Here is a 72,089-nt window from a genome sequence, read left to right on the forward strand (position 1 = left end):
ATCCAGAAGGTCTTGAAGAAACCTGACGTTGCGGGAAGGATGGTGAAGTGGGCTGTAGAGTTATCAGAGTTTGATATTAAATATGAGCCCCGAGGCCTGATCAAGGGGCAAATCTTTGCAGATTTCGTGGTTGAGCTCTCATCAGAGGCGACGCGAGTTGAAGGAGACGATTTCCGTTGGGTACTCTCGGTGGATGGATCGTCGAACCAGCAGGGTAGCGGTGCTGGAGTCATTTTGGAAGGACCCAACGGCGTGCTGATCGAACAATCTTTGAGATTTGCCTTCAAAGCCAGTAACAATCAAGCGAAATACGAAGCACTGATCGTCGGGATTTTGCTGGCCAAGGAGATGGGAGCTAGGGTGCTGATGGCTAAGAGTGACTCGCTGCTGGTCACGGGGCAAGTAACAGGCGAGTTCCAGGCTAAAGACCCACAAATGGCGGCTTACTTGGCGTATGTACAGGAATTGAAGAGTTCCTTTGCCTCCTTCGAAGTAGTGCATGTGCCCAGAGAGCAGAATGCCCGAGCTGACTTGCTAGCCAAGCTCGCCAGTTCAGGCAAGGGGGGTAGGCAGAGGACGGTGATTCAAGAAACTCTGAAGACGCCAAGAGCATTTGTGGCAGATCACCTAGTTCTTCAGATAAGCAAGTCGACGGAAAAGGCAGCGAGAAGCCATAAGTCCTTGACGCAAGAAACTCTCAGATCGCCGAGAATTAGAGCATGTCGAGGAGAGAAGGTGAGCATGACGCAGGTATGTGCCATCCATGAGCCAGATACCTGGATAACACAGTACAAGCGATGCCTCGCAGATGGCCTCCTCCCACTGGATCCGACAGAAGCTAGGAAGGTAAAGAAAAATTCCAGCAAGTACACATTGATTGATGGCGATCTGTACAGGTTTGGGTTCACTCACCCACTCCTGGAATGCGTACACGGCGAGAAGTGCACGAGGATCATGGCAGAGCTCCACGAGGGTATATGCGGAAGCCATGTTGGGGGTCGAGCTCTGGCCGCGAGGACTCTCCGTGCAGGCTACTACTGGCCATCGATGAGAGAAGATTGCAAGAAGTATGCCCAGTGTTGCAAACAATGCCAACAGCACGCCGATTGGCACAAGGCACCTCCCGAGGAGTTGAAGTCGATCTATAGCCCTTGGCCGTTTCATACTTGGGGAATCGACATCCTGGGACCTTTCCCGCTGGCGGTCAGGCAGATGAAGTACTTGGTGGTGGCGATTGAGTATTTCACCAAGTGGATTGAAGCAGAACCAGTGGCCCAGATCACCGCACACAAGATCGAAGGTTTCGTGTGGAAGAACATCGTGTGCCGGTTCGGAGTGCCTAAACGCCTGCTGTCGGATAATGGGATTCAGTTTGCAAGCCACCTGTTGAAGAAGCTTTGCGAAGGAGTGGGAATTCAACAAGTGTTTGCATCCGTCGAGCACCCTCAGACAAATGGCCAGGTGGAGTCAGCTAATCGGGTGTTGTTGAGAGGTTTGAAGAGAAGGCTTGAGAAAGCCAAGGGAAGTTGGGCTGAGGAGGTGCCCCGTATAGTCTGGGCATACCATACCACCGAGCAGTCGGGAACCCACGAGACCCCGTTCAGCTTGGTCTATGGGTGTGATGCCATGATTCCAGTGGAGATCCAGGAGAGCTCGCCGAGATTCCAGAACTTCGTAGAGGAAGACTCGAATGAAGAGAGAAGGCTGAACCTGGATCTACTGGATGAGGTCAGGGAAGAGGCGAGGTTGAAGGCTGAGGCGGTGAAGAGGAGGATCGAACGAAGATACAACTCGAAGGTGATGCCAAGGCAGTTTAGAGAGGGCGATCTGGTGATGAGGAAGGCCCACCAGTACGAGATGGAGAATAAACTGTCACCCAAGTGGACTGGACCATTCAGAATAACCGAGGCGCTCGGGAACGGCGCTTACCGCTTAGAGACGCTGGAAGGAGGGGCGATTCCTCGCACCTGGAACGCCACACACCTGAAGTTGTACTATAGTTAAGAGCTTTGTAAGTAAAGACAAACACAAAGTTATATTACAATGTCTCTGATAAAACAGTTTGAAGGGGGCACTCTTTTTTCCCTAAGGAGGGTTTTTAATGAGGCCACCCAATAAAAGAAGAGTTTTCGAAGTATAAGGCGTTTTCAGATTGCATGTGTGCTATTTTCCAAAAGTTTTGAAGAAAGACCTTGTCACTTGTACGTGACTCAAGGCAAGTAAAGATATATCGCGTGCTTTCTAAAAAGTTTTAAGTCCTCATCGTTTTTCGGCGATTGGAGGCACCAGTTAAAGTTTTTAAGTCCTCATCGTTTTTCGGCGATTGGAGGCACCAGTTAAAGTTTTTAAGTCCTCATCGTTTTTCGGCGATTGGAGGCACCAGTTAAAGTTTTTAAGTCCTCATCGTTTTTCGGCGATTGGAGGCATCAGTTAAAGTTTTTAAGTCCTCATCGTTTTTCGGCGATTGGAGGCATCAGTTAAAGTTTTTAAGTCCTCATCGTTTTTCGGCGATCGGAGGCACCAGTTAAAAGACCTTAACGCCCTCGCGCGTCCTGAGGCAAGTAAAAGACCTCCTCGCCGTCGAGCGAGTGCAGGCAAGAAAGAGAAAAGGTCCTCCGTGTTTCTGGGGGCGAGAAGATGTAACCCCTGGGGCAATGTAGAGGCAAGTGAAAAGTCCTCAGTGTTTCTGGGGGCGAGAAGATGTAACCCCTGGGGCAATGTAGAGGCAAGCAAAAGTCCTCCGTGTTCTGGGGGCGAGAAGATGTAACCCCTGGGGCAATGTAGAGGCGAGTTAAAGACCTTCTCGCCGATGAGCGAGTTCAGGCGAGTTTAAAGACCTTCTCGCCGATGAGCGAGTTCAGGCGAGTTTAAAGACCTTCTCGCCGATGAGCGAGTTCAGGCGAGTTCAAAGACCTTCTCGCCTACATGCGAGCTTGGGCAAGATAAAATCCTTCTCGTCTCGAACGAGTTCAGGTATGGTGCAGAGGGTGGAAGAAGTTTGGAAGGTGGCTAAGGTAGGTTCGAAGAGAACGCCTAATCACCCGGTCTTTCGTTCTGAGGTTCTGGGAGGCAAAGAAGGGTCCCAAAAGGCGTTTCTACCCCCAGATAAAGAAACAATGGCCAAGGCGTGAAGCCAGAAAGAAGCTGATCGCCAAGAGTCTCTGGCGACCAGGAAAGGTTCAAACATCGGCGAGAACGTTAAAAGACCCGTTTCGATGGAGCAGATCGGGTGAAGCAGTGTTTAAGCCAGTAGCTGATTTAAAGTCTGTTGCTTGAAGACTGTTTCTTACGTTAAGGTTAGTTGCCTTAAGATTACAAGTTGATTAAAGTGATTATTGCTTAAGTTTGAAGTGGTTCGAAGCAGTTAAGTCAAAAGCCGTGTTTACAAAATCGTTAAGTTAAATCCGATAAAGTTAAGCAAGCAAGGAAAGTTGAAGCGAGTGAAGAAGTTATAAAAGGGAAAACGAAAACCTTTGTCATTAACAGACAGCAATGAATAACAGTTCAGAACGCATATACGAGGGACATAAAAGTTTGTTACAAGTTATAATACAAGGGAAAGCACGAAGGTAGTAGATGGAGAAGGATTGATTAATCTTCAGCAGGAACGACTTTTCCATCCACCACTTCATTGTTCAGCGACACCATGCTGAGATCCAGGTCGGGGAATAGGCAAGCAAATTATTCCCGTGCAGCTTCGAACCCAGCAGCCAGAATTTGAGCAGAGTTTAGCTTGAGTTCTTCAATTTGCTTCTGAAGTTCCTCAATCCGCTTCTTGAGGTCTTCAGTTTGCTCTTTCAGCTCTTTATTCTGTTGCTCCAGCTCTTCAACCTGTTTTTTGAGTTGTTCGTTGGTCTCTTGAGCCTGGAGAAGGTCTTCAGTAACTTTCTTGGATTCCGCCTGTGCTTGGGCCAATTCAGCAGCCACCTTTCCCTTCTCTTTGTTGGCCTCGACAAGATCAGCTATGGCGTCGTCCCTCGCCTTTTCCACTTGCCCAAGAAATTTCTCTCGGTCGACTGACCTCTGCTCCAACTTTTGCACCTTGGCGACGTCAGCTTTCATGAGAGCCTCCAGGTCGACCACCCTGACGCGAAGAGGCACGATCTTGCTCTCTAGTTCGACCTTTTCTTGAGCAAGCTGGTGCACCTTATGGCGGAGATCAGTGGCCTCCTTGCGTGCCAATCTGAGCTCGGTGCTCATCGCGTCTTCTACTCGGGAGTGTTCAATCTCCGCGAGTGTCAGGTTGAAAGACAATTTCTCCACCTCGACCCTCATAGTGCTGTTTTCAGTTTTGAGGTTGAAGAGATCGTCTTGAAGCCTCCTGGTGGAGCTCTCCACAGCTCTGGTTATGATCGCCGGGATGTCTTCTGCTATGGTCTTCAGCTTAGCAGATAGAGGCTCCCACATCCTTGTGACCTCCAAAGGAAGGTTTGCTGCTTGGAGAGGCACCAGGGGAGCCTGTTGTTGGTTCTCGTCGCCACCTTCCTTAGCAGGTTCTTCAGTAGGCGCTTGTTGGCGTGGCGACGGAATCGGGGATTCGGTGATCAGAATCGGCGAAGTATGGGCAACCTCATCCCCGATTGGTTCAACCTCTGCAGCTGAGGCGTTTGAAGGAGGACCCCCTCCAGCTGATACGTATGGCGTGGAGGCGCTCGGGGGGTCCTCCATGAAGTTTGGCTCTTGGGCCTCCACTGCAGGTGGCGCAGTGGCCAGTGGGATTGCTTGGACTGGTGAGGCAGGAGCCTGTGGAGGTGGCGATGATGGAGGAGGAGCAGGCGTCGATGGTGGTGTTGAGGTTGGAAGAGGGGGTGGAGCAGGTGGTGAAGAAGGTGCCACCCTCTTCCTCTTTGTAACGAGGCCATCCTCGGTGACCTCGTCATCCTCTTCTTCCTCCTCATGGATGACTTGAGCGGCTTTCCTTTTAGGCCTTTTAAGAACCAGTTTTTTGCGTTGGGCGGGTTCCTTAGGTGGTGATCGCCCGTGGACGATAGCCTTCTCCACCACCGAGTTGGGCACTGTTTGCGAGCCCGTCGCCAATCCATGGTTTCGGGCGAGCGCCTTAAGTTCAGCGAGCATGCCTTTGCCCAACATGTCGTCTGCATGGAACGAAAATGCATGGGTTAACTCAGGGAAAAAAACAAATGCATAAGGTAGTACACAGCAAAGCAGATGATATGTGCAGGAAAGATAAAATCAAAGTCTTGCGCATAACGCGCAAGACGCCCAGAAACAGCTAAACAGGAGCAGTATTAAAACAACAGTTTTTAATGTTCTAACCTATTCGAATTTCTAGCTGGTCTTCGTAGAATTCGAAGCAGATCAAGGTGGTGGTAAGGAAAGTGATGTTGGCATCCGCCACCCTCTTCCAGAAGAGACAGAGATCTCTGTCCAACGCTCCCATGCTATCAGGACTTCTGGGTCTCCTGAAGCAGCTTTTGGATTCTTTCTTCCCCTTATCCACCCAGTATAAGGGGAAGCCGTCGAGTAAGGATTCGTCCTTGTCGTTGGCGCGCACTTGGACGAACTTCCCTTTCCAATCTTTATACGATTGCTGGAAGATAGCAAAGATGGACCTCCCAGCGATCGCGTTCAAGCTAACCCATAGGCGGTCTCCCGGGTGCTTGGCTTCAAAGAGGAATAAAAACACGTCCACCGATGCGGGCAACCCCAAATGGGCGCACATCACTTTGAACGCTCGCACAAACGCCCAGCTGTTGGGATGGAGCTGGGCGGCGGCAATGTTGAGCTCGGTTAGGAGCTCCCTTTCGAAACAGGTGAAAGGGAACTTGAGCTTCACCTTCTTGAATAAGGTTGTGTAGACGAAACAGAAGGGCCCGTCGGCACTCACCTTCTCATCAGCACAAACAGGCAGCTCGGGGGGCAGGGTAGCACTATCATCTTTTCGTCGTGCTCCTTATGAAACGATTGATGAGGTTCATCCCCCTTGGTCAGCCGCAAAACTGCTCCCGCAGTATTCACCGAAGATGTCTCCCTTAGAAGGGTCGAGTTGGCCCAGGGATACAAGGTTTTGAAGTCTGGCAAGGGAGCAGAGGCTCCTCCGGCGATGGGTGGAGTCGCCTGGGCCAGATTAGGATGGGAAGACGCAGGCCTCTCAGCCTGCGAGGATGAAGCGCCACGAACTTGTGGTGGGTCGTGTGCTTGTGAAGGGGGGTTTCGTTGCGAAGGGGGAGGATTCGGGGTGATCTTTGTACGAGTCATTGTTGCAGCTGCAAAGGAAGAAGAAAAGGAAAAATGATCAGGGGTTACAGAGGCTGACTCGATCATAACAGGAAGGGGAAAAACGAACGAACGTAAGTTCGTTGTGATGATTGACGAAGCCCTAAGTTACGTAGAAGGAGAAATGGAAAAAGCAACCCACAGCGTATGCACCAGGCAGTTACAGGATGATGCGAATCGGTGAAAATGCAAGAAAAACCAGCAGATGAAGGAAAGTAGGTACCTTTTTATGATCAGGAAGACGTTGAAGGTTGATGGTGATTCGGAATGCTGGAGAGCGCTGAGAGTTTTTCGCAGAAGAAAGTTAGAGCGTTCGTGAATGCGAGGGAAAGTGATGGAACAGTGTTGAGTGAAAATGGGTTTAAGAGTTTTTTCGAAATGGGTTTGGGAAGCGCAAACGGTAACTGAAGATAACCGTTGATGAAGCCACGTGTCGCGTGATGGACGAAGGGGTTTGATGGAGCGTCAGAGCAGCAGGAAGTACAACCGCTTGGAATTCTGCGTCAACGCCACGTAGACCAGTGTTGGCGTGGCTTTTTCAGTCTTTTCGCTAGACAAGTCTTCGCTTAAGACTGGGGGGCTTGTGTACCGCCCTGGAAGTCGGAAGTGATGACGTGGCATCCAGCTACAGTATAGGCGTGTTGACAAGGCGCCAGGTTGGCAGAAGGGAAGGAAGTCGGGGGGCTCGTGAAGTTGCCAGTTATTAAGTTGGCGTGTTCCAATCTCCAGCTTACCAGAATCGGCGATCACCAGGTTAAAGACGAAGTCGCCAGATGTAGATTCAGACGACCTAGTCATTGGAGATCGCCAGAGCGAGCACATCGTCGAAGATGAAGGAGAAGCAGATTATGAAGGCGGCCGGCGAGACCACAGGGAAGGTGTATGAAGGCCCCTAACTCGCCAGTTCCAGTAGAGATCGCACTCCCGAGTTAGCTATGCACTGGGCAGTACCATGCATAAGTAACTTAGCCAAAATGAGAGTAGAAGCAGCGCCAAGTCAAGAAGCCTCCAGATGATGGCACGTGTACAGTTGGATGCGAGCCACGTGTCCAAGTCTGTAACTGCCAGGAGAGAGAAAGTTACCAGGTATATAAGAGTTCTTAACGAACTTTCTGAGGTACGCACGTTCAGATTATACTCTTTACGCTTGCGAGTTATAGAGCTTACTGTGAGAGAGGATTTGCACGGTTCTTGTTCTCTTAGTATTTGGTGATACCGTCACTGACTTGGGCGTTGGAGTGCGATCAGCCGCAGCGGCGCCGCTCTGTTTCTTTGCAGGTTCTTGAGGTGGATCTCGAAGAGGAACGGAGGTTCGAAGCGGTGCACACGTCGATCCTTGGACGATGCAGTTTCCAGCGTTCCGGTCAACAGGCAGGATCAGATTACATATGAAATATGTTATATACTAACTAATTTAATTATTGCTTTCTTAATGAGTAGTAGGAACCTAAGACAAAACTACATGTGGAAAAGAATAAAACATTCTCCATTGATGATCCTGTGGCAACTTTGTTGGAAGTTGCTACGACTTTAGATACAATAGTCGTAGAGGTTTCATGGGATGTCAATGTTTTTGGCAAGAATAGTGATGTACCATTGTACTTTCATTTGTTTTATTTTTGGACCTTGCATCCGGAAATCAGGAGATTAACATAACAATTCTTCAATTATGGATGATGTAAGTTCAATTATTAAAATATTTATACTCTTTATTTATTATATATATTACTAATAACTTATTGAAATTTAGGTATACTTGGGGATTATCTTGCAATGAAGGGAAACAAGATATGTATGGGTTTTTAGATCCTGAACTCATTCAATCATTGGGTAACAAAAATTCAAAAACACAAACTTACATCACCACTGCCTTAAAGAATAGAGGAAAACAAATTTATATTGCTCTATATATCCATGAGTAAGCCCATATTCATTAAATACGTTATACTAAATTATTGACATAAGAGAGACTAACTAATTTTCTATGTAGGCCTCATTGGCAACCATTGATCATATTTGTTCAAGATCATATCGTTGCATGTTTTTCTCATTGCATAAGAAACCTCCTAATTGTTTTAAACACATTATAGATAGGATAGAAAATTTCATTTAACATCTATTATTACTTATACATTGCATAATATTATGTGTTCTAACATGAAATCTTATTATTTTAGTGCTTATTATGGATATAACATGTTGAGTGGGAGGGAAAGTGCAAATGCAAAAAAGCTTACTTGGATGCACCTTAAGGTATTTAAAGTATATTTTTTCACTCACTTCAATATGTGTCCTTCATTCATTTAATAACATTTACTTTGACTTGTAGTGCAATAAGCAATCTGGAAATTATGAGTGTGGTTACTATGTGATGCAATGGATGTCAACTATTTTGCGAGTTGGAATTGATAGAGGTTGGGATTATGTAATACATCAATACACAAAGACATTAAAATTTGGTGTTTATTATTCATGACTAATTTTAAAAAATTTCAAATGCCACAGTTTTTCAATAACCCACAACCGCTAAATTCAAAAGCACTCGAATATGTTAAGATAACATGTTCAAAATATTTTGTAATCACGTAAATTACCTTAAGATAGATGAATGATTAAAATGACATTATAAGTTTTTTTTTTTTGAACTTTTTCATATACAATTACTTGTATTAAATTATGATGTTATATATACTTATTTAGTTGATATATATCTTTTTAGACTTTCTATAGTCATATAAACTCATTGTGTTTTGGGATTTAAAGTGAGTGTTTTGTTAAAAAAATGAAAATAGAAAAAAAAATACTATTATAGTAGATATGTTTTCATTAAAATATTACTTAACTTCTATTTATTGCTTCATTGGTGAAAACAATAATTTCAATGTGCTTTACTTATTTTAACTCTTTAATGGTAATAATCTTATGCTTGATGCATAGTTCCTTTAACAAAAGCTTCTATTTGAAGTACTTATATAGAATTTTTAGTCATATAGTTCGGTGAACACAATTTCATTTTTAGTACTTTGTCATTAGGTTACACCATTTGACCTACATTGAGTCTTTTTCAATTACTCTAATTGTTCATCTTTTAAAAGATTGTATAAGTTAATTTTGTATTAAAATGTGTTGTTAACAGAAGAACTTAGATGATCTATGTTTACTAATGATGTCTTTCAACAAATTCATATTCAGAAGGATATTAACCAGTTTGTCAATTGAAAAATTAAGGAAGACACATTTAAGCCAACTTAAATGCTAACATTACTTTTCCAATAAATTTATAGTATATTTATTTAATAATTCTTCAGTTTTATAATAAAAGAAAGAATTTGAGACTTGGACTTTCATAAACCAAATTTGAGGTTGGATCATGTCTTGAGAAGAAGAAGAGATTAATGCTCTCGATCTTACACAAGACGATATGAGGACTCAACGATGGGTTGAAGTAAATGGTGGCAAAAGTAAATGAAAAAATTATGGAGTTGAACAACTTGTTGGAATTATAGAGGTGGGAATGATAAACTCAAGTAATAAGCATCCAGTCCCTCGTATGATACTAAAGACATTAACCAACCTAGGCAATGACTTTCAATAAGTGAAGAGCAGATTTGTTTCATAAAGGAAACTACTGACCAATTATGTTAAGATTTTGGACAAACAAAGGAGACAAATGATGACCAACTGACTAATAAAATTTGAATAATTTTATAATCTTTATTTTGTGGAGTTATATAGTTCCTCAACTTTTATGTATAAACTATTCTTAAATAGTACTCGTTCAACCCAGACCAACAAAATCAATATGTAATCTACTAACAACAAGAAGACCTCAAATAATCCCAAAATGATTAACAAGAAAAAAAATTCATAACAATTAAAGTCCTCTTATGATTATTGAAATTATAGAAACACTATTTAGGATTTTTATTTAAGATTTATATATAGTTATAGGTTGGTATTTATATTTTAGTTTTATTTCACATATATTTGGTTTCTATATTTTTGGTGTTATATGTTTATAATATAATTAAGGCTTATGATATTTGATTGAAAAACTTGATATTTTGGGTTTATGATATAATAGATGTCTTTCCTTTGCACTCATATTTATTTCGTATGTGATATAATGATTGATTATAATGATTTTGAGACTTTAAACATATTATCATATATTATGGTATCTTAATAATTGTTGTTTCTGTAGGGATATTTGTGGGTTTTCAGATTCAATGTGGGTTTTATGATTTATGAATGTAAGCATAAACTTGGGATAAATCCAATACTGAGGGTAATCATTATTTAAGAAAAATAGATTATTGTGGGTATTTCTGTTGGTAAATTCAACAACAATGTTTTTGTAAACACTAACAATACTACTACAAAAATGCATTTAGACAACAGTTTTTAAATCCTTATAGCAACAGTTTTAGAATCATAATTTATGGGCATGTGGTCTATAATTTTAAATTATAGATGGTGACTAAACAACCATAGTCTATAATACAATTATAGGCGACATTTATTAATAGAATCACTGCCTATATTGTAAGTGAAACAAAAACATAGAAGACTCAAAAGAGGGTATATGTGACGGTTATGGACAAAATCGTCGTCTATACCCTTTTTTGAGTCTTCTATAGTTAACTGCATGGAGCCATCATAGACTACGATTATATCTAAAACTGTAGTCTATGATCCATTATAGGCAACAATTATGTCCTTAACGCTGCTTATAGTGTCTCATAAACTACGATTTTTGTTATAATTGTAAATGGGTTATTTTTTAATTCAGTTTGTTTAATGTGTACTTTCTCCTCTCAATTAACTTGTTCATTTTAAAAGCTCAGCCAGATAACCAGATTCACATTTATTCAAACTATATATATATATATATATATATTGATAAATCATTTACATCTATCAATATATATTCTTACTTACTCATATCAATTTGGCTAATTTCTTATATATTAAAAGCATGTAATATAATATAACACTTAAGAAGATATAAACTTATTCATCATCTATCTTAGAGTGTTATAGAACCTAATGAAATATGTATCCCAAAAATTCCTCACATAGTCCAGATAGTGGTTCAACGTCCATAAAATATTGCAATACAGAATAACTTGAAATTAGTGTTTAAAGTACTTATAATTTATTATAAACAATAATTTAAATATCATTATCGTTTCTCAACCTTTGTTAATGCCAAATGTTATAATGGTAGTCATCCATTGCATAACATAGTAGCCACACTCATACCCCTTAGTTGTTTATTACACTACAATTCAATAATTAAATGTTAATATTGATATTTTGAAAAACAATGAAGAGAGGAAGACAAAAAAATTAGTTAATGATCCTGCCTGTTGACCAGAACGCTGGAAACTGCCTCGTCAAAGGATCGACGTGTGCACCGCTTCGAACCTTCGTTCCTCTCCGAGATCCACCTCAAGAACCTGCAAAGAAACAGAGCGGCGCCGCTGCGGCCGATCGCACTCCAACGCCCAAGTCAGTGACGGTATCACCAAATACTAAGAGAACAAGAACCGTGCAAATCCTCTCTCACAGTAAGCTCTATAACTCGCAAGCGTAAAGAGTATAATCTGAACGTGCGTACCTCAGAAAGTTCGTTAAGAACTCTTATATACCTGGTAACTTTCTCTCTCCTGGCAGTTACAGACTTGGACACGTGGCTCGCATCCAACTGTACACGTGCCATCATCTGGAGGCTCCTTGACTTGGCGCTGCTTCTACTCTCATTCTGGCTAAGTTACTTATGCATGGTACTGCCCAGTGCATAGCTAACTTGGGAGTGCGATCTCTACTGGAACTGGCGAGTTAGGGGCCTTCATACACCTTCCCTATGGTCTCGCCGGCCGCCTTCATAATCTGTTTCTCCTTCATCTTCGGCGATGTGCCCGCTCTGGCGATCTCCAATGACTAGGTCGTCTGAATCTACATCTGGCGACTTCGTCTTTAACCTGGTGATCGCCGATTCTGGTAAGCTGGAGATCGGAACACGCCAACTTAATAACTGGCGACTTCACGAGCCCCCCGACTTCCTTCCCTTCTGCCAACCTGGCGCCTTGTCAACACGCCTATACTGTAGCTGGATGCCACGTCATCACTTCCGACTTCCAGGGCGGTACAGTTAATAAAAATTACAAACCTTTAGGATCAACCATTTATGAAACTTTGAACTGTGATGATCTCTTAGTATGCTATATCTATGGTATGAGCTAATTAATAAGAAAACTTGTTAGGAGACATTTAAGTATTATACACAAGTAAGTTGATAATGTAATTATTCGTCCACTATTTGCTTGAGATATGTGGGTGACTTCTTATGCAATGAGCAGAACCACACAATAGTGTTATCATTTACAAATGGCATAAGTAACTTTCAGTGAACCCTTCATCGTCCATGAAAACAATTAGTAAAACTTTATGACATGAAATACTAATAATTGACGACTTATTAAGTGAGCTTACTCATTAATATAAGGGGAAATATATATTTGTTTTCTCCCTATATGAAGAGAGTTGGTGATAGATGTTTGGGAAAATATTTCAACAATTCATACTCCTTCTTATATAATATGCAATCATTACGACATGCATGTATCTTTTATACTTCATACCCATCAGACAAGGAATCTTTTTGACCTCATAATTACAATTAGATAGAGTATTTTCCTCTGGAAGCATTTTCTTCAACAACAAAAGCAATTATATGAAGCTTTTATCTATCCATCCATTTATTGCCTTCAAATTCATCAATCTTAACATCACCGACAATCGTGTGAAGTTAGTTGATCCAAGATACAATGAAGTCTCCACATTGGTTTACATACTTCCGTAATCATGTGCTTCTGCAAAAGACTTAGCTTCAACATCATGAATTATGTCATCTGATCAATCATCATCCACAATATCATCCATGGTGAACTGAACATATTCTTGGGATACAGACACACTTGATAAATGTAATAATTCACCATGCAATGTCCAAGTTGTATAAGATCGTAGAAACTCATCATATAGAAGGTGCTCTCTGATTTTGTTAACATCCAATTTTCTCTCGTTCAAACAATTATTGCACGAACACCTAAACTTTACTCCATCACCACTACTGTTGGCATTACGTTGCAAAATTTGAATAAGTTCTTCCTCTTTAACACTCATCACTTATGTGGCTTAATTAATCCAATCTCGATCCATATGTATGTTATGTAAATATATAACAATATAAAATAAAATAAAAAAACATTACTAACCTGGTGGTGGTGCGGGAGGGGAATGCAAGGCGCAGAGGAGACCAAAACGCAGTGGAGAAGTCCTAAAAATGTAAGCCGAGGAAGGAACCAATATGGAAGAGCAATGGAAAAAAGGAAAATGCGACAAGCGATAGTGCAGAGAAAAAGGAAACGCGAGAAAGAGAACAAAAATGAACACGTAATTAGGCACGCACTGCCCAACAAGATTAAAATAAACTGCACATATACAACGATTTACCTAATAACTGTAGTCTGTCAAAATTTGAACAATAGAGTATGTTTTGTCAAAAATTGTAGTCTATATCAAGCTTATAGACTACGGTTCATATGAACAAACGTAGTTTATGCTCAAAATTTAATCAATAGATTGTGATTTCACCTTGAAACATAGCCTATATGATCATGTTAAGTTTAAAATTATCATCGTGTTTTATTAGACGACACTTCCACTTGAACTGACGTATAAAAATATGTATTTAAATACTATTTTTCACTGAATAAGGAGAGACAGGGACTCGAAGCCAAGTCCCTTGATATATGTCCATAGAAGCTTTAACCATTACACCAGTCAAGTTTTGTTGTCATGTTATGATTATTATTATATTTATAAGTATGATTATCAATATTAATATTATTAATATTATTAAATATTATTAAATATTATTAATATTATTAAATATTATTAATATTATTAATATTATTAAAATTATTAATATTATTAATATTATTAATATTATTAAAATTATTAATATTATTAATATTATTAATATTATTAATATTATTAATATTATTTATTATATTATTAATATTATTAATATTATTAATATTATTAATATTATTAATATTATTAATATTATTAATATTATTAATATTATTAATATTATTAATATTATTAAATATTATTAATATTATTAAATATTATTAATATTATTAAATATTATTAATATTATTAAATATTATTAATATTATTAATATTATTAAATATTATTAAATATTATTAAATATTATTAAATATTATTAATATTATTAAATATTATTAAATATTATTAATATTATTAAATATTATTAATATTATTAAATATTATTAATATTATTTAATATTATTAAATATTATTAATATTATTAAATATTATTAATATTATTAAATATTATTAATATTATTAAATATTATTAATATTATTAAATATTATTAAATATTATTAATATTATTAAATATTATTAATACTAGCGGGAACACAGGCACTCACGCGTCTGTGTATCCGCATTTCTTATTTTTTTCATTTATATATATATTTATGTTTAATATTAAAATTTGAATAAATAATATTATTATTTGCACATTTATCTTAACAATATAAATTTATAGTATATTATAAATAAAAAATGATATTATCATTATTATGTAGAATTATTGTACTTTGTGTGAATTGGCTTAACTAATGCGAGTAATTGATCATCATTCTAAGTGTTTTATTCTTTACAAATTTTATTTCCTAAGAATGTCACACACATTAACCACTTTTGCAATTCAAAACCGTTTATCTTCTCCAGTATTTGCACTAATATTTTTTTTTCTCTCTAATTTGAAGAGATATTCTTCTTTCTATGCAAGATGTTTGAAAAGTAACCACTTTTTCAATTCAAAACCGTCTCCAACCTCTATTTCAATTTAAAATTGTTCCTCCACATATATTAAATATTTTAGAGAAAATAAGAAATGACAACAATGTCCTTAATATAATCAAATATTTATATAAGGATAAAATAGGGAAAAAGTTAAGAATTGTTAAAGAGGAGAATCCCTTTATATATAGGTATAGGTATATATATTTTTAATTAAATATGTTTAAAATAATTAAATAATTATATATTTTTATCACAATAAATCAAATGTAATATGATTTTAATAATGTGATTCTTAATGAGTAAAGAAATTGAAGTTATTAATTTATAAAATAAACTAAACATCTCTATTGGAAAAAATAAAATAAAATGTATACGTTAAAGAAATAGGAAAAGCAAAATAAGATAAATAAAAGAGATGAAATATGAAGAAAATTAGCAATACACATTTCAGAATCTAAAAATTAGAGTTTTTGAAGCATTGAGGAGACGAAAAACATGGTGAAGTGACTGTGATGAAATGTGAAGAGGAACAGTAATACACTGTTTCAAAATCTCAAAATTAGAATTTTGAGGAGGCGGGAGGCATAGTGGCAGCCAAGGAAGACTGTGTGCGCTTGCATTTAGATGTTGGAAGGATCAACAATGAAGGTGTTTGCTCACGCTGAGCATCACAGCTTGGAACTTCTCGATTTCTTCTTCTTTATCTCCTCCTTCCTCTTGTGCTTGAGAAATATGAAAGAAGACGCACCAAAATTGAATTTGCGCGCACTTGGGACTCTGTAGAAAGAATATCAAATAGCATCATACAATAGTTTTTAAGATGTTTCTATATTCTTCCTCTCTCATAGTTTTCTTATATATAATTATTTTTGTCTAAACAAAGTAACCATGCATAAACCCACATTTCACCCCTCTCTCTCCACTCTTCTCTAATAAAACGTATCAATCTCTCCACTCTCCTGCCCATTAAGTGAGAACAAATAAAATAAAATTTTAATATTAAAAAACGCTTATTTAATAAAGAAGAATATTACTTTTAAAACAGAAAAGTAACAAATTTCTCCACTCACCTGTCCATGAGAATAAATAAAATAAAATTTTAAAATTAAAAAACGCTTATTTAATAAAGAAGAATATTAGTTTAAAACAGAAAAGTAACCCATTTCTCCACTCTCCCGCGAGTTAAGTGAGAACAAAAATAAATTAACGTACCAATCTCTCCATTTTCCTGTTAGTTAAGTAGCGAGAACAAATAAAATAAAATTAAAAAATTGTTTTATTAACTTCTAAAATTATAAAATGTCCAAATAACCAAAATAAATTGATAAAACAAAATATTAAGTAAGGATAAAATAGGAAAACAATTTAGAGCAGTTAAAGTGGAGAATCCAAAATGTCCAAATAACCAAAATAAATTGATAAAACAAAATATTAAGCAAGGATAAAGTAGGAAAACAATTTAGAGCAGTTAAAGTGGGGAATCCCCTTTATATATAGGTAAAAAACTGTTTTATTAACTTCTAAAATTATAAAATGTCCAAATAACCAAAATAAATTGATAAAACAAAATATTAAGTAAGGATAAAATAGGAAAACAATTTAGAGCAGTTAAAGTGGAGAATCCAAAATATCCAAAGAACCATTGATAAAACAAAATATTAAGCAAGGATAAAGTAGGAAAACAATTTAGAGCAGTTAAAGTGGGGAATCCCCTTTATATATAGATATAGATTATTAATATTATTAAATAATATTAATATTATTAATATTATTTAATATTATTAATATTATTAACTATTATTAATATTATTAATATTATTAAATATTATTAATATTATTTAATATGATTAATATTATAAATATTTATTAATATTATTAAATATTTATTAATATTATAAATAATGTTAATATTATTAATATTATAAAAAATGTTAATTTTATATATATTTTTATTAATACTATTTATATTATTAATGTTATTATTACTGATATTATTAATTTTGTTATATTACTAATATCATTAATATTATTATTATTAATATAATACTATTTATATTATTTAAATTATTATATTAATATTAATAATATGTATAATAGTTAGTAGGTAATAGAGATCCGTAGGTAAAAGTTGGTAGGTAATAATATCTGTAGGTAATAGTTAGTAGGTAATGCTGAATTTACCTACAGATTCAGAATCTATAGGTAATGTTATTCGTAGGTAATATCCGTAGGTAATGCTGAATTTACCTACGGACTCAGATTCGTGGGTAAAAATCCGTAGATAATACTGATTTTTTTTGTAGTGAATAAGGTTGACTCCAATTGTATAACATAAACACTAAATTGAACAAGAACCACATGTTTGAGGGGAAAATTGAGTAAATCCCACTTAAGTCATTGCCGAAATCTTATATAAAAACTTTAAAGAGATGAAAACAATTTTTTTACAGAAATTAAAGTTAATTTATATTTATATTTAAATTAAAAGAATAAAATCATAAAATATTATATATAAAGATTAATTCATTTTTTATTAAAAAAACTTGTCCAAACATTACTATTTTTGTTTTCTCAGAACATGTTACGATACCAATTTGCTACAATTTTTTAAAAAAATGTTCATGGTAAACACGAGAAGGATTGTTAGTAATTGATAATGAAATAAGTAAACTTCTATAAAGTTTGAGAATATTTTTAACTTTTTTTATCTTATGACATTATAAATAGCATAAAATTCAAAAAGAAATATAAAATAAAAAAAATCAAAAATAACTTAAACAACCCCATTAAAAGTTTAAATAAAAACAAGAAGACAGTAGAAAAACTTTTTCTAATGCCTAACTACCGTAAAAATAGCAAATAAAATATTAAATCTCAAAAACTCAATCACTAGGTCTTGCATTCAGCATGATAATAAAAATCGTTTGTTAATAATGTTTTATTCATTTTTTTTATCAGAAAAATATTTTATTGATCTATTTTTAATTACTATAAGATTTTAAGTTCAGAGTTATACTCTAATTTCTAATTTAATCGATTTTAAGCATATTTTATTTTAGACAATAATTTGTTTTAGTAGGGTCTACCCGTGTCGTGTTACTATCATTTCACGTCTTTTTGAGTGAGAAATATAATAAGATATATTTCAATCAAGATACCAAAATATAATTATGACTGTTACGACAAGATCTCCTTTTCGAAGAGGTGGGAATGGGTGGATGATGTTGATTTAAAATATTAATTATAAGTATAATATAGAATAAGTTTATTAACTTCTATAATAAACAATTTTAAAATCTATAGAAACTTTTATCAGTTGACTATAAGTCTTTTTACAATATATTAATTTATTATATTTTAAAATTGATAATTTAGTTCCCTAAGACTTTTATCTTCAATGTAGTTATTTTAGTAATATTTTTGCTCATGCCACTTAAATATTTTTTTTTCCTTTTTTCTATTTAAGTTTTTCAATTTATATATTTTTTTCTTTAAGTATTATAATTTTCATTTTTCGTGAAAAATATTTATATACAAATAATTTTGGAAAAGATATACAATATTAAGAATGATACTATGAGAGGAGAATGATCACCCAGTGTAACATATAATGATATAAACTATTACTAACTTATGTTATCTCTATTGTAAAATTCCTTAAACAAAATCTTAATTTAAGTGGCCTAACTTTTCAAAATCTCACATAATTTTAATATTTTTTATAATTTTTATTTTATTGGAAGGGCTTATAAAATTTACACTTTCATTAATATTTTATGTGATAATGTTTTTAAGATGAAAAAAAATATTATTTTACTTTTATGATTCATACTCTTATTTAAAAAATTTTAATCTTATATTTAAGGTAATGACAATATATAGTTTAATGTAAAGACTTTATAAAGTTAAGATGTTAAACTTCTAACATTAAATACGACCCTACCTATACTAAATATTTTGCATAATAAGATATAAAATAATTTAAGATGGTATTTATAAGAACTCACTTTTGCCACAATTCTTACACTTAGATTAAAAGTTAAACAAAAGAGAATTATTTCAAATTAAGAGAGATCTATTTCATTGAATGTGACATAAATTAGATGTTTTAAAATGAAATTAAAGCTTTCAAGATTGAATTTGTGTAACAATTTTCTAATTGATTAATTTTCTTACCTAACTTCTTTTATCGTTAATTTTCTTACCTAATTCCTTATTTGATTCTCTTTCAATGAATTAATCAAAAGTAACCCTTACTAGTTATCGAAATAAAAGTGTATATATAATTGAATTTATATATACACTCAATGACTATTTCTACTCAAACTTTTTATGACCCTTTTTAATTAATTAGGTCTTCGAAAAATTAAATTTATAGTTATGGTTTAAAGTCTAGCTCCTTTCTATAATTTCAACCAAAATAAGTTGATTAATTTATGTACAAACGATGATTAATTTTCTTAAATAGATAAAATTAACAAAAAGAAAATTCAAAATGGACAAAAAAAAACAAATTCAAATAATTATCAAGGGCAAAATCTCCATCTTAAAAAAGAGGTTTCTACTCACACATAAATGAGAGAACTCCAAAAGGAAATAAACGGTGGAATCACAATTTTTATCTTACAACATAGTGCTAAAAACAAGGTTAATGTTTTGATACCCTAATAGGGTTTTTTAAAGTCAAGGAGTACATGTATATATAGAACCAACTATAAAACATTTAAAGCTTTATAAAGCTAAAAAAAAAGTCAAATTTGTCCAACGGGGTGGGCATTATTGGGTACTGTCAATAAAGGTGTCACAATCATGGCATATATCCAAGGTCATATCATCCAATTAATTCCTTGAAGAAATATCCACTCCCCTTTATATGTTACTATTTGCTAGAATTTTGTTTTTACTCTTGACTAAGTAATTTGCTTTTAACTAACTAATATGTTGACTCTTGATACACAATTAAAGAATAAAAAATGTATTGATAGTAAAATATACAAACCAACCAATAATTTGATGTTAATGTGATACATGTTTTATAGATAAAAATTATTGAAATAAAAATTAACTTTAAAGATAAAAATAATTAATTATTATAATTAAATTATATATTATTTTGTAGATTAAAAAATTATTCATATATAAATTAATTTTTATTATGAGTAAAAAAATTATAAATTAGTTTCTACATTTTTATAATTAAATATCAAAATTTTAGCTACGGATTATTTTAGATTCTACGGTTGGTTGCTAATTAAATATCAATATAAAAATTAATTTATAAATATTTATTAATAATAAAAATTATTTTAAATATAAATAATTTTTTAGTTTATAAAATAATATCTAATTTAGTCAATATAATGATTAATTATTTTTTCTCTAAAATTAGTTTCTATTTAATGATTTTCTACTAGTGATATTTTATAATATATATAGAAAAATTAAAAATTAAATTATTTATAAGAAAAATAAATATTTTATGATAAAATATTTTTTAATGAGAAATTTAAAAAGAAATTAAAATTTTATATATTTTTAAAATATTTTTATTACTTAAAATTACAGAATTTAAAATTTTACCTAAAAAAGAAAGAATTTGATTTTTTTTTTTATAATTTATTTATCTCCCATATGTGTGTGTATATATATATATATATATATATATTCTTTTTAACTTTCTTCTTAGTTATATTTATATTAAATGATTAAATTTCTCTAAAAAATTGAATAGAAGTATAATTTTATGTTTTTTAGAAAATATTTTTATCTCAATTTTTTATGTTTTGCGGAAAATGAGAAAAAAATAGAAGAAATAAAAAATTCAAACAATAGTTTAACATTGAGAAAAGGCTTGTGATTGCACCTTCAACTACTTAAACCCCTAAACCGTAAATCATATATGGATACTAAAATTAATGAAAGACAATTATCTCTATTGGTAACTCACTCAAGCCATAATTCAACATAAAGTGCCAACATTTGAGACATGCACTTATTCAAAGACATTTTGGACATGGATTTCATCTCACTTGAAACGTTTCAGACAAGGATACTAAAATTCAGCTTAAATTGTGGCGACAAATCTCTTAGCTAAACCACCCAACAAAAGCATATAAATGGAACATGTTGAACCAGTTACCGCAGTTGAGTGCCCGACAGAAAGTTCAAGCGAGGAGTAGGTATAAATGGAACATGTTGTGTTTTGTGAAGAGATTCACTTTGTTAGAATTACTATATTAAAATTTAGTTTTTTCTCTTCCCTTGTAAACATGAATTGCGTGGATAACTCTATGCTCAAATGATGATTTTTATTTAAGTATAAGTTACCATATGTTACTATTTGGGATTGTTAAAGGGCTTTACTGCTATTGGGTTTGGCCCATCCTTTACTATTTTGTTATGCTTTTCTATATGTACCTCTACCACCATAACTAAGACATGTGTATGAATTATTACGGAATAGATTCAATTTCAGATTTCCTTTTCTCTTTCATTCTATCTTCTTCTCTGTTCTTCGTGAATAGGGTTTGCCTTTACCCATCTCTGTGCACACACTGGTTCCTACCGCTACTCTTATGTTCCATAAAATCCAATATGGTATCAGAGCTCTTCAAATGAAGAGTTCTACTACGCTACCCTAATTCCTTAGATTCCCCTTTTTCTTTATCTTACGTTTTCTTTATTTTTCTTTTTTTTGTTGTTCTTGAGTGCCTTGATTTTCTTCTTTATTGTGCAGGATCAATGGCAGACGAAGGGGTTATGCCACTCACTCAATCGGAACAACCAACAAATATTTTTTTGTATTTGCATCCGAGCGAAAACCCTGCGGCTTCTCTAGTCTCTCCGGTTCTCGATTCCACCAACTACCATTATTGGAGCCGCTCAATGATTACTGCTCTAAGCGCCAAGAACAAGGTTGAGTTCATTCTTGGTGATAACCCTTGTTCGTCGCAAGATAACCCTAATTTTCCCGCGTGAACACGCTGCAATAACATGGTGGCGTCCTGGTTAGTTCATTCTGTTTCTCTTCCCATTAGGCAGAGTATAATCTGGATGGATGTTGCTATTGATATTTGGAACGATATGAAAACCCGTTATTCTCAAGGAGATTTATCCCGCATCTCTGATTTACAATTCGAAGTCACATCTTTAAGTCACGGTGATCTTTCTGTCACTGACTATTTTACCAAACTGCATATAATTTGGGATGAGCTAGATAATTTTCGCCCTAATCCCCTATGCACTTGTTCTGTTAAATGTTCTTGTTATGTGCAAACTGTGATGACCCAAAGAAAATGTGAAGATCTTGTTATGCAGTTCTTTAGGGGTTTGAATGATCAATATAGTAATATTCGTTCCCATGTTTTGCTTATGGATCCCATACCTTCTATCCCTAAAATTTTCTCTTTAGTTGTCCAACAAGAACGTCAACTTTCCACTATTCTGCTTCTACCTTCTCCTCATAGCACTAATGTTAGTCGCACTACTTCGTCAAATCCTCTTTTGTGTGGTTTTTGTGGAAAATTGGGCCATAATGAGACTGTTTGCTATAGGAAAATCGGGTTTCCTACTACTAATGTTAGAAGTACTAGAGTCTATTCTGGTAGAAAAGTTTGTACCTATTGCAATAAAGCTGGTCACACCATTGATACCTGCTACAAGAAACACAACTTTCCTCCTGGATATAAAGTTCAGAATTCCACTCGTCACACACAGATTCATAATCTGATTACTACTGATGATCTCTCTATTGATAACATTTCAAAAGAATAGGATGTGAAAAATTTCCAGCTCACCTCTCAACAATGTCAATTCTTAAGTGACCTCCTGTGCCAGAATACTACTGCTGCCACTACTGCTCAAGCACAAGTAAATCAGGTTGGCACCTTCTCAGTTCATACCAACAATCCCAACAATCAGTCTCCAATAGGTAATACATTGTCTTTTTACACCTACTATTCATAATTCCTGGATAATTGATTTTGGTGTCACTGATCATGTATGCACTGATCTTTCTGCTTTTACACATTACACCAAAATTTCTCTTGTTTTAATTAATCTTCCTAATGGTCACACTGTTTTTGCACACTACTCTGGATTAATAAAATTTTCTGATAAATTTTATCTTCTTGATATGTTATATGTACCACATTTTAAATTAAACTTTATTTCAACATCTAAACTTTCTTTATAGCTTAAATGTACCTTAACTTTCAATTCTACTCACTGTATAATACAGGACAATCTGTCACACGAGAAGATTGGTATAGTTAAGGCTACTGCTGGGTTGTACCTTTTTAATGCTCTTTCTGTTCCCTCACACACAACACCATAAATTCACTTTCCTTCTATAAATTGCAATATTAAGCTTAAACATCTGTGGCATTATAGAATGGGTCATCTTTCTCATAAAAGATTAACTGTCTTGAGTGCTCAATATCCTTTTATTACTGTTGATAAACTTGATTTGTGTGATACTTGTAATAGAGCCAAACAAAAGAAACTGCCTTTCTCTTTAAGCAATACTACTACTGCTGCTATCTTTGATATTGTTCATTTTGATATATGGGGTCCCTGTTCTATTACTTCTATGCAAGGTTTTAAATACTTCTTGACTGTTGTTCATGATTATTCACGCTATACTTAAGTTATCATGATTCATACTAAATCTGAAGTTCGTAACCATATCATAAACTTTACTCTTTATGTGGAAACTCAATTTCATAAGAAAATTAAAACAATACGTATTGATAATGGACCTGTATTTAGTATGCATGCTTTCTTTGCCTCTAAAGGCATAACACACCAAACTTCTTGTATTGAAACACCACAACAAAATGGCATTGTTGAATGCAAACATCAACATTTTTTAAATGTTACTCGTGCCTTGCTTTTTCAAGCTAGTTTACCTTTTTTATTTTGGGAATTCGCTATTACTCATGTTGCTTTTTTAATTAATTCCACACCCACACCTCTCCTATCTAATCTTGCTCCCCATGAAAAACTTTATGGCTCAAAATGTGACTTATCATTTCTAAAAATCTTTGGCTGTCTCTGCTACTCTAGTACTTTAACCGCAAATCGCAAAAAACTTGATGATAAAGCTATCAAGGTTGTTTTTCTTGGTTTTCCTCATAATACTAAAGGTTATATCATCTTAAATTTGAAATATCATCGCATTGAAATCTCAAGACATGTTATTTTTCATGAAACTCATTTTCCATATAAATTGGATAATGATCTTGATAGGGGGCTCAACACTTTGTCTTTACCTATTCCAACTAACTACAATTTTGATTATGATTTTTGTGTTGAACCTACCCCTACCCATGACCATGCACCTGCAAATAATATTCTTCCTGCTGCAACTACACCACCACGTCGTTCCCAAAGAATGCACCGCCCCTTCTTATCTTGCTGACTTTGCCACGTCATCTGTCACTACAACCAGGTATCCCATTACTAATTATGTTTCTTATACTGCTTTATCTTCTTCATTGCAGCATGTTATTTCTTTTATAAACTCTAGCCATGAACCTCGCTCTTATAATGAGGCCTCATAACATTCTTGCTGGCAACATGCCATGCAAGATGAGCTTTCTGCTTTGGCTTCCAACAACACTTGGCAGCTCACCCTTCTTCCCCCCAGGAAAGACACCTATTGGTTGTAGGTGGATCTATAAAATTAAACATAAATATGATGGTACTATAGAGCGACATAAAGCTCGGCTTGTTGCTAAGGGTTTTACCCAAGTTGAGGGTCTTGATTTTCTTGACACTTTTGCTCTTGTTGCCAAATTAACTACTTTGCACTTATTACTTACTGTTGCTACTTCTCAAAATTGGATTTTAAAGCAATTAGATGTAAATAATTCTTTTCTTCATGGTGACCTTCATGAGGAGGTTTACATGATCCCTCCTCCCGATCTCCCTATTCCTTCACCTCATCATGTTTGTAAACTCAACGCTCTCTCTATGGACTACGACAAGCAAGTAGACAATGGTACTCTAAACTTTCTCAATTTCTCTTAGATAATCATTTTGTCTTATCCTCTGCTGATCACTCCTTGTTTATTAAATATCATGATCTTACTATTACTACTATTTTAATTTATGTTGATGACTTGATTCTAACGGGTAACAACATTTTAGAAATTCAATATATTACCACTGTTCTTGATCACAACTTCAAAATTAAAAATTTGGGCAATCTAACCTATTTTCTTGGTTTTGAAGTTGCTAGAAATAGTACTGGCTTGCACCTCAGCCAGCACAAATACACACTTGATCTTTTGTAGGAAACAAGAATGCTCAACTTTGCACCTGTATCCACTCCAATGGCTCAGTCTTCCAAACTCACATCCTTCGATGGCACCACCCTTTCAACTGCAGACACTTCATCTTACCGACGCCTTATTGGCCACCTCATTTACCTCACTAACACTCGACCTGACATCGCCTTCATTGTCCACACTCTTAGGCAGTTCCTTTTCGCACCAACAACATTTCACCAGCAAGCAGCTTCACGACTACTACGCTATTTAAAAGCTAATCCTGGTGACGATATATTTCTGCCCAGCAAAAGTTCTCTTCAGCTTCGTGGATTCAGCGACTCTGATTGGGCCACCTGCCCTGATACCCGTAAGTCCATCACTGGATACTCCATATATCTTGGCGATTCCCTCATCTTTTGGAAGTCCAAGAAGCAACAAACCATATCCTGCAGCTCATCTGAAGCTGAATACAGGGCGCTTGCCACCACCACCTGTGAACTCCAGTGGTTAACCTATCTTCTCACGAACCTCCATCTCATTTTTACACAGCTAGCCACTCTCTACTGTGATAATCAATCGGCCATGCAGATTGCTTCTAACTAGGTTTTTCACGAACGCACTAAGCATATAGAAATTGATTGCCACCTAGTTCGTGAAAAGCTAAACGCTGGTCTTATTAAATTACTTCCCATCACCTCCACCACACAGATAGTTGCATCTTCACCAAGCCTCTTCCACCACATCAGTTCTAGACACTAAAATCCAAGTTGGGGATGTGCAACATCTACTCCTAGCTTGAGGGGGGTGTTAAAAGGCTTTATTGCTCTATTGGGCTTGGCCCATTATGTAATCCTTTACTATTTTTTTTATGCTTTTCTATATGTACCTCTACCACCATAACTAAGACACGTGTATGAACTATTACTGAATAGATTCAATTTCAGATTTCCTTTTCTCTTTCATTCTATCTTCTTCTCTATTCTTCGTGAACAGGGTTTGCCTTTACCTATCTTCTCTGTGCAAACACTGATTCCTACCGCTACTCTCATGTTCCATAAAATCCAATAGGGATTAAAACAATTTAGTCCTTAATTAAGTAATTTAATGTTACCTTCAATTTTGATATTGGTGATTTAATTTGTTCTTAAAATGATTGCATTATGTGATAAATCTATGAGTCTTAGACTTTATTTCTAAAGAGAGTTGTGAGAAATTATATTTAGAATTATGTTTGATTAACGTCAATTCAATCTATTAAATTGTTAAGAATAGATCTTAATAAATTAAATTGTTAAGAATAGTTCTTAATATACTAGTTTCCTCTGTTTCTAATGCACGAGTTATGAGACAAATCATAACTACAAATTCAAAGGGTATTGCTTTGGTTAATATATTTTGATTTAGTTCCCCATATTTTTTTTTCTTTAATAATATTCTTTTCATGATGGCATATGATTGTTATTATTTGAGGTGTTAGTCTAGCTAAGATGTCAAGCTTCATAGTAATGCCTAACATGAAAGCTTTTATTGTGAATCAATCAATTGATATCAATTTTGGAACTCATTTTGCACTATTTCAATTGGTTAAAACAATTTTGCAACCAATTAAAAATTATCAGTCCAAGTATTTTGGTTTTTTATCTTTTGAGAACAATAAGAAAACTTGAAAAAGCTTTTCATACTACAAATTTTAAACATTGATATTCTACTTTGTTGATTGAAAAACATTTTTATGCTCTTTTTGGAAATGTCTCAAAAGATCAAGAAGTAAGTCTTGCATCTTTTTCTTGTTGGAAAAGCACGTAACTTTTCTTATAAGGGAGTTAATCTTTGTACTTCATTATCCAGTTAATTTTATTTCAATTTGTTTTCTCTATTGTTGGTTATTCTTGACTAGGGTTGTATTGTTGATTATTCTTGACTAAGGTCATCAAGCAAGTTTTTCTTATGATATAGTCTCACAAGAGATTATAAGAGATATTGTAGGGTTCAAGATATTATGTTGTGTTGAATTTTTTTATTTTTCTTATAAGGTGTTTGTAAATGCTTGGAATTAGTATATTGGCTTGATAAGGATGATTTAACAATCGGATGTAACCTTTTTTTGGAGGTGGACTAGTATAATTCTTTGTGTTATTATCTTTCTCATATCTCTTACAACTCATATGAATTAAATTTTTATTGCGTGCTTATAGAAGATTAAAGAACATTCAAAATAATATTTCTTAAAGCTAAAATTAATTTTTCTTTAAAGTATCCATTGATTCAAAGTTAATCTTTCATTCATTTATAAAAAAATTCTAAATTTTTGAAAGTTTAATTAACTCCTCTTGAACTCTACTTATTTTTCTAACAACTAGTATTGCAACCTAACTCTTGAAAGTTATTTAAGTTTTTCTGTAATTTTTTTAATGGTTAGTGGAAATATACTTTTTGCTAAATGTGCTTCAATATGCCACAAATGTTTTTCTGGATGAATTATCAAGTTTTTGGATAATTATAATGAAGATTTTCGTTGAATTAATTGATTGAGGCATTTGAGATACTATAATCAATGTTCCTTATATTCTAAAATATGTTATGAGTGGCACTGAAAGAAGAAAAAGCATGGAAGGATTTGAACAAAAATAAATAAAGGAAAGTACAATATGATTGCATAATTAAGAACATCATAACTTTTGCATTAAATCTTGATGAGTTTTTTGTGTGTCTCAATGCAGTAGTTTGAACAATACTAACTCCAAAGAAAAGATGTTGTCTCTCTCGCTCAAGCATGGCATATGTAGTAGAAGTCATCAAACATGTAGAACACTACTTAATGTTCTAACTCGTCATTGCTTGAGTGACAACTTGTCTTAAGCGATACGAGTTTTAGAGGAGAGAGAGAGAATCAACATTGAATGTCCCTCCCTTAAATTTCACTTTGTCGCTTAAGTGATGTGACTTATTGCTTAAGTCACATAACTCCTGAACAAAACCTAAAATTGTGAATCTTTATTGCTTGAGTGATCATTCTATGCAAGAAATGATTACTCACTGCTTCAACAAAAATGGTAAAAAAACAAAAACAAAAGAATGCATAATATACTAATATAACTATTTTGCCCATATTTAAATCTCCTTAACATGTTTTAACTATCCAAAACAACATGTCCATACAACTTGTATATGAACTAATTTACAATTCAACACATCTATGTGCCAACTATTCTATAATTAACTCTAGACGATTCCTACTTCAAAGGAAACTTAAATTCAATCCATTATATTATCATATTTCAACATATCGAAATCAACTTATTTGAAATAGATGTAATTAATTATTTTCTCTTACCTATAGGGGTAGTGTTCCTTACAAAAAAAAAAAAACTACAATATCTTACAAACTTCCAAAATAAGCTAATGGAACTTCCTAAGCTTCATCTATACACAATCAATATCTCTCTTGACCAGATTGTCATTATACCTCAATTCCTCATTTGATTCCAACAAATGAAGTATGAAACTCTTGCTGACATATAAAGGAAGGAAAAATACAAATTCCATTCCAAAGGGATTAAGAATTTGTCTTCATTAAGATCTTGATTGACCATTCTTGATCTCCTCACAATTGTCTCCTTAATCGATAAAGTTATGATTTTTGCGAGTAAAACATATGTGTGTAAATGTTTAAAAATGTATATCTTGATGTGTGATGGTGAATTACTATATGAACGAGTTATTATGCTATGAGAGTTTTTGTTCTTTTAAGTGTTTCTGAGTTATAATAATATGAGTTCTTGCATTTAGTCTTGATGTGTCTATGACTTGTGTATTATGAATCTAAACAATGACTTAGTAGTGTAAAATTCCAAGTCATATACTTTATCCTTTAATATATCTAGTGAGTAATGAATTTGTTTGTTATGCATTTCTATGTACGTGTCATTCATATTTTCTTAAGGGTGAATATGGGTTTATACTAGAGGGCATTTATGATCTTTCACCTTACTTTGAGAATTTTATAGTGGGAACCTTTTGTCTACGAGTGATATGAAGGCCACCATGACCAAATAAATCATCCCACTATGTGGACTAACTCTTGGTAGATTTCATAGTATGATTTTTACTTAAATTACTTCATATATGATTGGTTTATGCAATGATAATACATTTAGAGATAGAATTACATTTGAGTTAATTAACAGAAATTATGACCGAGAATATGTTGATATGTATAACAACTGTGTTTGTTCAGTTATATTACAACTTTATTAATTATACGTGTCTTTTACATGAGTAATATATATATTCATCACTGTTTGTGTGTTTATGATTTTATTGTTTAGACTAAATGATTGCAAACACGAGTTTGATAAAAAAAATAAGAGGTTGTAAGTGACAAAACATAAACTTAATTTATCTTTTTATGAATATTCTCATTAAGTGTGATATTACATAGAGATAATAACTTATTTAGTTTAATTTTTTTACAAATATTTTTATTATTTACAACTTGTAGAATACCATTTCTAATATTAAAGAGTACTTCTATTGATTTCTATCAATACAATTTTTTTTTTAATTTTAACAGAGGTTTGTTAACCGTGATTCTAATAACCTCCCATAAGATATATCTTATGCGTATTGTGGAGGTTTTCTAAATCCCAGATAAATGTTCGTGGTTTTTACAAAACCGCAGTGAAGCTTTATTACAAAACTTCGGTTTTTACATACTCACTTTATTTTATTTTTTGCATTTTTTATACAGTTTGGGATTTCGAAGCACCCTAGAAAATAGTCATTGCTCATATGCATCTGCCGATACTCTCTATTTTTTAAAATCGCTGAAAATTGTAGAAAATCTCTCAATCTCCTTCTTAAAAAAGCTCTTCTCCATTGGAAGCAGGTTGCAATCTCCTTCGTTTTCATTCCAATCTAACTTCCAACTCAGTTTTCTCTTCTTCGAATATTTAATTTTATTTCACATTTGGATTCTTAGGACAAGGAAAGAAAGCAAAAGATTCTCAGACTCAAAGATGAGCTCAAGGACACTAAAGGTTCATTCTCATTTCTCTCGCACATAAAATCAAGGTTCATTCTCATTTCTCTTGCATATAAACTCACATTCATGCGAAATGAAGGATTGATTTTTAGTTTTTGGATATAGATATTTCGTACTACAATCTATTTCCTAGAGTGTTGCTTTAGAGTGTCGGAGAAGTAAACCATAGGCATCACGGAACATCTATGACATAGAATAATTCAGAGGAAGATATTTTATTATCTTTGCTAACAATTACATTCATAGTAACTGCAGTAACAAACTCTTAACTAATTTTATGAGCAGTTACCTAGAAATATTAAATCAACAATTAAAATAGAATTAAAACAGAATAACAAACAGTTAAAAAAATAGAATTTCCAACACTCCTCCTTGATTTTTTGAACTGCAAATTCCAATATTCTGTCTTGAGAACTCAAACTTGTTGGCTGGAAGTGGCTTGGTAAACAAATCTGCAATTTTTATTTTTTTTCATCCTCGCTTTGCTTAATCTCCATTCAACACCTTTTGATTTGACATAAGGTGCAGATTCTAAAAGACTTTTGTCAAAGCCTAAGCTGATAAGATAATCATCAATTCTGGGAAAATATTTTAAATCACAAATAGCTTTAGACAACTTATAAACTTTGTCTTCTTTTCCTTCCACAATAAAACCTCTAGGTTGCTCAACAGAAATTTCCTCTTCAAGAGATCCATTTAGGAATGTTGACTTGACATCCATTTGATGTACCTTTCTATCTCGAGGTATGTCAACAAGCTCCCGAGTATTGTTCTTCTCAATCATATACACCTCTTCCTCCATTGTCTTTTTCGACTTTGGGTCATTGATAACTTCTTTGTGATCAGCAGGTTCACATATTGCAACGTTACATCTATGATATATGTCAGAGAGTAATCGACTGCCTTTAATTGGTGGATCGTCTTCTATTTCAGATTTTTGCATCTTGAGAAGTCCTTGATCAGACGACTCCTCCTGAAATAGATCTAATGAGAAACTTTTGCCTCTCATTTCTACCTTGAACAAATCTTGTCCTGTAGCATCCTTGATCAAACATTGGTTATCTTCAAAAAACACCTTGAAGCCTTTTTACAGCAACTGACCAACACTCAATAAATTTTGGTCTATGTTAGGTACATATAACACATCAGTAATAGTTTTAGTACCTGAATGTGTTGCTACAGCAATGGTTCCTATTCCTTTTACTGAAATGTGACCCCCATGACCTATCTTGACCTTTGAAATTTTTGAAGGCTTCAACTCCTTGAAAAGTTTTTTGTCATAAGTCATGTGATTTGTGCATCCACTATCAATTAGCCACGATGCACTTGAAATATTGTTGGAGAAACTAGTTGCAACGAAAAGTAGATCCTCCTCCTCATTTGCAAATTGAGCATCTACGTCTCTTTGCTCACTTTGGTTTACATCTTGTTGCTCACTTTGGTTTCTACAAATGACTGCTTCATGCCCAAGTTGATTGCACTTGTTGCACTTAGCATCAGGTCTTCTCCAGCACTTAAACGGTGGATGACCTAACTTGTTGCAATGCTTACAAGGAGGGTAATTTCTCCTTTTGTGGTTATTGTGTGCAATAACTTCTCCATTTTCTTGCTGGTTCTGCTTGATCTGGCTACCTTTGTTTCTCCAACCACCTTTATGATTGGCTGTTAAGGCTCCTTCTATTGCTCCATCTTGTCTCATAGCTCTTCTTTGTTCTTGTGCTTGTAAAGCATTTAAGAGCTCTGCAAGAGAAATTTTTGATAGGTCCTTTGTGTTCTCTAGGGATGTTATGGTGGCTTCAAACCTCTCTGGAACCGTTACAAGCAGTTTTTCCACAATTCTTGAATCTTTTAACACAGATCCAAGCAACCTCACTTTGTTGGCAATGCTTAGAAGTCTGTAAGAGTACTCTTTTACGGATTCTGACTCCTCCATTCTCTGCAGTTCAAACTCCCTGATTAGATTCAGCACTTGCATTCCACGAATCCTCTCATCACCTTCATATTCGGCCTTGAGGTAATCCCAGATTTCTTTTGCTGACTTCAAGGACATTATCCTTGTGAATACCATAGGAGATACAGCTGCAAATAGACATGCTTTTGCCTTTGATCTTTTCATCTTCTGTTCCTTCTGTGATTTTATTTGTGCCACAGTAGGGTTTTCTGGAAGAGACTGAATTTCCTCTTCTACAGCTTCCCATAAATCCAATGCTTCTAGGTAGGTCTCCATACGAACAGCCCACATTTGATAGTTGTCTCTATCAAAGACAGGTGGTGCCATTGCTGAAAAATTGAAACCTCCTTCCATTGATGCACTCTACTAACCTCACAGATCCCTCAAGAAGATAGCTCTGATACCAATTGTTGGTTTTTTAGAATAATTCAGAGGAAGATATTTTATTATCTTTGCTAACAATAACATTTATAGTAACTGCAGTAACAAACTCTTAACTAATTTTATGAGCAGTTACCTAGAAATATTAAATCAACAATTAAAATAGAATTAAAACAGAATAACAAACAGTTAAAAAAACAGAATTTCCAACAAGAGTGTCGGAGAAGTAAACCATAGGCATCACGAAACATCTATGACAATAGATTCAGCTATTGTTAGAATTAATAAACAAGAGGGGGTGAATTGTTTATTGAAAGATTTTTGCAAATACTGGATAAGAATGAAGATTAATGATGAAGCACAAAAGAAGCAATCAGATAAGCCAAGCAGCAGAGCAATTTAACACAATTCCAGAAAATCAATTGGTTGTTTATGCGAATCAACCGATTGTTTTTATCCGCAATTTATTAAAACACAGTTTTAATAGTTTTAATGAGCGAGGGAAAGAGAAAATCACACAAAAGATTATATTGGTTCACTCTTAACCTTGGCTACATCCAGTCCTCAGCTACCACTGAGAATTCACTAAGTAATCAATCCAAGATTACAAACACACAAACACCAAAGAGGTGATCTTGAACCTCTCAAGAACACACACCCTATTTGAAACACAAAACACTACAAATTAGAACACCCTCTGACTGTATACACCAACACCTTACAAAATTATCAAAGATTAAAATCAATACAAGTAAGAACAAGAAACAATACACCTGATACAAAAGGATTAAAACAGTTCCTATTCCACTTTTAACCAAGGCAAAGCTTTTAGCAATCTTGCAAATCTTTCTTCATCTTTTGATAATCTGAATCTTACTTTAATCAAAGATGTAAAACTATTTTACAGCTTCAAAAATAGCCGTTTTAAAACGTTGAATCAAAGGCCAAACTAGTTTGAAATAAGTGAAAATAGATTTAACGGACTTAACCAATTCTGTTAAGATTTTTGAAAAACAATCGATTGAAAGTGAAAATCAACCAATTGAATTGACTCTGATCGCTAAGTCAGTCAATTTCAACTTTTTCAAATCCTTTTCACAACAGCTAAGTGTAAAACAACCGATTGAAACGCTAAAACAACAGGTTGTTTTTCACTACATTGAAAAACATTTTTTCTTTGAAAGATGTTGATTGATTCAGTTTTGGATCAAGCTAAGAGTGGATTGACAAATTCTAATCAACCCAAAACCCATGCCCACAAGTAGCAATCCAGCCTTTAAGCAATCTGCATGGATTTGGAGACATCAAAGCTTTAAGTTCAATAATCTCCCCCTATTTGATGAAGACAAATCCTTGGTTTGCTTGGGATGTTCTGTTTGAATTTGGCAATGCCTTCAAAACACAAAGTGTGCAAGTACTAGAGGTAATCATTTCCAGAAAACATTAACACCTCAAAACCATTTTGTAAATCAGTTCAAGAGTTTCAAAATCATTTCTGGACTTTTCCATCTCTTTTTCTAAGGTTTTGACTCTCGTTTCCAGCCAGTTATTTAAACCTTTCAACCTATTGTTTATAATGGCCAATCTATTAGCTTCTTCATGAGTCTTTTTAAAAGTCTCAAGAAGTTGTGATGTGAATGTAACTACAAGAACACATGATTCTTGACATTCTTAGGAGCAACTTGAGCTGGATTTGAAAGGCACTTTACTTTAGAATTGGATCAATGTTCTAATTCAAGAACTCACCAAAACTTAGCACCAACCAAGACTCATATGGAAGTCCATGTATTGTCAAATTGAATCAAACACAAGGAATGAAGAACAAGAATTAAAAACTGGACAGAATTGAAAAGCTAGCTACTGAACCGAAAAGAAACAAATAACAAAGCTGGAAAAGTAAATGTAAACGGTAGAAAATGAAGGAAGAACACTAGGCATTAAAACTACCGAATGGAAAATTGAAGAAAAGGAAGAAGAACACTTATAGGAAGATGCTTGCTGGATTTTGAGAATTGGAAGAAGCCATTCACGCCACTTGGAACCTTGAACCAAGATAAGTGATGGAGTGCCACCACTTGAAGCTCCCCATAGCTCACAAGATAAGGCAAAGAAGAAGAAGACTCAAAACTCACAAATTCTCACCAAATTTGAGTATAGTCTCTCTACTATAAAATTCCAATCTGAATTGTGAAGGACCTAAGCCCTCCTTATATAGGAGTAAGGGCTGGTCATTTACATAGCTTATTCCCTAAGCTACCCAAAAAACTCCTAAGATCACACCCCCCTTACTAAGCTCACTCCCCAAGCTTCTAGAATTTGCTAAACTAAAGCCTAAAGATGCTTTTACAAAAGAGGTGTCTCATGTTTCCCTCTAAGCACCTTTCTAAACATTATTCTATATTATTTACAATTTAAAAGAAACTATAAAGAGAGATATTTAATATGAAGCCTATTATTTGAGAGTTTGTAGACTTCTTTATCTTTAGGCTTGATCTTCTCTTTGACTTCTTTTAATTTGTGAGAAGACTAGAAGGAAGAACTTCAAATGTGTAGGTGAAAATTCTCTTCCTTCATTAATAAAATCCTCTCCTAGTGGATATCCATCAAGTTGGCTATAATTTTCAGCATTAATGGAAGAGTTTGAACTTACACTACTTAATTCATCAAAACTTAATGCAAATGTTATTATATTTTTTGCAATCCAATGGAATTTGGCTTTCTTGCTATCTGGCTCAGTCCATTCAAACCAAGGCTTATCAACAAACACATAATCTTTTTTCGTTTTTGGAATAAAATGACCATTTTCAATAGCATCCCAAATTCCTTTATCTGTTAATTCTACAAAAAAATTCATTCTAATCTTCCAGAATTGATAGTTTACACCACAAAACAGAGGTGTTCTATTAATAGAAGCACCTTCCCCAAAAGGTAGTTTGTCAGCCATAAAAACAAATTTTTGAATCAAAACATGAGTAACTTTCAAGAACCTAGCGCTTGATACCAATTGTTAGAATTAATAGATTTAAACAAGAGGGGGGTGAATTGTTTATTGAAAGATTTTTTGGCAAATACTGGATAAGATTTTTTGGCAAATCTTGCAAATCTTGATTAATCTTTTGGTAATCTGAATCTTACTTTAATCAGAGATGTAAAACTATTTTATAGCTTCAAAAATAGTCGTTTTAAAACATTGAATCAAAGGCCAAACTAGTTTGAAATCAGTGAAAACAGATTTAACGGACTTAACCAATTCTGTTAAGATTTTTGAAAAACAATCAATTGAAAGTGCAAATCAACCGATTGAATTGACTCTGATGGCTAAGTCAGTCAATTTTAGCTTTTTCAAATCCTTTTCAAAACAGTTAAGTGTAAAACAACCGATTGAAATGCTAAAACAACAGGTTGTTTTTCACTACTTTGAAAAACAGCTTTTCTTTGAAAGATCTTGATTGATTCAGTTTTGGATCAATCTAAGAGTGGATTGACAAATTCTAATCTACCATAACCCATGCCCACAAGTAACAATCCAGCCTTCAAGTAATCTTTAAGGATTTGGAGACATCAATGCTTCAAGTTCAATAGCTATATCCTTCGACGCTGATATCTCGTGGACATGTGCCGCTTTGTATCACTTATTAGGATACTTCACTATTTTTTAGTAGTTTTTTTTTTCAAAATAATCTATTCTACATTAGAATAATGTTGTTATTTGGATTATATAGTTTTTTTGGTTTTGGTTATCTTTAAAAGGTTAGCATTTTTTCTATTTGCTTGATTGCAACTCCTATATATAGTTATCTATGTTTTTTTTATATATTGTTGCTCAATGAATTTATGAGAAATTCATTATCTCTTTTCTTCTTTGTTTATTAGCTATTCTTAGAGGATTCATAAATACTAGTGATATTGAATAGAACATAGCAAGTAATGTTTTTTACATGCTTTATGGATGTATCTTTTTGGTCATGTGGTGTATTCAGTTTATTGTGTAGGTGGATGATTCTAGGTTTGCAAATCTAGCACATCAAGCTATAGATTTTATATTAGGTATTCTTATTTCACTAATGGAAAATTGAGTTTTATTACTAATTGAAATTGTTTTATTACAAAATAGAACAAAGATGAACAAAAGAGAATAGAGATGAACAAAAGAGAACAGAGATGAACAAAAGAGTAAACTGAAGACAAAGGATATGAGAATGAATATCTCTTCTTTCTTGTTATTCAAATCAAAACAAATGGTCTGAATATATACAAGTAGTACACTCATTCTAGGTTTAACTAAAGAGGAAAAGAATCAATAATTAAATACCAGAATCATAACACATAAGACAAAATAAAGGTTATTCACCTCTATAAAGAGAAACAACTGATAATTAGAAAAGACACCAAAATTATTCTCCTCTATAAAGAGAAACAACTGATAATTAGAAAAGACACCCAATTAATATTAGGATCCTTCTATAACTCTGGTATCCGTATCCTTTAATACCCCGCCACAAGCTGGGGAGCAAATATTGATGAGACCCAACTTGGAACAAATATTCTTAAAAAATTGAGAACTTAAAGCTTTGGTATAAATATCAGCCAGTTGCTCTGTGGTGGAAATGGGAAGCAAATGGATGAGACCCTTCTTTAATTTTTCCCGGACCACGTGACAATCTATTTCTATATGTTTTGTACGCTCGTGAAACACTGGATTTGCTGCAATGTATCTTGCTGAGTCATTGTCACAGTATAAAAGAGATGGTTGCTCAAAAGGAACTTTGAAATCTTGAAGAAGATAAGTTAGCCATTGAATTTCACATGTAACAGTGGCCATTTCCCTGTATTCAGCTTCACAAGAACTCTTTGATATTGTTCCTTGCTTCTTTGATTTCCAAGATATGAGAGAATTCCTAAGATACACACTAAAACCAGTCACTGATTGTCTTGAATCACTACAGGTACCCCAATCACTATCACAAAAGGCTTTCAGATGAACAGAGGTAGTGGAAGAGAAAAATAGACCAAGACTTGGAGCCCCTTTGATATATCTGAGAATTCTAATCGCTGCATTATAGTGAGCAATTGTAGGCTTAGCAAGAAATTGAGAAAGTTGTTGCACAGAAAATGTTATGTCAGGTCCGGTATTAGTGAGATACATAAGTCTTCCAATCAATCTTCTGTAGGCTTGAATATCTGTGAAAGGAACACTTCCAGTAGAAGATAATTTCTCATGATTATCAATAGGAGTGGGTGCAGGTTTGCAACCTAAAAGACCTGCATCTGTTAATAATTCCAATGCATATTTCCTTTGATTTACCATTATTCCTGTCTTACTTCTTGCTACTTCTTGACCAAAAAAATATCTTAAATTCCCAAGATCTTTAATCTTGAATGTCTGATTCAAGGCTTGTTTGATTCGAGCAATCTCTTCTTTATCATTTCCTGTCAATATTATATCATCCACATATACCAATAATGTTGTAAAAGATCCTTCAGAAGAATTAATAAACAAGGAATGATCATTCATAGATTGAGTATATCCCATAGAAAGCAAAAATGATGACAGTTTGGAAAACCATTCTCTGCTAGCTTGCTTAAGACCATATAAAGCCTTTTTTAGTTTACAAACTTTTCCTGGTGGAATAGAAGTCAATCCAGGAGGAACAACCATGTATACATCTTCTTTCAAATCTCCATGTAAAAAGGCATTGTTTATGTCTAATTGTTTCAATTCCCAATTATAAATAGAAGCTAAAGAAAGAAGCAACCTTATGGTGGTCATCTTTGATACTGGAGAGAAAGTATCAAGGTAGTCAATGCCTTCTGTTTGTGTATATCCCTTTGCCACTAACCTTGCTTTATACCTTTCAATTGTCCCATCAGCCTTATATTTTATTTTGAATACCCATTTGCAACCTATGGCAGCTTTGTTCTTAGGCAGAAGAGCAGTCTCCCAAGTTTGATTTGACTCTAAAGCAGATATCTCACATTGTATAGCTTTTCTCCAACAGTCATGTTTCACAGCTTCAGAATAAGTGTTTGGCTCAACATGTGAAGAAAGAGACATAACAAAAGATTTGTAAGAAGGTGATAAATTGCTATAAGACAAAACAAAATTCAAAGGATATTTAACTCTTGAAGATGTATTGGAAACATTAAGATTACAATGATAATCCTTTAAATACTCAAGTGATCTTTTTATTCTTGTGCTCATTCGGACAGATGGATCTGATTCAGAACTTTGTTCTATATCATGATTTTCTTTGAGGTTTTGGTCTATATGGGAACAATCTACGTCTGAAACCTGAATTTTGTTATTGAAAGAAGATTAAAAGTGAAGCAAGGAATATACAAAACATTGTTTATGACATGATTTTGATTGAGAAAAACACTTCCAGAATAATTGGCAATGACTTGATTTCCATTTGGTAATTTGACATAAATAGGATCAATTTGATGATATGAAGTGAAGTAAGTTAAGGATGAACAAATGTGATCAGTAGCACCACTATCAATAATCCAAGAACTAGAAGAAGAAATAGAGTTATTACCAGTTTGTGTTGTCATGTTGGAAGGAATAACAGAGACTTGACTAGAAACATTGTAACTGGATTTGACCTGTTGTAAAAGAGCTAACAATGTTTGATACTGCTCAGGAGTAAAACCAATTTGTTGAGACTCCACTTCTGACTTTGAACCTTCATGATTATGCTCATTATTGTTAAAATTTGTATTGTGAAAGGCTGCATGACTTTGATGATGGTTCTGATTTTTAAATTTGAAATAAGGTGGAAAACCACGCTTTTTATAGCATGTATCAATGGTATGCCCTGTCTTTCCACAATAACTGCAAATTTTGGAAGTATATCTTCTTCCATAGCTTCCTCTTCCATATCCACCACCCATGCCATAGATCGTAGCATTGTTATTATAACCTCCTTTGCTAGTAACAATCATTGCCTTGGATTGATCACCAAAAACTTGCCTCTCTTGTTGTGTAATGAGAGAGTAAACTCTATTCAAGGATGAATTATCTGATAAACTAACATGGTAAGGTGAACAAAGATCTTGTGAGGGATCAACAACTTCACCCATAGATAAATGTAGCAACCAGAGCTCTAATAAGAGCTCTGATACCATATTGCAAAATAGAACAGAGATGAACAGAAGAGAACAGAGATGAACAAAAGAGTAAACTGAAGACAAAGGATATGAGAATGAATATCTCTTTTTTCTTGTTATTCAAATCAAAACAAATGGTCTGAATATATACAAGTAGTACACTCATTCTAGGTTTAACTAAAGAGGAAAAGAATCAATAATTAAATACTAGAATCATAACACACAAGACAAAATAAAGGTTATTCGCCTCTATAAAGAGAAACAACTGATAATTAGAAAAGACACCAAAATTATTCTCCTCTATAAAGATAAACAACTGATAATTAGAAAAGATACCCAATTAATATTAGGATCCTTCTATAACTCTGGTATCCGTATCCTTTAATAAAGTATTTGTTGGGATTATCAGGCCACCCGCTACCGGGCCGCTATCAAACCACCCATAATATATAGTCCCACGCACGAGTTGGCAGTCTCGGCGTGAGGGGGGTGTGTTGGAGATACCACATCGACTAGAGATTAGAATCTTTCATAGTATATAAGTGGGTGCAAACCTCACCTCATTGAGCCGATTTTATGGAGTTGAGTTAGGCTTAAAGTCCACTTTGTAACATGGTATCAGAGCCATTTTCGAGCCTATCCTAGCAAGTATTTGTTGGGCTTATCAGGCCACCCGCTATCGGGCCGCTATCGAACCACCCATAATATATAGCCCCACGCACGAGTTGGCAGTCTCGGCGTGAGGGGGGTGTGTTGGATATCCTACATCGACTAGAGATTAGAGTCTTTCATAGTATATAAGTGGGTGCAAACCTCACCTCATTGAGCCGGTTTTATGGGGTTGAGTTAGGCTTAAAGTCCATTTCGTAACATGTTTAGATACGAGAAGTAAATTATCGTTGAAGATCATTGTTGTCTCGGTCAATTATGTGATACAATTAAGACTTAATAAAACTTAATTAGTTCAACGTAGAGATTGAAATTGTTGGATACAATAGGGGAATTGTTAAAAGTTAAGAGTTTACATTCTGCATAGGGCAGGGGAATTGCTACATGCATCTTCCCTCCTTATACCCCATCTAGTGGTAGTCTCATTCTCTATGACTCTTGTTGTGATTATTTGATGAACCTGATGATATAATAATAATTTATATATATATATATATATATATATATATTGTAGAGAGCTAATAACTCTTGGCTTCTCATTCTCTATGATCACATTAAATTTATATTTTAAACTAACACCAATATAATATCCATTAAAGTAACTTTGTGGGGGATGAGGGAGTGTACATGATCATTTTACATTCTAAATACTTATTTAGTTTAAGGTTTTATTCCATGGAATATGGATGGAATAAGTAACTTTTAATTGCAAAAAGATCCGTCTAAAGTTAAGAAAATATTTTGTGTATAGAACATTTAATATATTCATTTTTCAGTTAGAAGCTAATAAAAATTATCTTTCTTTTAAAGTAGCCCATCTTAGATGTATATATTGTTATAGGTACTTAGATAACTCTACAAGATCAAATCCTTCCCCTTTAGTCATCGCTCCTTCAATTCAAGGTAAATATTATTGGCATATATCTATATACAATTAAGATATATTCTTAATGTTTTCTCATTTAATGGGTGGATGTGTTTGTAAAGACATTCAATGTGTTAACTAAGAATCGTCTAAATTCAAAAACAAAGGTATGACTACAACTTTTTTTCATCATCTACATTCAGAATTTTTAATTTTTATATGTTGATGATTAGGACAATGTCCTTAAAAATAAAGTGAATAGGACAAAGCAAATCATTACTCACACAGGTGAATCTAACAGCATTACATGAAAAAATAGATGAAATAGTGACAATCATACATATGTTCATGTGAAATTTATGTCTTTAATTTCTTGGAGATTGTGTAATATATTTTTTTTTTCAATTTTATTGGAAAAAAGGGTGTGGCTATAGGGTTAGCAAAGGAGAGGTATGGATAGTTACACATAAACATGCTAATGGAGCATTTGTGAGTGATGAAGCGAGGGAAATTGATGTAAGTTAAATTCTAGTAAAGTCTATAATTGTCAACCACACTTAATGTAATTTTAATTAGTTTCTTATTGTATTCTTTATAGGAAAAAAATCAAACATATGAATCAACCTCATCATCATCCTTATCAAGAAAGATATCAAGTACCAATTCCTTAGCTTATGCTTTCGAAAACCAAGAACATTGTGGACGTATTAAGGGTTTTATGTTTGGGTCCTTGCCATCTAAAGTGTTTGGCTCCAATATTCATTCATATAGTGGGACATCTTCAAAATATAAATTAAGATATTTTTAATTTATATCTTTCTTATTAATTTACCCTATAATTTCTCTACTTATTTGTTGATATGAATGGGAACGGATTTATGATATGCAAATATCAAACATAGTGCATAATAGATAAACTAAGATGACAATTTTTTTATATTATTCAATTTGACTAGTTTAATTGATTTTGTGTTCTAAATTAGGTTTCTTCTACATTGACATCACAAGTCAATGAAATGAAGGTAATGATGATTTCTTTTCTAAAAGTAAATTGAAAAAAAGAGAGTAGGAAAATAGGTTTTAATTTAATTTAAGAAAACTTAAAAAATATTAAATAAAAAGTTCTTACCTTAAATATATAGTAAAATAATAATAATAATGTTGATGCATTCTAAACAAAACGTAATCTAGCATGTTGAGGATTGAGTGGTACATGATAAGACCGGACTCTCTTGCTTAAACAAAAGAAGGTATTCTAAATGCATGGCTGAGCTTCAAGATTTTAAACCTTTTATTTTAACTTTCTTTCTTTCAATTTCATATGTTTATTGAAGACACTAAAATCACCAATTGCAACGAGTGGTGTTTTTTTTTTTTTTGTAATCGATGGCAGGTGGTCCTGTTTTATTTTTATTTGCATCTTCTTATAATTATTTTGAGTATTTAGTTTCAATTTGGCCCTGTATTTTTTGCTGTTTAAAAGCCTGGGCTTATTCGGCTGGCGCATCATATTTGCTAATTGCCACCAACTTTCCTTTTATATATGCATCATCTTTTTGTTAAGCTTGGGCTTATTTTTTTGCTGGCCCAAATACTTTTATATTCCCATCACCTTTTTCACATATACACCAACATATAGGCCCTTTTTTTCACCAACTGCAGATTTGTAGTATGTTTCTGGATTTTAGAATCCGTAATGCAAAAAATGTATTCCAGATTCACAAATCCGTAATTTAAAAAATGCAGGTGTCGTTTTTCAAATAAAAGGTCAAGACTAGTTTTGGAATTTAAAATATTTTGGGGGTGCAGGAAGAAACTCTCCTACATTTTTATACACGCACTAGTTTTTACTTAAAAGGCCTGACATTTTGCTTGCCCAAAACTTCCACTATTTGCCACTCCCTTTTATTTATACACTCATCAATTTTTATTTTCTTTAAAACAGTGTGGACCAGTTCATTTGGCCCAATGTTTCCGCTGTTTGCCACCTATGTTTTTACATATACAATTACCAATATTCTTTTATGAAAAGTAAAATAAATAAATAAATACAAATATAATTTTGACAGCCCAAATAAATTTAAGATACTTGTATATGCGTCATCTCACATTTAATATTTTAATAAATAAATAAATATGAATTTTCTTTAAAAAATAAGTCTTCTCTAGTTTATAATATCGGTAGTTTACACTATTTAAGCATGATTCTTAAAAAGTATTAAACATAGTTGCAAAAATATAAAAATTTCAAAAATTAAAAATATTAACACAAACAAACATCCTTTTCACTTTAGAACTACGTAAATACGGATTTTCTATAATAAATGAAAATACGTAGTACCAAAATCAATCATTGTCGAGCCCAAAAAATTTACTTTGACAGTAATGGTGCACTTGATCTTCACTTATACCACTGAACTTGAATCCAAGTTCACATTATTATACAGTGACTTGATTGCTTGAGTAGGAAGAAATAAAAATAGCTACATGTAGAGTTCAATACACATAACCATGAAACTATATACTCTTTTTTTTTGCCAATATAGTGTTGATGAAACTTCCATATCAACAAACCTATATTTTTTTAGCAACGGTGGTTTTGTGTTTTAGAACAGCTAAGATTATCCTCGATTTCTCTCTTCCTATAAGGGTAAGTGAATCGAATATGTCCATGCCACTTTCCTGTTTGAATACATAGAATCCAGTTGCTTTAATGATTGAGGTCTCTATTGTACCCTCATATGTAACCTTTACATGATTCTATTCATTTTCTAAGAAATTATTATTGGCATGTATTAATTTGTTCAATTGTATATCATAAAGATATGTATTATGAAACCATAAATGGGATTGAAACATAAAAACTCATTCTCATCTTCCATAGAATACAAAAATAACTTTGTCAACGAAATTATTATGAAACCAGAGAACTTGAAGGTCCATTGCTTTGGTGATTGAACCACTCTAGAATCCTTGTTCTAAACAAAACTGAGTCTTTGGAGCCTCAAGAAAATCCTTCTAATCGTAGAGAATTCATAAGTTTGTAAACAACAACTACACTACATATTATTAAATCATTACATTAAAAATAAAAAGACAATACCTGATTTAGGAAACATGCTTGTACTTGATGAAGTCAAGGATCTATAGTTTTTTGCAAAGAAATATTGTGATTTTGGAAGAATCCCTCAATTTCTTGAAGATGAAAGCTTAAAAACTAACGTTCTTAATGCATTAAGGAATAATCGTGAAATCATTGTTTCGTAGGTTTATTTCTTTAACACAAGCAAACAACGTGAAGCCCTATCCTAAAAAAATAATTAGACGTTGCATTTTAGGGCCCAAATTTGTTCTATCATTAAAGATACTCTTGAGCCACCTTTTTTTCACCCTTTTTTTTTAGCTATCACAACTCTTCAATTCCTATTGAATAATGTTGAAACTATACCTAGAATAACTCCAACATTTAATTTGTTTTTATATTCACTTGTTTTGAGATATTAGGATATATAGTTACTTTAGCTCTATTAAATGAGTTTTAACCTATTTCGGCAAGTGTACCGAGTCAGAAATAATAATTTGTCTTAAAATACGGATATCGAACTTACAAGGAATAGTTCTTTTAAAATTTTAACGTGTAAAACTCACTAGATATTGAAATATGTGCAATGAATTGATTCAAGAGATAGTAACAATGTTTGAACAAAATGTGCTTGTAATTTAAATAAAAAGCAGAATAAATGATTATGAGAATTTGATTGATAAAATTGGGATTGAAGTCAATCTTTCTCACTCGTTTATATTTTGCTAAATAAGAACATACAACATTCTTACTTAATTGACATTGATGCAACAAAAAATGTCATTCACATTGATTCCTCAAATATGAAATTACTAAGATCACCTCCTAAATATTGATTCCTCAACTATTTTGCAAATGTTCTTATCATTAAGAAAAAATGTTATAAATCATTTAACATATTTTAATATATTCCTAGTATTAAAGCACATCAAGTATTTTCATTTAGGTCAGGTCATCATAAATACTTCCCAGTCAATTCCAAATATCTAAATCAAGAATAAAAATTCAGGCTTTAAGCATAAAACGAAAATAACAATATCAAATAAGCATAGATAAATATCACCTCCATACATAGGAGTTTTAAACAATTACATTCAATCCTAAAGGAAAGGAATTAGCCATTCATAGTAGGGTTTACATGAACCAAAAGATGATTGAAAGCAAAAGAAGAAGATCCAGAGTGTTTCTCCTTGATAGCTACCTCCTAGGGTTTCCTTTCTCCCTGGTTTCTATATACCTTACGCCCTTATTTAACCTAATTCGGCTTGGACTAAATGAAATTTGTATTCATAATATTTCCCTTTGCTTCATCTCTCCTTAAATTCCTGAAAATAACACAAAATTGGAAATTAATAATTCTATTAATCTCAACTCCAAAATATATTATTAATTTCTAATTTTTCAAATTATGGTTGAGTCACATTGAAAAAAGACAAATAATCCAAAGGAAAATTGTTGGTAGAGGTCAAATGTCAAGTGTGAAAAATGCGTTGATTTGGGACATGTAGAACGAATTAGTAAGTCTAAACAAAAGAGTCAAATGTGACTTTGGAGGATGATAAGTACCATAATTCAGTAATATTTCACGCAAAAAGATAGAGACTTATTGATGTGAGTTGATTTTAGAATTGCACATTTTATAGGTTGCACTTTGTTTATGATTTTTTATATTAAGTAGAATATGGTGAGAAACCCAAAGAAGATTCCCACTGGACACAAACTTAGCCAAGTGGTTAAGTAAGTGTGATGGTTCACTTATAGAGGGAAAAGAGAAAACACAATTATATGGTGATGATGATGAAAAGGTGCATAATTAAATAGCATATAAGGGAAAGAAAGAAGATGTAAACCGAATAGACAAAGATGAACACAAGAACATAAAGGAATGGAAAATAAAAAGATGAAAGGAAAGATAAGCTTAGGATGATGAAGGTGGGGTCACGCCACATGGAGGGGGAGGAGACTCCAAGATGAGTGGTGAAGAGTCGCCACTTGAGGTGTTGTGCACTCAAAATAACACCCAAAGATAATAGGAGACTCAATTCACTAAACGCTATGACAGAGTTTCTTTACTCTCAAAATTCAATGTGTGAAAATACATGAGGCAAGATACCCTTTATATAGGAGAGAGTGACTTGGGGAGCAAGAGTGAGAGGGGTAGGGGCATAATTTGTGAGAAACCTTCTAAAAGCTAGGTCAAAGAAACACTAAACCCAAGTGCACATGTCATGGAATGTGGGTTTGGCACAAGCCCAATTTACTAAGTACACCCTACTCTAGTTTATTCTTCTATTTGGAACCCTATAAAGAGCCAAAATTGTTTACATAAACTTGTCTTGTTAAAATACCAGATGAAAGAGCATTTGATGCTCTGGACTATGTTCAATTCTTCTTCTGCTGAGGTCCTTCTGATGTTTGGTAGGGCCTTGTCTTGAATGCTGAGATGAATGACCTAATTGTGAAGTGTCCATGGTGTCCTTAGTCATCTTCTTGTCGAGTTGGGTTGTATCACTTATGGACTTTAATTGTTAAAAGAGTTATAATTCAACCTCTATAATAAGAATTTTAACCTTTTTACATATTTTTGGATTATAAGATGAATAAGAACAATTTATTCTCAAGTTTGTGCTAATTTCAGGAATATAGGGGAAGATGGAGATAAAAGGGCCAAAAGAGAATGGACAAGTTAAAGACAAGATAAAAAGAAAAAGTTGGAACATTGAAAACTCATCAAACTCGCCCAAACAATATTCACTACAGAGGAAATCGCCTAAGACTCTCCCAAGGTTTGCTTAAGCGAGTTAGCTGTAGTGAAGTTGGGTTTTTTCTCGTGAAACTTGCTTAAGCAAGCAATATTTCGCTTAAGAGAGATGCCACTTAACCCAAGCCCAATTAGGTTAAATAGAAGGCGTGAGGCATACCCTAAACATCATTGGGATGATAATTAGGGATAGAAAACCCTAGAGGAGGCAGCCATCAAGGAGAAACATCCTGGATCTCCTTTTCTTGCTTTCCATGTTTATAATGGCCAATATGGGTGGCTAAGTCTTTCCTGTGGGATTGAGAGTAATTTGTTCAAACTCTTATGTATTGAGGAGATATTTATTTATAATATTGTGTTCTTTACCGATGATTGACATTATCATTTTATTCTTAAAGTTTGAATCTTTATTCACAATTTTGATCCTTAGATTTGACTAGAAAGTACTTCTAAGCATCAGACCTAAATGATAACGCTTAACATATTTGAATGCTAGAAATAGATTTGAAATGTTAATTGATTTATAACATTTGTTTGTAATGATAATATGTTTTTATTAAGTATACGAGGAATCAATATTTAGGAAACAATCTTAATAATCTTGTATGCGAGAAATCAATATGAATGATTTTTATATGTGCTTCAATGTCAATCAAGATGAAATGTTATATGTTTTTATTCATTGAAAATACAGACGAGTGAGGATGATTAACCCCAATCCCAATTTTCTCAATTGAATCATCCAAATCATTTACTTTGTTTTTAGTTAATTTCTTACAAATTTATGATACAAACAACCTTTGAAACAAAGATTTACACATCTTTTTATATTTAGTGAATATTATACTTGAGATTTTAGAGTTTTTCTTGTGGGTTCGGTATCCGTCCTTTGGAACAATTTATTAATTCTAACTCAGTACACTTGTCGAATTAAAGAGTCATCAAGCTTTTTGGCGACGTTACCAGGGAGTAGTTTTAATTTTATAGTACAAATTCCTTAATATTTTGAATATTTTAATTGTTTATTGTTTTAATTTTTTTTATTATGTCATATTTGTTTTAAATTTTATAATTTTATTATTTTTATTGGTAGTTACTCCTTGTGATAATCCTTGAGTGGGTTGTCTTATATGATATTAAGAGGACATGTTTCTAAAGACCAATTGCAATTTGAATCAAAAATTGAAAAAGAAAGCTAAAAAAGAACAAGGTTAAAAAGAGAAAAGAAAAGCAAGGAGTTAGAGAAGATTCCTCAACCACTTCTACCCTTCACATTAAAATTTATCATGAAGAAAGTAACATGGCTGAAGAACAACCACCACAGCATAAAATAACACTTGGAGATAGACTATGTAGCAGGGACCAAGGCATTTTTCTAGTATTGCAGTATCTGCTACCACTAAGGCATTGGAGATGAAACCTGCATTCCTTCTGATCAATACCTATCAATTTACAACAATGGACCATGAGGATCCATATACATATTTGTCTACATTTTACGAGTTGGTGGGAACAATAGGCTTTCAATCAGGTGATATTGAATATGTTTATTTGCGTTTGTTTCATTTTTTCCTTGGCAGTAAAAGCTAATGAATGGATCAAATCCCATCCAAACCAGAGCCTCACCAGTTGGAAAGATGTAGAGGAAAAAATTTTAGATTCAAAGTGATGTTGAGAAAATGCCAAAATCATGGGTTTGAAGATATTGCACAATTGAACATCTTTCATAATGGCCTCAGATCTGATACAAAAATGCTTCTACATGTTGTAGCCGGTGGTATAATTATGGTTGTTTATGTAGAATAGGCAACAAATATTATTGATGCATTGACTTCAATAGATTATTAAGCCCAACATGATAAAAAAGTTGTTCAAAAGAAAGGGTTGTTGGAGCTTAATAATTCATATCCAATTCTGGCTCAGAATAAAATTTTGACACAACAACTTGAGGAGTTATAAGCTGTGCAATCTTCTCAGAGGTAGACTAAACAAATAAGGTGTAATTTTGATAAGGTGCTCATCCCAATGGCCACTATTCTTATCAAAATAATTCATCTGAAGCAAAAGTCAATTGTATAAGTAATCAGGGAATGTAAGGTGGTTTTTCCAACAACAATAATTATCAAAAAAAATATGTCTCAAGGATGGAAAAGCAATCAGAACCTAAGTTTTGGATGGAAATAAGATGTTGCTTCATCTAACCGACAAGTCCCCTTTTAACAATAATCACTCTATCTTTCAATTGAGGAGAGAACAAGCAAATTGGAGGAAAACTTGGAGAAATTCATGCAAGCTTCTCTGTCCAATAAGAAGAATAATGAAGTTGCGATAAGAAATTTAGAAACACAAGTGAGAAAAATTGCTAAATAGTTGGCAGAGTGACAGAGTGGTCAGTTTTCAGCTAACACACAAACCAACCTTAAAGATCATTGCAATTCAATTACCAATAGAAGTGGTATAGTAGTAGGAGAGGGATTGTTGATAATTTAGTTGTTGAGGAAGTGAGAAAAGACGAGAAGGAGGAAGAGAAAAAAACAAAGAAAAAGAGTGAAAATAAAGATAGAGGTGTTCCATTAAGGGATTTACCATATCCTCATGCTCCTTCAAGAAGAGATAAAGAGAGGCAATTTGATAGAATTAAACAAATTTTTTAAAATTTGTAGATTAATATTTTGCAGAGGCTTTAGAGAAAATGCCAACATTTGTAAAATTCATGAAGGAGTTGCTGACAAAGAAGAGGAACTTCATAGATGAAAATACTATAGAGTTAGAGGCTAGTTGCAATGCTATTATTAAGAAAAGCTTGCCCTTAAAATCCAAGGATCCATAAAGTTTTAATATTCCAGTAACCATAAGTGCTTTATCTGTGGACAATACTTTATTGAATTTGGGGGCTAGTATTAATTTACTGCCTTTGGCTATGCTGAAAAGAATAAGTGATTTGGAGGTTAAACCACTAGGATGACAATATAGTTAGTTGATAGATCAATAAAGTATCCATATGGTGTGGTTGAAGATTTTTTTTGTAAAGGTGGATAAATTCATAATTCTTGTGAATTTTGTGGCGATGGACACAAAAGAATACAAGGAGGTTCCCCTGATACTTGGCAAACCTTTCATGAAAACAGTTAGGTTATTATTGATGTTAATAAGCCTAAAGTGAGGGCTTAAGATGATGATGTAACTTTTAATATTTTTTATGGTTTGAAACATTTTAATACAACGAAAGATTGTTTAAGAACAAATGCAACAAAGGAAGCATGTTCTGAAACTAAAGAGCAGTAGGACCTTTCAAATATTTTAGAAAAAGTTATCCATCATTTACTTCACAAGCAATAGAAAAGAAGAAAAAGCTTGTACCCGAATCTGTGGAAAAGCAACTCAATACTAAAGAGTTATCTACATCATGTGTAAATGAGGAAGACAAGGTTCATCAAGAGGCAATTATAGTGTGGGCTGAATTTAAACCTGATCAAACAATTATGTTTAGTAGTCCTAAGATAAAATTCCTACCTAGAAGGTTAAAGACAAAAGGGTAAAGTTTGTAGGTTGTCAAAGAAATCAAGACTGATGGAACTATTGAACTTTAAATTCCACACTCTAGAAGAATTAAAGTTGTAACCAGGAAATTGTTAGAACAAAGGGCTCATCCACCTTAGAGAAATATGCGTCAAGTTATATGACGTTAAACAAGCGCTTCCTGGGAAGCAACCCACGAATTTTTTTTTACTATTGATTGTTTATTTTTTTATTTTATTTTTCGCTTTGATAATAATTAATAAAATCCATGTTATTCTTTAAAAATGGGAATTGTTGTGCAAAGAAACTCGTCTAGAAGAGATACAACTCGCTTGAGCGTTTCAAAATTGTGTGCTCAAGGGCAACCAATCCCTGTATGCCTTCATATCAGTTTGGAGCTTATGTTGCATTGCCTGGGGACACATATTATTTTTTCGGGGGCCAGTAGATGAAGCAAGACTATCTACAACTATAGATGAGGATTTCAACACAGAGGTAGATGAGTTGCTAAGAAGAGATGATTGAGCAAAAAACATGTTTTTTTCTTTCTAGTTATTTTTTTTTCCAGTTTGCTTAATTTTCTTATTTTGTTTTAGTTGTTTAATTTGCTTATATTATTTGTTGAGTTATTTTTAGATTTATTTTATTTACTGAGTTGTTTTTTTAAGTTTTATTTTGTTCTTAAATGTTATTGTAAGATCTGGAACATTAATTTGAATTGTGAGAAAAGTATTAATTGGACTTTGTGTTTAAAGATTAGAACAATGAAATCATATAGACATAGGTTGGAAAATAAAATGTGTTGAATCCATATTCAAAATTTCTTGAGATTGTGATACATGAAAATTAAACAGGATGATCAGTTGGAATAGAGAATGATAAGCAATATGCAATTAGACTAATTAAGCCAAGTGTGTGTATCTTAAACAGTGTGAGAGATTCACTGATGAATTAACAGTTGCGGTTGCTCGATTTTTTACTTTATGCTACATCAGAAAAGAGCTTGAAAATGATTAAGCCATTTGTATTAATTAGAAACCTAGAGCCAAATAGCCAACCTTTATTTAAATTGATTATATCTTTGTGATAGTCCTTTTTGAGCCAAGAATATTTTTTTTTTATTATTGCACCCTAAGCCTTAACTGATATATTTTCCTACCTCTTGGCATGTTTAAGGAAGGAAGGCACAAATGCAATATATATATAGAAAAGGGAATGGTTGGTTTTAGTTTTTTGAATATTCTAAGTTTAAGTTGTAAGAATTAGTGGCCTAATCAAGAGGGGGTGGGGGGTGGGGGGATGAATTGTTTTCACAAGATTTTTGCAAAGATTGGAAGTAGAATGAAAAGTTCTGAAAAATCAATCAATTACTTTTTGTTCAACTGAATAAAATTTTTGTTTTAAGGTTTTTTATAGAAAATCAACCTGTTGTTTTCTCGAACAACAGGTTGTTTATACCAGCAAAATATTAAACAATGTTAAAACTAGTGTATAAGAGAAGAGATAGAGAGAATCACACAAGAGGTTTATAATAGTTCACTCTTAACCAAGAGCTACATCTACTCCTCAGCTAACGACTGAGAATTTACTATGTAATCAAACTAGATTACAAAACACAAAGAGTGATGATCTTGAACCCTTCAAGAACACACACCACTTTTTGGCAACACCACAGTTTTCAGAAACACTTTTTTGAAACTGCCTTACACAAAATTAAAAAAATACAGTGTTCAAACAGAAGAGAATAGAATATACCTGGGCTTTACAAAGGTAAAGTTCAGAAGTATACAAAACCCAATCTTATTCCACACACAAGTGATGATCAAAAGCTTTTGGTTTCTTGAAAAATGTTTTTAATAATCTCTCTTTCTTAGAGTCTTGAGAAGAATATCAAACAACCTTTGTAAAGACTAAAGCAAGTGGTCAAAGTTGTTAGATCAAAAACCAAAAGTAGTTGGAAGCATTTAAAACACTTAACAATTTTTTTTTTTAAAAACAAGTTGTTTTCCAAATCAAGAGATTGAAATGAATTTTCTGTTAAGGTTTTCATAAAACAACCATTTGCTTTATCAAAATAACTGATTGTTTCTAATTGACAACAAAGAAAAAATCAAACAAAGCATTTCCAAATCATTTTGAAAACAACGAAATGTCAAACAACAGGTTGTTTCGACAATTAAATAGGTTGAAAAACATGCCTTAGCCTCAATCCCTTAAGTAACAACTTTTTCAACTGGTTGATTTGAAAAACAACTGAAGAAAAATTTCTCAGTTTTTAAGAAAACATTTCTTTCAATAGAGATTAAGATTCAAATGAACTTGGATAATTTCAAGGAGTGAATTAACAAGTTTAAAACATTAGACAACACACACACATAACAACAAAGTCTTCAAGCTTTCCACACAGATTTGAAGGGATCAAAGCATATTGTTCAACATTAATAATTCATTTGGTTGGAAATAGGAATAATCTATTTCTATTCTCTTATAAAAAAAGAGAAAATATTTTTTTTATGTTGAAATCATAAATAAGAAAAGAAATGGGGTGATTAGATAACACATATGTACTGTATTTGGATTGTAGGCATATCCTTATTCTTTTAAGTGTGCATTTTGTTATCTGAAAAACCAATAATTTTGGAAGCCTAACCTCATTATTGTTAGAATTAAAGGCCTTAAAAGAGAGAGAGGGGGGTGGGGGTGGAATTTTTTTGAAAGATTTTCCCAATTATTGAAGGCTATGAAGAATCAATCAATTAGAAATCAGTTCAGCCAAATAGAGAACTAGTTTTAGTTTGATTCCAGAAAATCAACCAGTTGTTTTTACGAAACAACCGGTTGTTTATACCAGGAACTTAGAAAATCAAAGCTAAAGTAGTTTAAAGAGTGTAAGGATACAAAGATTCTTACAAGATGTTTATACTGGTTCACTCTTAACCAAGAGCTACATCCAGTCCTCAGCTAACCACTGAGAATTCACTATGTAATCAACCCTAGGTTACAAACTACACACCAAGAGTGATGATCTTGAACCCTTCAAGAACACACACCACTCTTTGGCAAAACACACAAATTTTAGAAACACCTTTTGAAACTGCACCACACCAAATCACACAGAATTACAATGTTTAAAGGAGAAAGGAATATAATACACCTAGGTAAATCACAAGATTAAAGTTCAGAATACAAGACCCAATCCTATTCCACACTTGAGATGATCCAAAAGTTCTTTAAAATCTTGAAATCTCTTTTTGATTGATCTCTCTTACTTAGTTAATGCAGAGGAGCGTAAAACAACCTTTTTATATTCTAATCAAATGGTCAAAGCATTTAATTCAAGAACCAAAAACTGTTAGGATCATTAAAAAATAGTTTAACCAACTTAACAAAATTCTATTAAGGTTTTCAAGAAAACAACCGGTTGAAATCACGAATCAATCGATTAAATTTGTTTGACAACAAAGTCAAAGCAAAGTCAAGCTTTTCAAACTCATTTTAAAAACCACTACGTCTCAAACAACCTGTTGAATCGACATTTCAATAGGTTGAAATTTCACACTCTTTAGAAAACTCATCTTTTTCAAAAGGATTAAGATTCAATTAACCTTGGATTATCTTAAATAGTGGATTAACAAATACAAAGTCTTCTAGACACACACACAACTAGCATCAAGGTCTTCAAGCATTCCTCTTGGATTTGGAGACATCAAAGCACCTTGTTCAACAATTATAACCCTATAAAAGACCTTAAGATTCTTGTTTCTAATGTGATTGTGATGTGAAGATGAAATGAAAAGCAACTGTGATTTTTCAGGATTTAGTGGAAATTAAGAGAAGCACTTACCTGTGAGAATACGAAAAGAAATTCCTTGAGAAATTGTCATTTCTTTGTCTCAGTTGTTATCCTGAAAGTTGATTGTATCTATATCTTGCTTTATTTGAAGTTGGAAGCATCATAAGTTTCTAATTTAACCTGTTGTTTAGTAAATAAAGTTATTTTGATATTTGAACTCGAATATGATTTATTTATATTCATTTACTTTGCTTGTGGACAGGCAAGATTCTAGGTTGAGGGGTTGATAAGTGTCATAATTCAGTAATATTTCATGCAAAAAATAGACACTTACGAACTTTAATTTTTAATAGAGTTATAATTCAACCTCTAATTTATGAATTTGAACCTTTTTTATACATAGTTTTGGATTATAAGATGAATAATAACGATTCATTCTCATGTTTGTGCTATTTTCAGGAATCCAGGGGAAGATGGAGATAAAAGGGGCAAAGGAAAATTGACAAGTTAAAGACAAGATGAAAAGATAAAGTTGGAACTTTTAAAACTCGTTCAAACTCATCCTAACTTGCCCAAACAAGATTCACTCCAGAGGAACTCCCCAAGGTTCACTCCAGTGAAGTTGGGCTTTTTCTCATGAAACTCACTTTAAAAATATTTGCCTAAGCGAGATGTCACTTAACCCAAGCTCAATTAGGTTAAATAAGAGGCATGAGACATAACCCTAGACATCATTAGGAGGATAATCACAGATGGAAAACCCTAGAGGTATTTTCAAGAATAAGAATGATTTATTTTTGGATTATGAAATGAATAAGAATGATTTATTTCCACTTTTGTGTTATTTTTCAGGAATTTAAGCAAAGACGAAGCATATAAATATATTATGAATAAAGATGTCACTTAGCCCAAACCCAATTAGGTTAAATGAAAGGAATGAGGCATAACCCTGAACATCATTGGGATCATTGGGAGAATAGAAAGAGAAAGAAAACCCTAGAGGAGACAAGTGTCAATGAGAAATATCCTCGATCTTCTTTTTTTGCTTTCCATGCTTGTAATGGCCAATGTGAGTGGCTAATTATTCCCTTTGAGATTAAGAGTAATTTGTTCAAAATCTTATGTATTTAAGTGATATTTATCTATAATATTTCAGTTTTTGGTTGATGATTCGTATTATCATTTTATTTTCAAAGCTTGAATTATGCATGATTTTGATCCGTAGATTTGATTGGAGGATACTTATAAGAATCTGACCTAAATGGTAGTGCTTAACACATTTAAATGCTAGGAATATATTTGAAATGTTAATTACTAGTGTTAATAACCTGTCTATCGCACGGGAAAGAAATACATGTATAATTATTTATGAAGTATTATTACTATATTAATAATTTTTATACTTTTTTTTACTGATTTTTTTATAGTATTTTTTCTTCCAATGATTTGTAATATGCATCCTCATGAATAAATAAACTTTTTAGTGGTTAAATATCAATTCACCTTTATCCAGTATCTAAAACAAATAAATGAATCATAATTAAAGAGCATGGTGCATATGTGAACATCATTATAATTTAATATAGCACTTTCTTTTCAATTTTTAATTTTTATGTATTTTGGTTCTATTTAATTATCATATTTCCAATTTTAAAATAACAAAAATGATCTTTTACAATTAGATAAATAGTTTTATTTATTTTTAATTAGTTAGCACTTATACATTTATTATGAAGTAGAAATAAAAAAAGTGCTATACTTTTTTAAAGACTGGGTTTACATTATAACAATACTATTATGCACATTTAATATAGCAATATTAATCATAACATTATATTAAAAAAGTAAAATTGACTTTTATTCATATTATACTACTAATTATACCACTGTTTCAGCAACAGGGGTATTGAACTGTTTTAGTAAAATAACATCCAACTATTGACTGATGAATCATAAAAAATACATCGAATTACAAAACATCTTTTGACGGCATAAGCCACAATTCTAATAAAAATTAGTTTGTACATGGTCAAAACAACAACTTACACAGTATGAAATTATGGGACACATCCATGTTGTCATTTTGTAATATAAATTGAATGTCACAATATGATTTAACTTCAAACTACAATTCAAGGTCTAACATATAATTGGGTTGCTTTCAAATATTGCCAAAAAATTCAGAATAAACAACATTTTTTGTCTTGTTTGTTACATAACCATCTTCATCGAGAATAAGAATTCTCAATCCTTTCTTCGTTCTGACCCTAGAGATAGCTACATACAACTGTCCATGTGTGAAAACTAGACGTGGAAGATATATACCAACTTTTGTCAATGATTGACCTTGGCTCTTATTAATTGTCATTGCAAAACATAAAGCTATTGGAAATTGTCTTCTTTGGAATTTAAAGGGCATACCTGCATCTGAAGGATCAAATTCATTCTTGAAATCAATATTTTCTCACCAATATTTGTTCCTGTTAGAACTATTGCACAAATTACATTTTTACTCAAAGCAAACACTTGCATCCTTGTTCCATTACAAAGACCATTGGCTTGATCAATATCTCTCAAAAGCGTAATAGGCACGAAAATTTTCAACTTAAGGCGATGATTTGGTATCCTTGGACATTTTATCTCATTTAAGAATTCAGACGTGAATCATTCCTCTTGAATCTCCTGGTTTTCATTTGATTGGCAAGGTGTATCCGAGCTAAGATAAGTTATTTCTTGGGCACTTAATAAAGATAAAATAAAATCATTCACTTGCTCTACTGATTCAGTTGTAGGACAAAGTATTGCCCCATCCTTAAAGTACCCAGGAGACATCAGGTTAGTCAAAAAATTAGGATAAACAAAATTAACCAATGACAACAAAGGGGTTTCAGTAGCCTCAATCAACAGATCATGTGGGATTTCCACTGAACACTCACCATTTTCATTAAAACCAATTTTACCATCTCCAATTTCCAGGATCCAATCAGCAAATTCTTTGATATTCTTTGCACTTTCATTAGATTTTGCATGGTTTAATCTCATGTTCTAAGAAAGTTTTAAGACTTGACAGCTTAGCCAAAGATGAGAAGAGTTGATTGTTGAATTCACAACATCATATCATGATGCCTTTTTTACAACTGGCAATATTTGCCTGAAATCACCTCCCAAGACCACAACCTTCCCACCAAATGGTTTCTTACTATTCTTTTCATGCACTGGTCTCATAAGATCTCTCAAAGTTCTGTCAAAGGCTTGAAAGCACATTCGATTCATCATTGATGCTTCATCCCATATAATCAATTTTGTTTCAAATAAAAGCCTGGCCGTATGACTTCCTTGAGCTATGTTGCAAGTCGAGTCTTCATTTATTAAAATAGGAATATAGAATCTAGAATGTGTTGTCTTCCCTCCAGGAAGCAATAAAGAAGCAATTATGCTCGAGGCTACATTCAACACAATCTTTCCTGCAGATCTAATTGTAGCAGATAATGTTTTCCAAATGAAAGTTTTTCCTGTTCCACCATAACCATATAGAAAGAAGAAACCACCTTTTTCAGAGACAACTGATGAAATGATGTTTTCATAAACATTTATTTGCTCACCAGTGAGACATTTCAACAATGATGTATGCTCTTTTACCATTTCATCTTTATTGTAATTAAGTTCATTCATAATAAAGCTATTTTGAAAGAAAGATGAATGAGAAGGATCAAGTTGTGGAAAACAAACAAACTCTTGTAATGACTTGCCATTTGCCATTAATAACTCTTGTATTTCAAATAGGCAAAGATCATGTAGTTCTTTATCCTCAATTGAAGACCTAACATTTTTCAAATATACGAAACACGTTCATAATTTATAGTTGAAACTATGTAATTAAAATTTTCATTTTAAAAATCAATACCTGACAATTGTAACTCCTTTCTTTTGTGGTATAAAATTCCGTCTAACAGTAATTTCCAAGAAGCATTCCAAACCACATCCGGTTTGGACATTGTATTCGTGAACAATAATGAAACAAATAAACACCCGAGTTCATGACCAGAAGCTAATTCACTTGCTTCTTTTATTACATCAATGAATTCTTTGTCATCTTTCAATAGCCCTAGTGCATAGCAAACTTCTTCATATGTATTGAATATTTGCTCGTTTATTGTCCTGATGCTAGCATAGTCAACACAACCTTTTTGAATAGTTAACATTATCCTCATGTAATAAAATTCTCCAGATCAAGTGGTACATAGGTGAGTCTACCAATGTTCTGACCTTGCTTCCTTTGTTTCCATTGTCTCTGTGTAGCAATCCAGACAAACTTGGTTGGAAATTCAGCATATGTCAAATTCCTTCCATCAACATATTTTTTGTTGGCATCAAACCAACCAAGAAACATTGTTGTACCGACCAGGTCACCGGTCGTGATGACGTGTCTGGCACGTGACCGTGTGGGGCGTGCTCAGCAGAACACGTGGACGAGAGAGAGATGAATGGTCCAGGAGTGAGCATAGTCGCCGACTCATGGAGTGGTGTGTCGCAATGAACATAGCCTGTTGTCGCTGGGTTTGTATGACATCGATGTGTTAGACAATGGAAGATCGGGTGGTCAGACATCGCCAATGGGGGCACCCCGCCGGATCTTCCAGGAAACCTAGTTAAAACTTTTGGAGGCTCAGAAGAGTAGTTTCAAGCGAGTAAATCCAGTAAGATGGTTGTTGCGCCAGCAAGGGGCGTGAAGGTCGAGTGGGTTGAAGGGAACAACTTGCTCATTAGCGACAGGATTTCCAGAGTGGACATTCGTTGGTGGCAAGGTTTCCCCAGCTAGAACGTGTACAACGTAACAATAAGGAGGGTGGCACTCAAGACAAGCGATATCACAGAGATGATGTACTTTGTTGCATCCGATACTCGCCTTGTCATGTGGTGTTTCACAGCGTGGTACGTGCTAGATTACTCCTCGAATAGGGGACTTGGTCGTGCGACTAGTCACTACGCACAGATAATATTCAAGTTACCTCAACCCAAATGATGACACGTGTAGGGTTGGATGCTACCTGTCATTCCAACCCAGATGATGACACGTGTAGGGTTGGATATAGTGCAGAAATGACGCTCGAGTTACCTTAGCTCAAATGGTGACACGTGTAGGGTTGGGTGCTACCTGCTACCCCGACCCAGATAGCGACACGTGCTGGGTTGGATGCGAGCCACGCGTCCAAAGCGTAACTTCCTGGAGAGAGAAAAAACCTAGCTATAAAGGTAAACTTAACTGAATTCGCAGAGGTACGCTTTTCATTACGACTCATTGCTAGGGTTGTGTGCACTTTAGTACGGTTCTACAGAGTATAGTTTTCTCTCAGTTTTTGGCTGTTCTTGTCACTGACTTGAGCGTCGGAGCGCCACCGGCTGTAGAGGCACCACCTTGTGTTTTTCAGGTTCTGAGAGAGGCCATCTGTGGAGTGGACTTGAAGGGCACGTGGTGTCAAGCTGGTGAGGGAGAACGTGACGAGGCAACGCTCTTGCGCTAGGTCAACCGGCAGGAACATCTGGCGCCTACCGTGGGGCCGTATAAAAGGTGATTCCCAACCACAGTTCGAGTTTGTTGAAGTTTTGGTGTTTTCTGTTCGACTGTTTGTTGTTGCAGTCGGTTATCAAAGTTTTACTGTTCGTTCGGAGTTTCTTTGAGTTGCTGAGTTTGCTGAGAAAGAATGAGGACAACGCGGTCCAGTTCAGTCGCGCCGTCAACAGATGAAGATGCTGTGTCTATGACACAGGTGATGGATATGATGAGGACGCTGCAGGAGAACGTAGTTGCATCACGTTCTGAGCAAGAAAGAATGCACGAGGCACTGGTAGCTTCACAAGCTAGGAATGTAGAGCTCAACAGGATCAACGAAGAGCAGCGTAAAGCTCTTCAAGAACGGGAGGAGCGCGCGGTTGGTGACAGATCTGCACCCCCATCCCCACCGCGTAGCTTTCCCATGCCATTTTCTCTAGAGATCATGGACTCGGTGGTCCCTGCGAATACGGTGGCGGTGAAGGCGTCTTTCACCGGAGTAGAGGATCCTGAGGCTCATCTCACGGCGTTTCACACCCAGATGATGCTTTCGGGGGGGTCAGACGCGGTCTACTGTAAGGTGTTCATGAGCACACTCAGTGGAACAGCGCTGGACTGGTTCGTCAGTTTGCCTACTGGCCACATTACCACGTTCCAGCTGTTTTCTAAGATGTTCGTTGAGCAGTACATAGTGAACAAGGCACCGCCGTTGGTGTCTTATGATTTGTTCGACGTGAGGCAGTACCAGGGGGAGTCCCTGAAGGATTTCTTGAACAGGTTCGAAGCTCAAATAGTCCGCTTGGCAGGAAAAGATGAAGAGATGTTTGTGTTGGGTTTAATAGTGCCAAAGTTCAAGAGGGGGGGGGGGGGGGGTGAATTGACCTTTTAAAATTTTCTCGCAGAAACAGTGTTTAACACAGTTTTACAGAAAATAAATCGATTTATGTGAAAATGAACAGATTTATTTCAGCACTGTTTTTGTTTGAAAAGATTTTAATACAGCAAGGTTAATCACAAGATTATGCAGATAGATTTTCCAGATGCACACACACAGATGTCAAATTGAAAAACAGTGAAACACAGAAAACAGCAAACCTTAATTCCAATTAATGTGATTTAGGTTCAGTTAAGGGCTTGACAATTAATGAGACAATCTATCACATACAACCTGTTTTATTAGCCTTTAACAGATTATCAGTGTTCTTATTGAAACCAGACAGTTTTCCAGAAATTATGAACAATATGCACAACGCCCAGAAAGAACAGATTTATTTTCAATTGAACAAATTTATTTCTTTGCTGTTTTATCAATTATGCAGAAACGAAATTGCAGAGAGTGAGAGAGAATGAACACAAACAATTATACTGGTTCACTCAACTGAGCTACATCCAGTCTTCACCAACACCAGGTGGAAATCACTAAAACACAGTACACTCAAGTACAATTCCCACTGTTCTTGAAACCTATAAGAACTTAGGTACTCTTGCTGAAAAAACCTATTTCAGCACACACACACCCACTCTTCAAGAACACCTATCAAGAAGAGTGTTCAACCAAACTATTACAAGAAATGAGAAGTGAAACGACTACACCTGATTGAGGATACAAAGATCTGCCTTAAACCAGTAGGCAAGATTGCTAGAACAGTAGCAGCACCTCACACCAAGCTTTTGGAACCAAACCAAGAACAAGCACTTTGTGATTTTTGAAATCTTTGAAGAACAAATGCTAATCCTTTGTAAACACTTAATTCTCTGTTGTCAAAACTTGTTTTTGCAAATGTATGAATGAATATTAAACTCAGAAACAAGTTTGCATTTTATAGAAAACCAACTTATAACAGAATTTTGAAAAACAGTTAAAGCTGTTATAAAATGAATAGATTGAAAATAAAACGAACAGATTTATTTTCAAAAACAGTTAGAGAATTTGTTAAGTGAGGAGACTTAGTCAACCATTCTGGTGCTGAGATAAAACTGAAAATCGTTTAAGCTTGACATGGCACCAGAGACAAAAAGAATCTATTCATTTACAGATGAACAGATTTATTTTTCAAAACGAAAACAGAGAAAGTTTAACTATTTAAAACTCAGTCGTTTTGAAAAGAAGAAGACTTAGTCAAAATACATGATGCACAAAATCTAATTTTTACAAGACTTAGCCAAGGCATCAGTGTAAAAATGAATCTGTTTATTTAGAAAAGAACAGATTTATTTTTATGCAGTAAACGTGTTTTTTGTAAAACATGTGAAAAACAGTTTAAGAAAACTTATGCTTGTTCTTATCACATGGCCAGTGGTTATGAGGTGAGTTACTCAGTAAAAAGCCCACTCTTAGACAACCTCTAAGCACTACCTAAGACATACTTAAAGCAAGGCAAAATATAAATGAAATGTACATATAAGTCTTCATCAAACACAATCTTGAAGGGGCAGCAACCATCTTCAATAGTTTGTACATGCCTTCAATAGTCTGCTGAAATCCACTCAAATAGCTCAAATAGTCTGCTGAAATCCGGCGAAGTGTCGTGGCTCACATCGTCGCTGAGAGCGAAGTCTCTGAGAAGAGGGGAAATGTCGCCCCAGCTAAGCCCCACGCTCAGACGAGGATCCAGCCGCAGAGGGTGATGGAGGCGACGGCGGGGAAGTGGGATCAGAGGATGCGCCTTCCTTATGACCCAAAGAAAGGTAAGGGGAAGGGGTCGGGGAGGCCCAGAGAGGCTAATCGCCCACCAAGGTATGAATTCATGATGGGGTTGGCGGACCTGATCGCCATCCCAAACATTGCTGCCAGGCTCAAAGTGCCTGAGAAAACAACAGACAAAGTGTTGGGACCGAAGCCAGATGCATGGTGTGAGTTCCAGAAGAGCTTTGGCCACTCTCTCAACTCGTGTTTGGCTTTGGGGTACCAACTCGCCGAGTTGGTCAAATGTGGGTTCTTGAAGGATTACTTGCTGGAGAAGCAAGCGGGTCAGTCATCGGGTTCCCAACCGGCGGGTGGCAAGGGACAGCAGCACGAGGTACCCATCCAGGGCGAGATCCACACCATTGCTGGTGGGTTCTCGGGTGGCGGGTGCACCGCATCACAACGAAAGAAGTACGCAAGGTCTGTGATGTCAGTGGAGGTTTCTGAAGACCACTCGCCCGACGTGGACATCACGTTCACCAAGGACGACCTTAGGGATGTTGTGCCCCATGACAATGACCCTATCGTAATCTCGCTCGTCACGGCAGGAAGGACTGTTCATCGAGTGCTGGTCGATCAAGGAAGTTCGGCAGATGTGATGTTTTGGCCGACTTTTGAGAAGTTACAGTTATCCCGCGACCAGCTGAGGCCATACAGGGGCTGCCTGTACGGTTTCGCCGGGGACCAGGTGGAGGTTAGGGGGTATATTGAGTTAAGGACGACGTTCACAGACGGTCTGGTCTCGCGCACAGAGAGGATCAGGTATCTCGTCGTGAACGCTCCGTCGGCATACAATATCCTGTTGGGTAGGCCAACACTCAAAAGGACAGGAGCTGTGCCTTCAACAAGGCACATGAAGGTCAAGCTACCATCAATGGAAGGGATGATCATCACCATCCGGTCTGACCAAAAGGAGGCGAAGAAGTGCTATGAAAATAGCCTCAAGAACAAGAGATCTGTATGCCACGTATCCACAACGCCGCCCCCTGGCGTGGAACCTGAGCGAGAAAGCTGGCGAGATGTGGATATGGCGTTGGAGGTGGTCATCGAGGGGGATGTGCCCGATGTGCCAATGGAGAATATTGAGGTGAGGTCCGAGGGCGCTTCTCGGGCGGAGGAAGAGAGAAGCTTCTCGGAGACCGCCAGGGAGTCAGGTATCGCGAAGGCGCTGATCGCCAGCGAGAAGAGGCCTCAGCCGGTGGAGGAATGGCTTGAGAAGAAGATCAACGACAAGACGTTCAAACTGGGGAAAACCTTAGACAGCGAGACATAAGACCAAATCGCCCGGGTTATAAGTAGACATCTGGATGCATTTGCATGGTCTGCCTCTGACATGCCGGGAATTGACCCCGATTTCTTATGCCATCGTTTAGCTATGGATCCCCAAGTTAGGCCAATTCGCTAGAGAAGGATAAAGTTCAATGAAGAGAAGAGGTAGGCGATCAAGGAAGAGACGTAGAAACTCCTGGTAGCAAGCCATATCAGGGAGATCCAATACCCAGAATGGCTCGCTAACGTCGTTCTAGTCAAGAAGAGCAGCGGGAAATGGTGGATGTGTGTTGACTTCACGGATTTGAATAAAGCCTGCCCAAAGGATTCTTATCCTCTGCCAAGTATAAATGCCCTGGTAGACAGTGCGTCAGGGTGTAAGTTGCTCAGCTTCTTGGATGCCTTCTCAGGGTACAACCAGATTAAGATGCATCCCATGGATGAGGAAAAGACCGCTTTCATGACAGAAAGGTCGTGCTACTGCTACAAAGTGATGCCCTTCGGGCTGAAGAATACGGGGGCCACGTACCAGAGGCTAATGGACATGGTACTCGCCCCAATGCTCGGAAAGAATGTGCAAGCGTACGTTGACGACATGGTCGTAACATCCCTGGAAAAGAGCAGGCACGTCACTGACCTAGAAGAGTTGTTCACCACAATAGCCAGGTACAAGATGAAACTAAACCCTGATAAATGTATTTTTGGCGTGGAGGCCGGGAAATTTCTGGGTTTCCTCTTGTCGGAGAGGGGAATCGAGGCAAACCCCGACAAATGTGCCGCCATTCTGGCGATGAGGAGTCCTGCCACTGTAAAGGAGGTGCAGCAGCTCACGGGTCAGATGGCCGCCCTATCTCGATTCGTGTCCGCCAATGGAGAGAAGGGCCACCCGTACTTCCAACGCTTGAAGTGGAACAACAGGTTCGTCTGGACGAAGGAGTGCGAAGAAGCTTTTGTCAAGCTTAAAGAGTACTTGGCGAGCCCGCCGGTTCTGTGTAAACCTCAAGTGGCAACGCCCCTCAGGTTATATTTTTCCATAACTGAGAAGGCGATAAGTGCGGTGCTTATCCAGGATCAAGATCAAGTCCAGAGACCCATCTATTTTGTTAGCAAGGTGTTGCAGGGCCCAGAAGTAAGATACCAGGCTTTGGAGAAAGCAGCGTTGGCGGTTGTGTTCTCAGCGAGGAGGCTGCGCCATTACTTCCAGAGTTTTACAGTGTTGGTGATGATTGACTTACCCATCTAGAAGGTTTTGAAGAAACCGGATGTGGCTGGGAGGATGGTGAAATGGGCAGTGGAGTTGTCGGAATTCGATATCAAGTGTGAGCCCCGAGGACCGATCAAGGGCCAAGTCTTCGCTGACTTTGTGGTCGAGCTATCCTCCGAAACAGTACAGAATGCCGGGGATGATTTTCATTGGGTACTCTCGGTGAATGGGTCGTCTAATCAGCTGGGTAGCGGGGCTGGGGTTATTTTGGAGGGACCCAACGGTGTGTTGATAGAGCAGTCTTTGAGGTTCGCTTTCAAAGCTAGCAACAATCAGGCAGAATATGAAGCTTTAATCGCCGGCATTCTGTTGGCAAAGGAAATGGGGGCAAAGGTGCTGATGGCCAAGAGTGATTCATTGTTGGTCACTGGGCAAGAAACCGGCAAGTTTCAGGCCAAAGATCCGTAGATGGCAGCTTACTTGGAGTATGTGCAAGAGTTGAGGAGGTCCTTTGTTTTGTTTGAAGTGGTGCACGTGCCAAGAGAGCAGAATGCCAGAGCTGACCTGCTAGCCAAGCTCGCCAGTTCAGGCAAGGGGGGCAGACAGAGGACCGTTATACAATAAACTTTGAAAACACCTCGGGCTTTTTTCGCAGATCACCAGGTCCTTTACATTTGCAGATCGACGGAAAGGACGGCGAGGAGCCATAGATCTCTAGCACAACAGACTTTGAGGACGCCGAGGGTCAGAGCGCGCCCAGTGGAAGAGGTAAAAACGATGCAAGTTTGCGCTATCCACGAACCATATACGTGGATAACGCCATACCAGCGCTACTTGGCAGATGGCGTGCTCCCAATGGACTCAACAGAGGCCAGAAAGATAAAGAAGAGCTTCAGCAAGTTTACCCTCATCGATGGCGAGTTGTACAGGTTCGGGTTTACACACCCTCTTCTTGTATGCGTACACGGAGAGAAGTGCACGAGAATTATGGCCGAGCTCCATGAAGGGATTTGTGGGAGCCACATCGGGGGTTGAGCTCTGGCAACAAGGACTGTCCGTGCAGGTTATTATTGGCCCACGATGAGGGAAGATTGCAAGAGATATGCCCAGCGTTGCAAGCAGTGCTAGCAGCACGCCGATTGGCACAAGGCGCCCCCAGAAGAGTTAAAGTCAATCTACAGCCCCTGGCCGTTCCACACGTGGGGAATCGATATTCTAGGATTCTTCCCGTTATTGTGTGGAAGAATATTGTGTGTCGTTTTGGTGTGCCCAAGCGTTTGGTATCAGATAATGAGACTCAGTTTGCAAGTCACCTGTTGAAGAAGCTGTGCGAGGACATCGGAACACAACAGGTGTTTGCTTCTATGAAGCACCCACAAACGAATGGGCAAGTGGAGTCGGCCAATAGGGTTCTGCTGAGAGGTCTGAAGAGAAGGTTGGAAAAGGCCAAGGGGTCTTGGGCTGAAGAAGTTCCCCGCATAATGTGGGCATATCACACCATTGAGCAATCGGGAACCCATGAAACCCCGTTTAGTTTAGTGTATGGATGCGATGCGATGCGATGATTCCAGTCGAAATCCAGGAAAGCTCGCCGAGGTTCCAAAACTTCGTGGTGGAAGACTCGAACGAAGAAAGAAGAATGAACTTGGATTTGCTGGATGAGGTCAGGGAGGAAGCACGAGTGAATGCTGAGGCAGTAAAGAGAAGAGTTGAGCGTAAGTACAACTCCAGAATAAGGCCGAGGCAATTCAGAGATGGTGACCTGGTGATGAGGAAGGCCCACCAGTATGAGATGGAGAACAAGTTATCACCCAAGTGAACAGGACCGTTTAGAATAACCGAAGCACTAGGGAACGGTACCTACCGCTTGGAGACGCTGGAAGGAAGGGCGATTCCTCGCACTTGAAACGCCACCCATCTCAAGTTTTATTACAGTTAAGGCATTGAAAGTAGTAATTAACTCAAACAGTTTAAGATGTTTCAATTTAAACAATTTTTCAAGGGGGCACTCTTTTTCCCTAAGGAGGGTTTTAATGAGGCTACCCAATAAAGAAGGTTTCGAAGTTTATCGAAGATTCCCAGTTATTAAGTTTGCATGCACATCGTTTTTCAAGTTTTCGCAAAGGGACTTTATCGCCCTTGTGTAGTTTTAAACAATGGTGAATCCAAATCGCATGCATCCAGTACAAAGTTTTCAAAGTATGAAGTTTTAAACCCTCATCACCACCCGGCGATCGGAGGCACAAGTATAAAACTTTCTGACTGCCATCTGGCGAGAAAGAGATTAAAAAGACCTCCTCGCCTCGAGCGAGTGTAGGCGAGAAAGAGATTAAAAAGACCTCCTCGCCTCGAGCGAGTGTAGGCGAGAAAGAGATTAAAAAGACCTCCTCGCCTCGAGCGAGTGTAGGCGAAAGAGATTAAAAATACCTCCTCGCCTCGAACAAGTGTAGGCGAGAAAGAGATTGAAAAGTCCTCCTCGCCCTGAGCGAGTACAGGCAAGAGCAGATCATAAGACCTCTTTGCATAAGCAAACTGAGGCAAGTTGAAAGTCCTCAGTGCATCTAGGGGATGAGGAGATGTAACCCCTGGGCAAGTTGAGGCATCGGGAAAAGTCCTTCTCACCCTCGAGTGAGTTCAGGCAAGATGAAACTGAAAGGTCAGGGGTGTTAATGACCTTAAGTGCAGGAAAGGAAGGTCGGTAGAAGACGCCTTTTCCCTTGAGTGAAACATCAATATTGACCTGGTAAGGCCAGTTAAAGCCTCCACGCTTGCGGGCGTTGTGAAGGTAGTTAAAATCCTTCTCGTCTTGAACGAGTTCAGGTGTGGCGCAGAGGGTGGAAGAGGTTACAGGCTGGCTGAGGTAGGTTCGTAAAGGACACCTCGCTACCTGGATCATCGTTCTAAAACTCAGGGAGGCAGAGAGGGATCTGAAAGGCAGCTCTGCCCCCAGATGAGGGAACAGTGATCAAGGTCAAGTTGTTTTAGAGTAAAGGCTCGGGGAAGGCAGAGGGGAATCCGTTGAAGGTAGCCTTCTACTCCAGAATGAGCAAACTTGATAGCTCAAGATATGAGGCAGCTCCGCAGAGGATGCCTTGGCAGTTAAAAGGAAAATAGATTCCGTGGAAGCCTATGGCTTAGTGGTTGAAGCTCGAAAGAAGAGGTACATGGCGAGAACTAAGCTAGCAGAGTTCTAGGTGATGACACAGAAATGTGCATGACACTTAGAAGTTCAGGCGAACGATATTTCAAATATTAAGATTGACCCAAGCCTACTGCCCAGTAAGTGATCTTGCATTAAGTGTTATTGTTACGAGCTAATAGTTTGTTCAGTTCATTTGATTTTCACAGAATTAAGCACCAGTTGGTGCTAAGTTGATTTCTTTAAGACAAAGTTAGTCAGTTATATCAGAGGATTACACAACAGATAAAGGCGAAACCATGTGCGTATTTATATGTATCCAAGCAGTTTGAGCGGAATGAAAATTATTACATATAAGTCAAAATTAAATACAAGAGTTTCAAGAGCAGTAAAGTTGAAGCGGCAGATGGGAGCAGCAGTTAAGTCGGAGGCATGATTTTGCCATCTACCACTTCATTGTACACCGAAAACTCGGAAAGGTCAAGATCGGGAAATTTACAGGCAAACTGCTCCAAAGCTGCTCCGAAGCCGGAAGTAAGAACTTGGGCAGCCTCAAGCTGAAGGTCGTCAATATTCGCCTTGAACCCGTTGTTCTCTTCACGAACCTGGGTGATTTCAAGTTGAAGCTCGTTGTTCTCTCCGCGAACCCGGGTGATTTCAAGCTCAAGCTCGTCGACTTTCTGCTTGAACCCGCTGTTCTCTTCACGAACTCGGGCAAGCTCGGTAGCCGTCTCACTCAATTCTTTGGTTGCCTTATCCCGATCTTGTTCGACTTTGCCCAGAAGAGTTTCCCGTTCGGTCGACCTTTTCTCCAGTTTAGACATTTGATCTGCGTCGGTCCTTCGGGCCTCCTCCAGCTCTGCGATTCGCTTCCTCATAGGAACGATTTTGCTCTCCAGCTCAACGGCGTCCTGAAGCTTGTCGTGCAGTTTCTTGCGCAATTCTTTCTTTTCCTCACGCAAGCTTCGGAGCTCTTCGTTGAGAGCGTTTTCGACCCGCGAGAACTCTAAGCCTTGCATCATCATGTCGCATTTGACTTTTTCGGCTTCGGCTCTTGCGGTGCTTGCCACCTCCTGGTGGATGCGGCAATCGAGCTCAAGTTTGTCCAAGGAGCCTTTTAGCCCTTCGCCGACGATTTGAGGAAGGCATTCGTCGGCCATGGCGTGTAGGCACACGTTGAAAGATTTCAAGGATTCCTGGAGGGGAGTTGGAAGGCCCGGTGTTGGAGGAGGAGGTAGGGGTTGGTGCTCACCACCACCCTCGCAAGGTTAAATGGCGAGGGGAGCCTCGAGGCGTGGTGGTGAGGCTGGTAGTTATTTTGCATCCTGGGAGGAAGCTTGTGTATCAGCAAGCTGTTCAGGCGCAACTTTAGCAACCGAGGTGTTGGAGGCGAGAACGTCCCCATCAGACTCAAAGGGCGTGGAGGCACTGGGGGGATTCTCGGCGTAGTCAGGAGGGGCGACCTCAGCTGCTGGTGGTGGCTCAGTTGCAACTCCCCTTCTCCTTTTGCAAATCAGCCCGTCCTCGGTGCTCTCGTCCGCTTCCTCGTCTAATACAACCATGGGGGCTTTCCTCTTAGCCCCTTTGGGTGGTAGTTTTTTCCGCTCAGGGGCGGGAAGAACAACAGCGTTGGGCGGGATAACTAGCGGAGACTGGCCTTGGGCAGCGGCGATCTCCGCGACAGAGTTTGGGACAGTTTGGCAGCCCGCCGCAAGATTGTGGATCTTGGCTATGGAGCGTAGCTCAGCCATCCTATCCTTCCCCAGCATCATATCTGAACAAAGGGGCCAACAGTTACCAACCAGCACAAAGATTCGACAGTTAATAATGCACAGGAAGATAAGCAGTGTAAGTCAATGCATGGAAAAAGTTAAAACCATACGCAAATCAGAACAGCAACATCAGAGTAAGGACAAGGTGATGCAAGTTTGAACTAGGGGAACTCAAAGACTTAAGGACAAACCTATGTGAACATCCAGTTGGCCTTCGAGAAACTCGTAGTTGATGATGGAGGAAGTAGGAAGAGTCACGTTGGAAGAGGCAACTCCTTTCCAGAAGTTGCATAAGTCTTTGTCGAGCTCCCCCATTTTTTCTGGCCCTCTGGCCTTTCTGAAGCTCAACTCCTTCTTTCCCTTGTTCACCCAATACAAGGGAAACCCGTCGAGGAGGGAAGGGTCTCGGTCGTTGCAGCGAACGCGCACGAATTTCCCCCTCCAGTCCTTATAAGATTGCTGGAAGATGGAAAGGATGGACCTCCCAGCGAACCCGTTGAGGCTAACCCATAGACGATCGCCCGGGTTCTTGGCCTCGAATGGGTAGAGGAACACGTCCACTGAAGCCGGATGTCCCAAGTGTGCACAAATGATTTGGTAGGCCTGGACGAACGCCCAGCTGTTGGGATGAAGCTGGGCGGGGGCTATGTCAAGCTCGGTCAGGAGCTCCCTCTCGAAGCGGGTGAAAGGGAATCAGAGCTTGACTTTCTTGAACATTGTGGCATAGATGAAGCAGAAGGGGCCGCCGTCGCTCCCCTGGTTATCGGTGCAAATAGGCTCTCCAGGAGGACAAGGATGCACAGATACCTTGTCATCGTGTTCCTTGCTGAAAGAAAGGTGAGTTTGGTCACCTTTCTGAAGGCGGAGGATGTCGCGGTCGGTGTTGATGGAGGAAGTCTCACCCAACAGGGCTGAAGAGGCCCAAGGGTATAGTTGCTTGTAGTTTGGAAGGAACCTCACAGCTGCGTTGGTGTGAGGTGGGTTTGGCTGCGGTTGGCTGGGTCGAGAAGACGCGGGTCTCACGACCTGACTTGAAGGGACGTTAGGATCCCTTTGGGGGTCGCGGGAGGAGGAAGGGTTTGCCCTACGGGTGTTCATCGGAGGGTTGCAAGGAGATGGAGGAGGGTTTAGTGTAACTTTGGAGCGAGCCATCGGAGAAGCTGCAAGAAGGCGAAAATGGGAAGAGATGAGAGTTTGTAAGCAGAAAGACTCAACTGAAGAGAGGGAGGTAGAAGAAAAAGGGGGGCTCGCAGAGAAAAGGTTTAGAAACCCTAAACGCAGAAAACAAAAGCAAAGCAGAGAAAACATCCCATAACGTATGCTCCAGACAGTTAATGGATGATGCAAACCGATTAAAATGCAGCAAATATCAGTGGGAGTGATAAAAAAGTTACCTTTGATGATCAGAAAAGTGTTCAGCAAGATGGAGATTGAGGGAGTCGAAGCGTTCGCTGAGGTGTTTCGAGAGTTTGGAGTAAGGAAGAAGATAATGAAACAGTGAAGTGGCGCAAAGTGTTTAAAAGTTTTGAAGAGTCTCGAACGTTGCGAGAAGCGCAAGCGACACGGAATTATGGTCGTTGATAGGTCCACGTGTCGAGCGATCGAAGGGGTTGGTAAACTGTCAAATCGATGAACAGTATGAGCGCCAACGCGCAAGGCCACGTAGGTCGCCGGAAATTTAACCCTAGATGTTAGACAATGGAAGTTCGGGTGGTCAGACATCGCCAATGGGGGCACACCGCCGGATCTTCCAGGAAACCTAGTTAAAACTGTTGGAGGCTCAGAAGAGTAGTTTCAAGCGAGTAAGTCCAGTAAGATGGTTGTTGCGCCAGCATGGGGCGTGAAGGTCGAGTGGGTTGAAGGGAACAACTTG

At 36.0% G+C, this 72,089-nt stretch overlaps 2 protein-coding genes, 1 long non-coding RNA gene and 1 pseudogene across 3 annotated transcripts; 3 read left to right on the forward strand and 1 right to left on the reverse strand.

The window, feature by feature from the left end:
* The first annotated feature begins 22,139 nt into the window (after nt 1-22,139).
* Nucleotides 22,140-22,919, forward strand: LOC137838682 (uncharacterized). The gene has a single exon (XM_068647916.1). The coding sequence runs from the start codon at nt 22,140-22,142 to the stop codon at nt 22,917-22,919; it is 780 nt and encodes a 259-aa protein (XP_068504017.1).
* Nucleotides 22,920-24,260: 1,341 nt separating this feature from the next.
* On the forward strand, nt 24,261-42,208 carry LOC137836479 (uncharacterized). Its single transcript, XR_011085300.1, has 5 exons — nt 24,261-24,597; nt 30,171-30,308; nt 30,402-30,459; nt 41,862-41,956; nt 42,039-42,208. It is a non-coding gene; the product is annotated as an uncharacterized lncRNA (long non-coding RNA).
* A 14,548-nt stretch (nt 42,209-56,756) lies between these two features.
* Nucleotides 56,757-58,354, reverse strand: LOC137838683 (uncharacterized; annotated as a pseudogene).
* Nucleotides 58,355-60,297: 1,943 nt separating this feature from the next.
* On the forward strand, nt 60,298-64,105 carry LOC137838684 (uncharacterized). Its single transcript, XM_068647917.1, has 3 exons — nt 60,298-60,987; nt 62,651-63,200; nt 63,282-64,105. The coding sequence occupies exons 1-3, from the start codon at nt 60,298-60,300 to the stop codon at nt 64,103-64,105; spliced, it is 2,064 nt and encodes a 687-aa protein (XP_068504018.1).
* The last annotated feature ends 7,984 nt before the right edge of the window (nt 64,106-72,089 follow it).

The sequence above is a fragment of the Phaseolus vulgaris genome, chromosome 4 (genome assembly GCF_000499845.2).
Source record: "Phaseolus vulgaris cultivar G19833 chromosome 4, P. vulgaris v2.0, whole genome shotgun sequence".
Classification (NCBI taxonomy): Eukaryota; Viridiplantae; Streptophyta; class Magnoliopsida; order Fabales; family Fabaceae; genus Phaseolus; species Phaseolus vulgaris.

Coding starts and splice junctions, on each gene's coding strand:
- LOC137838684 (XM_068647917.1), top strand. CDS start 60,298: ATGAGGACAACGCGGTCCAGTTCAGTCGCGCCGTCAACAGATGAAGAT. Junction 60,988..62,650: donor TGTTTGTGTTGGGTTTAATA/GTGCCAAAGTTC, acceptor TAGCTCAAATAG/TCTGCTGAAATCCGGCGAAG. Junction 63,201..63,281: donor CGAGATCCACACCATTGCTG/GTGGGTTCTCGG, acceptor AGGTTTCTGAAG/ACCACTCGCCCGACGTGGAC.
- LOC137838682 (XM_068647916.1), top strand. CDS start 22,140: ATGGTGGCGTCCTGGTTAGTTCATTCTGTTTCTCTTCCCATTAGGCAG.